At 37.3% G+C, this 70,801-nt stretch overlaps 6 protein-coding genes across 7 annotated transcripts; 4 read left to right on the top strand and 2 right to left on the bottom strand.

Annotated features, from left to right (window-relative positions):
• The first annotated feature begins 30,042 nt into the window (after nt 1-30,042).
• LOC103448918 (putative callose synthase 8) lies at nt 30,043-41,858 on the top strand. The gene is made up of 41 exons (XM_008388178.4): nt 30,043-30,368; nt 30,885-30,985; nt 31,260-31,381; nt 31,498-31,582; nt 31,732-31,845; nt 32,001-32,120; nt 32,312-32,404; nt 32,507-32,598; nt 32,747-32,873; nt 33,037-33,174; nt 33,252-33,328; nt 33,460-33,613; nt 33,729-33,857; nt 33,943-34,060; nt 34,193-34,521; nt 34,608-34,660; nt 34,749-34,809; nt 35,190-35,271; nt 35,352-35,401; nt 35,578-35,664; nt 35,742-35,873; nt 35,947-36,041; nt 36,119-36,203; nt 36,295-36,455; nt 36,623-36,746; nt 36,847-36,941; nt 37,022-37,172; nt 37,268-37,419; nt 37,656-37,762; nt 37,847-37,969; nt 38,057-38,125; nt 38,225-38,393; nt 38,494-38,605; nt 38,756-38,875; nt 38,949-39,064; nt 39,248-39,331; nt 39,450-39,562; nt 39,642-39,871; nt 39,963-40,811; nt 41,159-41,344; nt 41,422-41,858. Exons 1-41 carry the CDS (start codon nt 30,146-30,148, stop codon nt 41,650-41,652), a joined length of 5,859 nt encoding a protein of 1,952 aa, XP_008386400.2. The 5' UTR covers nt 30,043-30,145; the 3' UTR covers nt 41,653-41,858.
• A 1,862-nt stretch (nt 41,859-43,720) lies between these two features.
• LOC103448917 (pentatricopeptide repeat-containing protein At3g14580, mitochondrial) lies at nt 43,721-45,470 on the top strand. The gene has a single exon (XM_008388177.4). The coding sequence runs from the start codon at nt 43,879-43,881 to the stop codon at nt 45,073-45,075; it is 1,197 nt and encodes a 398-aa protein (XP_008386399.3). The 5' UTR covers nt 43,721-43,878; the 3' UTR covers nt 45,076-45,470.
• A 187-nt stretch (nt 45,471-45,657) lies between these two features.
• On the bottom strand, nt 45,658-51,420 carry LOC103448916 (C2 domain-containing protein At1g53590-like). Of its 2 annotated transcripts, none has more exons than XM_008388176.4 (13): nt 51,242-51,420; nt 50,750-51,028; nt 50,397-50,471; nt 50,034-50,177; nt 49,395-49,490; nt 49,164-49,295; nt 48,703-48,855; nt 48,553-48,594; nt 48,407-48,455; nt 47,669-47,761; nt 47,399-47,582; nt 47,086-47,209; nt 45,658-46,919 (listed from the first exon to the last, which is right to left on the bottom strand). In XM_008388176.4, exons 2-13 carry the CDS (start codon nt 50,873-50,875, stop codon nt 46,170-46,172), a joined length of 1,968 nt encoding a protein of 655 aa, XP_008386398.3. In that variant the 5' UTR covers nt 50,876-51,028; nt 51,242-51,420; the 3' UTR covers nt 45,658-46,169. The 2 variants fall into 2 exon arrangements, with proteins under 2 accessions (XP_008386398.3, XP_070664981.1); XM_070808880.1 differs by having other exon boundaries at nt 50,750-51,156; nt 51,242-51,413.
• Nucleotides 51,421-53,614: 2,194 nt separating this feature from the next.
• LOC103413349 (BAHD acyltransferase At5g47980-like) lies at nt 53,615-55,221 on the top strand. Its single transcript, XM_008351819.4, has one exon. It carries the CDS (start codon nt 53,706-53,708, stop codon nt 55,023-55,025), a length of 1,320 nt encoding a protein of 439 aa, XP_008350041.2. The 5' UTR covers nt 53,615-53,705; the 3' UTR covers nt 55,026-55,221.
• A 220-nt stretch (nt 55,222-55,441) lies between these two features.
• LOC103448914 (C2 domain-containing protein At1g53590) lies at nt 55,442-61,784 on the bottom strand. Its single transcript, XM_008388173.4, has 12 exons — nt 61,003-61,784; nt 60,650-60,724; nt 60,196-60,339; nt 59,461-59,556; nt 59,220-59,351; nt 58,629-58,781; nt 58,468-58,509; nt 58,038-58,086; nt 57,737-57,829; nt 57,462-57,645; nt 57,095-57,221; nt 55,442-56,551 (listed from the first exon to the last, which is right to left on the bottom strand). Exons 1-12 carry the CDS (start codon nt 61,126-61,128, stop codon nt 55,607-55,609), a joined length of 2,166 nt encoding a protein of 721 aa, XP_008386395.2. The 5' UTR covers nt 61,129-61,784; the 3' UTR covers nt 55,442-55,606.
• A 4,861-nt stretch (nt 61,785-66,645) lies between these two features.
• Nucleotides 66,646-69,001, top strand: LOC103423088 (large ribosomal subunit protein eL20z). Its single transcript, XM_029089147.2, has 4 exons — nt 66,646-67,069; nt 67,623-67,698; nt 68,525-68,639; nt 68,813-69,001. Exons 1-4 carry the CDS (start codon nt 66,655-66,657, stop codon nt 68,870-68,872), a joined length of 666 nt encoding a protein of 221 aa, XP_028944980.2. The 5' UTR covers nt 66,646-66,654; the 3' UTR covers nt 68,873-69,001.
• Nucleotides 69,002-70,801: the final 1,800 nt, after the last annotated feature.

Below are 70,801 nucleotides of genomic sequence, written 5' to 3'. Positions count from 1 at the left end.
GAAGTGAATGATTTGCGGGCATCTTTATGAGAATTCGAGCTCTGAGAAGATGGAGAAAAATAGAGGAAAACAGAGGAAGCTGGAGGCATGTGTTCTACAAGGTCCGGTCGGAGCTCAAGAAACTCATGGGTTCTGATGCTGGAAGACTCGCCAGATGTGTCATCGCCGATGTTCTAAGCCTCTATCAACATTCGCCTAGCTCCGGAGACATCATCAACTCTCTCTCTTTCTCTCTGGTACTTCCAGCTTCGGAGACATCGTCATCGCCAACTGAGTCAAGTTGTAGGAGTTGATATTGATTCTGGCGACCCCACGCGGGGTGTCGACGCTGGAGATACAAACCCCATTGATTTTGTGAGTACAACCCCAAGCAGAAGAACAAAATACTGCAAAATATAGTTGAGAAGTTCACAGGCTAACAAAAAAATGGGAATCATGGAAAGATTAATGGGACTGTGGTGCTGATGAAGAAGAATGTTTTGGACTTCAACGATCTCAATGCTTCGGTTCTCGATGGCGTGTATGAGTTGGTCGGCCAATGGGTTTCTCTGCAGCTCATCAGTGCCGTTCATGCTGATGATTCCATAACTACCTAGTTATGCGCAATACCAGCAACACCCTAGTATTGGGCAATACCAGCAAAGCCCCCGCGTTGGACAATGTCAGACAAATTCAGATGTTTTTTCAAAATACGATAGTGGATTCTCACATGGGAAGTGATTGGAAAAACACTAAAGGGAAGAAGATAAAAAGTGAGGGAGGACCAGAGATAATTGCGGTAGACTCATGGACCATGCAGCAAAAAAAAAGAAAAGAAAAAGGAAACAAAAGCAAAAAGCAGAAAGAAAAGCAGAAAGCAAAAGAAGATAAAAAGAAGCAGACATAATTGCGGTGGTGATGACATGCAGAAAAAAGAATTATGGGCGTGACCCATCGAGAAGAGGGTCAGATTTTATTTTTGAATGATGTGATTTATTTTTCTTATCTTTCGAAAATATCTGTATAACCCCATCAGAGGGTAATCAATAATAAAAAAAAAAGGCAAGCCCAAAATAATGGGTTGGAATGTTATGTAGAGGGCGAAGGCCCATATGCCTAAAAGAGCCAAGCCTTCTATTATTATTAACCAGGTGATCAAAAGTACGTCCAGTACTACAAAAAATTATCCGGCAGCCTGCCGCTATTATTACCAACCAGGTGATCAAAAGTATGTTCAGTACTCCAAAATTATTCGGCAACCTGCCGCTATTATCACCAACCAGGTGATCAAAAGTACTTCCAGTACTCCAAAATTATTCGACAACCTGCCGTTATTATCACCAACCAGGTGATCAAAAGTACGCCCAGTACTCCAAAATTATTCAGCAGCCTGCCACTATTATCACCAACCAGGTGATCAAAAATACGTCCAGTACTCCAAAATTATACATGAGCATCACTCATGTCAATCATACATAAAAATTTATGAGCATCACTTATGTCAATCATACATAAAAATTTATGAGCATCACTTATGTCAATCATACATAAACATTCATGAACATCATTCATGTCAACATTCATGAGCATCACTCATGTCAACATTCATGAGCATCACTCATGTCAACATCCATGAGCATCACTCATGTCAATCAACCAAACATTCATGAGCATCACTCATGTCAATCAGCTTCGAAAGCTTTATTTACAAAGCTCCAGCTTCGAGAGCTCCAGCTTCAAAAGCTTCATTTACAAAAGCTCCAGCTTCAAAGCTTCACATGCAAAGCTTCACCTACAAATACCGCCTTCGAACAACTGCCACTTCGGCCCATACATGGATTCAATTTGAAGTCTCCAACCAACAGACTTTATTGACCGAAGACTTAGGGGACTACACTATGTACCATATATTGGGCCTCATGATAAATACTTGGGGGACTTAGCCCATCACTTATGTATTAAGGAGCGAGCCCTTATTTTATAAAAGGGACTCCCTCACTTTCATTAGAGATCACTCATTCTTCATGTACTGAGGAGCGAACCCTTATTTTATAAAAAAAGACTTCCTCACCATCATTAGAGAGCATTAACTCTAGCCCATCATCCATGTATTGAGGAGCGAGCCCTTATTCTATAAAAGGGACTCCCTCACCTTCAATGTCACAAGCCGAGCCAACCAAGGCAACATAAGCCACAAGCAGAGCAGCCTCGCAACATGTGCTACTTCTGGTTGAGCATCATTTTAAATTGGGCACCGCCTCATATCGAGTATCAGTTATAGACGACATCTAGTTACTTCGGCCCACACATGGACTGAATTTCAAGTCACCAACCAAAAGACTCTCTTGACTGAAGAATTGGGGGACTACTGTTTGTACCATACTCAGGGCCTCCGTATTTAGATCTTGTATAAATACTTGGGGGACTCAAATGTAATTACGTAATAAAGGAAGGGGCAAATATGTAATAAGTGAAGAGCCCTTATTCTATAAAAAGGACTCCTCACCCTCATAATCCTCAAGCCTCACTCTCACCTTCAGAGGCTTTCACTCTCTCTCCCTCACAATCCAAACAGAGAAATACAATATCAGTGTGGACGTAGCCCAAACATTGGGGTGAACTACAATACATCTTGTGTTATTTACTTTCTTGCAGATTCATGGTCGGATTTACATTGTTCCAAAACCCCTCCGGTTTTGTGCATCAACAAAAGGTATGCTAATTGCCTTGCAATCCTTCAACCCAAACTTTTCAAGCAATGTACTGGCATACTTCTTTTGATGTATGAATATTCCTTTCTCAGTTTGAATAATCCCCAAACCAAGAAAATGATGTAATAGACCTAAATCAGACATTTCATACTAATTCATCATCTCTATTTTGAACTCCTGTATCATAGTTTATGAGCTTCCAGTGTAGATAATGTCATCTACATATAAAGATACAATGAGAATACCTTCATCACTGGTCTTAATGTATAATGTAGCCTTACTTGGACTCTTTTTAAAACCAGCCTTACTGAAATAATTGTCAATTTCATCATACTAAGCCATAGGGGCTTGTTTCAGACCATATAATGCCTTTTTCAACTTGTACACTTTGTCTTCTGATCAACATATACTTCTTCATGTAAAGTCTCATTAAGGAAAACAGACTTGACATCTAATTGGAACAATTTTCGTTCATTTTCAGTTGCCAAGGCAATCAAGGTCCTAATGGTGTCTAACCTTGCCACTGGTGCAAAGATTTCATTGAAGTCAACTCTTGGCTTCTGGGAATATCCTTTGGCTACCAATCTAGCCTTGTTCTTTTGCACCGAACCATCTAGATTCAATTTAGTCTTATAAACTCACTTGACACCAATGATTAGCTTATCATAAGGTCTATTAACTAACTCACATGTAGAGTTTTTCTCAATCATTTTTGTCTTAGTAGACATTGATTTCTTCCATGCTTCATCTCTTGCTGCCTCTTCAAAAGACTCATGCTCAACTATGCACAAATTGCATCTTTCGTACACTTTATTTAAACTCTTGAATCTTAGAGGTGTATGATCAAATTCTTATGGACCTGTGTAAGCAGCTTGAGAAGATGGAGTGATAGAATCAACATTTACTTGATCAGTTTGATCTTATAAGAAACCATTAGTATCATCTCCTTCAATTTCATTCATATTTGTGCTCCCTTCATCACAGTGTACACTTTGATCTTCATAATTTCCAAAGATATTCACATGCTTAAAGCCTTAGAATTCCAGTTCCAACTAGCATCTTCATTGTATATGACATTCCTGGAGACAATCATCTTCTTAGTTTCAAGATTATAGAGCATATATCCCTTTTCACAAGTTCCATATCCCAGAAAAATACATTTAGAACTAGTTACATCCATCTTCTGTCTTAATTGGATTGGAACTTGAGCATAAAATAGACATCCAAACATTTTAGATGCTTGATCCCTGGCTTTCTCCTACTGAAGGCTTCAAATGGAGTCTTTCTGTTCAATGCATTGGTTGGACTTCTGTTGAGAATATAGGCTGCAGTGTTGATTGCTTCTGCCCATAATTCAAGTGGAAGACCCTTCTCAAATAACATACAATTTTCCATTTCCACCAAAATTCTATTATTTTTCTCTGCCACCCCATTTTGTTGAGGTGAGTAAGCAACAATGAGTTGCCTCTCTAGTCCAAGAGTTTCACAGAATTTAGTAAATTTAAGGGAGGTGTATTCACCTCCTCTATCACTTCTTAGTCTTTTCAGCTTGTATCCACTTTGCAACTCAGCAATGGCTTTGAATTTCTTAAACACACTGAAGGTTTCAGATTTATTTCTTAGAAAATAGACCCATCTCATCCTAGTACAGTCATCAACAAAGGTGAGAAAGTATATGTTCCTAGCCTTGGTTGATGTTTGCATAGGACCACATATATCTGAATGGACTAATTCTAGTGGCAGTGAAGCTCTCCAATTGGTTTTGCTTGGAAATGAATCTCTGCAATGCTTCCCAAAAGCACAACCTTCACAAATACCACTTGCATTCTTTAACTCTGGCATACCAACTACCATGTATTGTTCCTGTAATAACTTCAAAACATTCATGTTTAAATGCTCCATCCTCTTATGCCATAACTTAGTAGATTGGCAAATAATAGTTTTCATTGCCATATTCCTGGTTGAAGTTTAAGTGGGAAGCATCTATTGCCCTTCATAGGTACCTTCACAATAAGGTTAGTGCATGTGTAGTCATCATAGATACATACATCAGTCCCTCCAAACACCAAGTAATGACCACTTTCCATCATTTGCCCTACACTCAACAAATTCTCTTTCAATCCAGGAACCAACATAACCTCCTTAATGTATCTTTTGCCTTGCTTGGTCTCAACCAACATATGTCCATTTCCAGTTACATCAACAAGTTGCCTTGTGCCCATTTCTACCTTAGTAGTTATGCTCTTGTCAATATCAACTAACTAGTTTTTTTCTCCATGTCATGTGGTTACTACAACCACTATCAATATACTATCTATCTTCACATCTTTGAACAATAGCATTATTACATGCAAAGAACATTGTGGGAGTTTCTTCAATCTGATTTGCAAAGTTCACATACTGGTTTCCCTTATCTTCTTACTATTACAGTCCTTAGCAATGTGACCTAACTTGTTGCAATTATGACATCTAGGTTTATCCTTGGACCAACATTCACCAAAGTGAAGCTTATCATAATATTTACAAGAGTTCTTATCTCCCTCAGAGGTTCCACCAGCTTTTCCAGCTTGATTAGTAGGCCTATTATCCCACTTTTTGCCTTTTGACTTCCAATTCTTTTGAGGCTTGAAGTTTTGATTCCCATTATACCTGTTATGCTTAGGACCCACATTTAAACAAGCAAAAGCCTTCTCAATTTGATTATCAGCATGCCTATCAATTCTTTGTTCATATCCCCTTAGAATAGCTACCACATCTTGAGCATCAACTGTCTCTAGATCCTTAGTATTCTCAATCACAGAGGCTATACTATCATAAGATCTAGGTAAGCTTATCAACAGTTTATGAACAATTCTCTGATTTCCAATATCTTCACCATAGCTTCTCATTTGATTGATTAAATCAAACAACCTAACTAGATATGCAAAGAAAAATTCATTTTTACCCATTCTAGTGTATTCAAAGTCATGTCGTAAGCCTTGGAGTTTCACATACCTCACTTGTTTATCTCCTACTAACTCTTGTTTCAGCACATTTCATGCTGCATTTGCAGTCTCTTGGATGGCTATTCTCGGAAATATTTGATCGGAAACCGCCCCCTAAATAATGCCAAGCGCCTTTGCATATTTGATAGTGTTTTATCGCAACAGCTTGCTCTCCGTTGCAGTGAGATCCTCCTCCTTCTTCGCCGGAGTAGCGAAACCTTTCTCGGCTATATCCTAGAGTTCGTGTGACTAGAACATCCTCTTCATCTTGATTTGCCAAAAATCAAAGTTTTCTCTAATGAACACCGGTGCTCGAAGATTAGCACCACTCGATCCAGCCATATGAGACTTGTAATCGAGTTTCACAGAGATTTTCTCCCTTCAAATTTCCAGCAGCAAAGCTTGATTTGACTCGAGTTCTTCACTACCTAGAATCATAGATTCACACCCAGTTTCAGATGATTTAACCTGGCTCTGAGGCCATGTTAGAATGTAAAATTTGAGTGTACGAATTCAATGGATTATTATCAAGTTGAGATTATGACTAAGAAAGAACAATCACCATTGAAATCCAAGAAAATTTAGAGAGAATTATAGAGAGAGGTGTTATTTCTTTTTTTTTTCTTTTCTTTTCTTACTTTTGTGTAATAGCTTCTTTGATTACAACACTCACAAAGTGTGAGGGAATATTACTGTTAGAGAGAGGAGCTCTCTCTCATACATCATTACATAACTTGATCTCAGCCATCCATCCATAACTAATTGCTTAAGATCATTACACTTGTCATGAGCTATGACTAAATACAATCTAATCTAATAAGATGCCAACTAGACTATGATCTAATGGCTTAGATTAATTTCACCACATAAATCAGCTAATACATTTATAAATCAACACTCGTTATTTTTCTCTTTCGCTTAGGGGTATTTATGAACCTAATAGAGGGTTGGGGTTGCAGCAATACTCGACACACAGAAAGCTAGACAAACAATGGAATTCTCTGGAAAAGTAAGACATGTTAATTATGAAACTGGTTGTTGCAGTGATATGGACTATAGTTCTTCCTGTTTATTTTGGAAATTCTAGAAGAAAACATACTTGTTATTATGCACGATATGGAAGCTGGCTTCAGGAATGGTGTTTCTCCTCCTATATGGTTGCAGTTGCAATTTAATTGACGACTAACGCAGTTGAAATGGTGCTGTTTTTGGTTCCTTCTATTCGGAAAATACACCAAGATCTCAATTTGCCTAATATGCACCATTTTTTAGCCCACATTACTTCCTCCTCTCTTAAAACTTGGGACAGTTCATTATTGTTCCGAGCTTCAGTTTGTAAATCACTGCTGTTATTACCAGTGGCATTATTACTCATAATACTCTTTTGGATGTTACCGAGTTCGTTAAACAATTTGGTTTTTCGCTCCTTAATGTTACCAAAAGGTGAGTACTGAGTAGTTCCATCTTTTCACCAGGAACTTAAAAGTATCTGCACACGCTCTGAAGTGATCCATAGGATTAAGATCACCCTTGCACTTCCAAGCATTGTTAAATACCTTAGAAGCTTCATCTATACAACCAAATCTACAACACATAATGGTAACAAAATTTCCTAAAAAGACATCATAGTCAAATCCGTTATGAGAAACACCCGTGCATCCGAATCCCTTCTCGATATCTATCAAAACTTCCACAAGCTTGATGTTGAAATATCTCATATTGACCGTATCTTTGTGAAAAGAAGAGTTTAAATATTCTAACCCCACTCCAACTAATACCGTGACCTTTTGTGATAAAACCTCACACCTGACGGATTGTCCAAGTGGTAGTTAATTAGTTGAGGATAATATCGATGTTGGTGGAAATGAGCTTTCGGCCCGTCTCTCTCATAATCCTACAATCGGAACATTACAGCCTCCACTATCCCTTCCCTACTCATGTCCAAGAACAATTCAAAACACGCTTTGAAAATTCCCATCTTCATATACCAATCAATCATTGCTGTCCAAGTAACCACATTCCTCTCCAGCATCTGATCAAACAATTTCTAGCATCAACAATCCTTCCCATTTTGCAATACCCATTAACCATGCAGCTCTGAGAAACCACGTTGCTATTAATTACCATACCCTCAAAAACTCGAACTGTGTCATCAGTTCTTCCAACCTTCATATACCCATTTATCAAAACATTTGTACAAACCCGTTCCCGCCACCTAACTGGCATCTCACAGTAAAGCCTCTCAGCCTTGTCAAAACATCCCCGCCTTTACAAAACCCGTGATCATGGCACCATAAGACACCTCATTGTGCTCCAGACTCCAGTATCCCAGAAAAAAACTCAAAAGCATCACCTACCGTACATTGTTTTCTAATATAAGCCTGGTCATCGCATTATACGATGCTATGTTTGGTTGGGGAAATTCGTTGAAAGCTGCTGGCTTTTCTGCTTTTGGACACGCTTGGGGTTTACAACAAGGTTGAGTGGGCAAAATGAGCAGTGAATCTTATGACGCGAAAAGCTATAGTTGGAAAAGTCCTTCTGGAAAAAGCTGGTTTTGAGTTTCGTTGGCATGATTTGAGTTGACACAACACATGATCTCAATTAGCAAACTTGTATTTTTAGGGCTGGTTTGGTATTGCTGTGCTTTGAAAAAAAACTGCTGTGAGAATAAGCGGCTGTGAAATAAATCAGCAGAGTGTTTGGTAAACTTTTTTGTAAAAGTGCTTTTGGAAAAAAAAGCAGTCTGATAGTGGGTCTTTTCATTAAAGGAGCATTGTAGCTCCGTGTGCTTTGAAAAAAAAAACCAGTTTTCCAAAGCTGCAAATAGCAGCTTCAGCTTTTTCCTTTGATTTCAGCTTATTTTCATAGCAGCTTCCAAAATAAGCTATTTTTTTTTCAGTTTACCAAACACCTAAAACCCTCACAGCTTTTTTTCATGGGTGCTTTTTTTTAAGCACCTCACTCCCAAACCACCCCTTAATCTGATGGGCAAAAATCCATGTTAATCAACTTGAACTAGTTGCCTGGCCTCAATAGCCCAACTCTTGTTTTGATGGGCATGTTGGCAATTTCCTAGACCCAACGAAGGAATAGGCTTATAAACCCTGACCCGATTTAGATGAGAATCGGGTTAGGGTTGTGAATTGGCTTGGTACTGCTAGACCAAGCTTAGCTCATAATTGAAACAAACAAAATCTTTAGTATTGACATGTTTGGCTTCTAAAGTACGTGAAATTTCAATAGAAACAAAAGAAAATAAAGGATTTCATATTAATCTCCATCTAAAAGTAAGGTAAATTAAAGATAGTCAATCTTTATTTTAGGAAAAACCTAAACAGTACGAGGGAAATTTTATTAATAAAAAAGATAATCAACCTATAAACTTAGAACAAATGTAAACATGAGTCTTTGAAAGAAAAATCTCAAGTATGATCTTTTGTACAATAATTTTTTTTTTGAATATAAAAAATTCAACATGTATCGTGAAAGAATACGAGCTGCTCACAAATTTCACAAGTCAAGCATACCAACTTATTAAACTTTTCTTGTTTCTTTCAAATGTCAATCTTCAACTAACCGATTTACAGCTCTTAGCTTTAGCACTAAGAACCCCTTAGATACTTATTTTTATATATCCAGAATTTACGATTTTTTTTGTCAAACAAACTCACGCTATGGTATAAGGGCAAACACTCATATCCACCACTGTGGTAGAGAACAACTTGCAAGAGAATTTTATGATTTAATAATTCTTTTGTTCTTTCTAATATCAAAATCCAAATGCATCCCACCAGGCTATCCTTATCCTATCATGCATCTAACCCAATTTTTACTCCTCCATTCTCTGAATATAATTTTGGAACGCATGCATGCACATAAACAAGTACATGTGTATAGGGTTTAGTGATTATCTAACCAAGTGTTGCCTTTTAGGTGGCCGATTAATCAAATAGTTTTACTTCCATAGTTCCATTGCACTGATTTAGCATGATATTACTACTACTATTCATTCCCCTTAGTCTCCTAATTTGTTCCTTGCTTTTTATTTTGTCGGGTGAAAGAGTTAATGTTATATCAAGGTCGGTTGACATTTGCTGAATTTTTTTAACTCCAACGACAGAACACTTTACCTTCAACGAGAATACGATGCAAGCTAACTCTTCTTTGGCCTTTTATTATGGTTATCATTTAGTTGAATTCAATAATTAAAATTACTCTCATATAACTCAAATTTTCTAACAGACTTTGACTCGGATAAAATTAGAATCAAAATCAAATTTCAGACCCACTTTAAAAAGCCGTAACTCTTCAACTGTAAACCAGACTTTTCTTTAATTCAAAGAATAGGTGGATGACAAATCAAGATTACTATTAATCAAAATGATTATGCTTAAATAAATAATTGGCGTGGTGGCTGCATGGTGTTGGTGTCTTGTCGGGAAGCATATCGCTTGGGTGGGGATTCATATTCACAGCGCACTAATAGAGGTTGAGGGAGATTTTGGGATCTAAATTCCACCTAAATTGATGTGGTGGCACCACGTGCACCTTAGCCTATTGGATGTTCGAACAAACATAATTTTACTATTTGGTATCTCAATCCATGCGTTTCTTCAGCATCTTCCTTCAACCATATCTTTGACTGACAGCCCCTCGAGTGCTTGATCAGACAGTTACTTCTTTTATCTATATGGAATCAATGAAATGAATAACAACAACAAATTATTCAAGTGGATTTTGGAGCAGGCGAAAATTAAACATAAGATTTTGAATGTAGATGTAACTTTGTTAATTTGTTAATTACTTGAATTACAAGATATTTGAGCACTTCTTAGACAAGCATCATAAAAACTGTTTATATAACCTAAAAATATCACACTACTTATTATGTTAACTTGAAAAATATACTATACAAAAGTGTTTTCGGTTATCTAGAATTTATTTTATTCCAAACACACACCTATAGGTGTTTGAATAAATTAGAGACCACAGGTGGTAGCTAGTGGGTCTATTATATGATAAGTTGTCTTCGTGCGAATATGCCCATGTTATCATGACTCGCATGCCTAGCTACTTATTATATAAGGTCTAACTTGTTTACATTTCATACCACTTCCAAATCATTTAGGTCTAATAACTTAAACACAAGTTCTAGACTTCTACTTTGCAATATTCCTCATTTCTTAGTTTCTTGCCAATTTGATATCTTGCCCAAATGGCTTCTTTGGTACCTGAAAACTGGTCATACACCAATATGGGTATTAACGATAATTTCTCGGAATCAGTTGGAGTTGCATCATCAAACATGAGCAATGCCCTACTGATGTCCTTGTTGGAAGAAACACAAGGTGGCGATCAAGACCACGACGAGGAACGGTTAAGCAGCCTGATCCGAGCTCTAGAGGTAGAGCTCGAGTCTACGACGAGTGAAGGTGATGAAATTTTCATGGATAATCTTCATGAATTTGGTGGCATTAACCAAGAGGATCATTTTCAGCCGTTCGATGTTGAATATGTGGATGGTAGGGACTTCCAGGCAACAAACGCACCTGGGTTCGGTTGGATGGATATGGAAAAAGGGTCTTCTTCTTCACAGGGTACTGAGGAATCAGTTGATTGGTACATGGATGATTCTTGTTTTGATGACATCGATTGCATGTCTAGTTCTGGAGGGTCTCAGTACAATGGCAGCATTATTCCTACAACTAATACTCCTTGTGAGGAAGATGGATACCATAATCTGTGGCAGGAAACATATGTTAAACAAGGATGCATGTTTAATTGAGGCTGATTATTAATTAATTACATGTAACATTTATTTTATAAATATTTTTCTTGTCAGAACTCAAGTTGTTACTAGTTGAGATCGCCGAGAGATAACTAGTAGTAGTTACATCAATAATCGATACTGTTATTTGAAGGAAATCACAATCGACCTTGCCAGAGCACTGACAGTAATTTAATAAAATGTTTTACTTATGTTACCAACAATAACTGAAATTATAAATAACTATCCCTACCTATTGGACAGATAAATCTCAAGACTTTCTTGTTGACCCTTGGATTGGGAAAACCTAAGTGAAGAAGAGACTTTATAAACACCTAAAGAGAGGACAAAGTAGAAATTTCTCTGTGAGGGTTTAACAAGTAGAAAATTCAACTATTTTACGGCTATAAATTCATACAAATATAGTAAATTCAAAGTGAAATCATTGTTGCAGATGACGTTTTACCATAGTGGTCGAAAACAATCATGTATATACATTCTGGTGCAGGTTTGATCTCCACCGATTACTTTCTCCTTAACAACCAACATTTTAATCGACTAACGCTATGTTTGTTAAAAAAAAAAGAAGTGAAATCATTGTTAACAACAAATTGATTCCTTATAAAGAGACTACATTCTGAGCTGACCATCCTCTTTCTGGAAAAAAAAAAAACGAGAACTACAGCATTCATGATTCATCATTATGCGAAACCTAGCTAACCTCAAAAGATTTTCTTTATTGTTAATTTATACAATATGATTAGAAAAATTTTAAGTGAAAAAATAAAACCTAAAATTTTATAGTGTCTTTTTGTTATATTGACGGTCTTCGAACTTTGAATCTAGTTTGCTTCTATTCATCATCAAACATCAAACTCACTTTCATCACTCAGGCTTACCTAATTAGTGACCTTAATATCTTGTAGTTTCATTTATGCATTGGCACATTGATTTTGTATTCTTAATTATAACGAAAGCCAGGTGCATGCGTTGCTTACAACTAATTTTAGAAATGTTTTTGCTCGACACCTTAAAGTGATGGTGATGCTCATCATTTTAAAATGATGGCGATACTCATTACCTTAATGATTATCGGTAGATGAGTTTGATTTAATCCATCTACTACACAAGTTTCAAAAAAATAGTAATCTACTAACAGTAACTAATTGGATTGATGATGATCAACCACCACTTTAGAGGGGTGAGAAAAATGCACTCACTAATTCCAACTAATCACACGTTACCACAGCAAAGATGAAGATAGATGGAGTCCATAGGGGATCTGAAAAGTTGGTCCATAATTTGGAGCACAATAATTAATAGACATTACCACATGGTGTGTGGGATCATTCACCATCTTAATTATTTACAAGTAAACATATTGGGATCTAAATCTTTAAACACCACCGAACATGTTTTGATGGCACCATATGCTTCTAAGCAAGACTTAGAAAGGCAAAGAAAAAGGAAAATTCTATGTATATAACATAATGTATTATTTTATATGTTATAATGTGGTAAGTCATAGTTGATATATCTCACTTATATTAATAAAACAACAAATACATGTATTATAACATAAGTAGAACAATAACATCACATGGTCGTATTTTGGGTATACCGAAAAATTCTTAAAATAGATATATATTAACCCATTATTATATATATGTCGGAGCCACTTGTTGGTCACTCATTCATACGTTTGTCAAAAGAAAACTCAACTCAACATGTGATAGACATTTCATGTGTTATCAGATATAATTGGGCACCCCACATAACTGATTCTTTGTTAAAATTAGTAACATCGATCAATTAAGCTGCCTACTTGGTATCAATTATTTACTTATAAAATTGAAATGGGAGCATCAAACTTCACATCACCAAAGCAAAAGAATCCAAAGAAATCAACATTGTTTTAATAATATTGTCAAAGAATGTATCCCTTCAAATAAGCATTTGGGACAGTACCAGCTGACCACCCTTAATTATTTTTAAATTATTGTTTGTTTGGTGATCCAGCCAAAGATATGTTCTGCCATACCTTGTTTGGCCATATTCAATACATGCATAATGTCGCTTTTTTGTGAGAATGTGAAAGTAAAAAAGTTTGAAATTAATGAAAGGAAAAACCTTGCAAGAGTTTATAAAAGATTGTGCTACTTGTCATATTGCCAATTGGTTCTATGGTGGAACCTCAACTTTCTTCATGGTATTAGAGCCATGTTTTCCCACGTGTGAAGTCCAACAACAACACGTGTTCTATGTCACTTGAGTTGTGTTGTCAACGTGTTAGGCTAGAAAATTCGTCACACGTGAGGGAGCATATTAAGACTGAATTTCACATTGATGAGAGGATGTACCTTGCATGTGCTTATAAGTAGTTGGGTTATTCTCCATATTGCCAATTGGTTTTATATATGGCAGAACCTCAACTTCTTCATGGTATCAGAGCCAGGTTGGCCCACGTGTGAAGCCCAACAACCGCACGTGCTCCACATCACCCAATTCATGTTGTCCACATGTTTGACTTGAAAATTCGTCACATGTGAGGGGACATGTGAGAATGTGAAGGTAAAAGAGTCTCACATTGGTGAAAGGAAAAACCTTGCAAGGGCTTATAAGAGATTGGGTTGCTCCCCATATTGCCTATTGGTTTTATGGAGGAACCCTAATTTCTTCATGGTATTAGAGCCATGTTGGCCCACGTGTGAAGCCCAACGACCACACGTGCTCCACGTCACCTAGTTCATGTTGCTCATGTGTTTGGCTTAAAAATTCGCCACACGTGAGAGAGATTGTGAGAATGTAAAGTTAAAAGAGTCCCACATAATTGGTGAAAGGAAAAACCTTGCAAGGGCTTATAAGAAATTGGACTACTCCCCATTTTGCCAATTGGTTTTATGATGAAACCTCAACTTTCTCAAGCATTTTAGCTTGCTTTGCAAGCAAGCTAGATATACTTTACAATCGACAATGAGATATTTGTTTAATGGTGAAATGTGAAGTTGTTTGTTGTTTAACATGGATGTTTCATCATTACATAATCCTCTATATGTCTTCATAATAGTCTATTTGTGAATATGTTACGTAATGTGTTGTTAAACTGTTAATATAACTGACATATTCAAATAAAATTGACTTCATTTGATTAGTGGTTACATAACACATGAGTTTTAATATACATGCTACATAGTATTACCAAGTTTTTCAAGTTGTCGTCAATTTGAACCACATATTTCTTCCTATTGCCGGAGTTCTCAAAAAAAAAAAAAAAAATATATATGTTGATATATCAACATTAACATATGGTTAGATAAGAAAACATTTTTCTATTTGTTTATGTGCACATGATTGGCCAGTCCACAATGAAAGGTCGCTCGTGGTCATATGCCTATATAAAGTCCTACCTCTCTTGGAGGGAATCATATAGCAAATACACAAATCTCTAAGGGCCAATATCTCACTTCTTGAGCTTGGCTTTTCCTTAAAACTCTATTTTCTTCAATTGTTTTCTCCTTCAAGAGAACAAAAATTTCTTCTGCAAAATGGGTTCTTCCACCACACTGATCAGAAACTTTGCATGCATGAATGACGACAATGCATATGCTTTCGAAGTTCACAAAGGCATGGAAACAAACGGTGCCATTCTCATGTCGTTGCTAGAAGAATGGCAGGAGGAAGATCGAGATGAGGAGAGATTAAACAGTGTGATCCAATCTCTAGAGGCAGAAATAATCAAAACAACCATGGACCGCAATGATTCGAGTAACACAGACTGAATGGATCACCATCGAAGATTTGGAAGATAGTAACTTGTGGAACATCGTAGGAGGCTTGGACGGTCAGGATTGCTTACGATCACCTTCATCAGATGATTGCGATCCGTTGGGATGGTTTGAAATGGATCAGGTGGCTTGCTCACCAAGTAATGGCATGAATTGGTATGCGGATTCTTGTGAGTATGATCAGATGGATAATTGTCCAAAAGATCATTGTGAATGGGTTCGTGATTATTCTCATGTTTATTATAATGGAGTTGGCATAGAAGAGGAGCATGTGTACAACTCTATATGGCAGGAAACAGCATATGATTCAATTACGTATGACTAAGCTAAAGAGATTTTATGCCCATCTGTAAATTTTAATTTGAAAGCCTTACAGATTTTCCGATTCAGATATATCATGTATGTATCTGCATAATCTAATTTCCTCGATATCTAAGAAGTAAAGAGATTTATTCTTGCAAAAAACGCATATGAACATGAGTGCTTTAAACTTAATCCTTCTGAACTCAGGAAGCTGAACTTCAAAACTCAAATCTCTGGAAAACCTAAGGTTGCATCTTGAAAACTTCAACTTGACAAGTCATCAAAGCCCTTTGGAACATTAGAAACTCCTTGTACAACTAGTTCTCTTCCGTAAACAGAAGACCTGTATAAATTGTCAACTTGTTCAAAACTTTACCATATTTCAACAAGTACTTTGCCAATCCAATATCAGCACGTCATCCCATGAATGCCCTAATGGATATGATCTTGAGGTGTGACCGCACGCAACAGGGTGGCTTATATAAGTCTATGGGATTATGGTCTGAATCGTCTTCATCGCATTTGGTTCTCTGAAAACCATTTAAACAAATGTATGAAACGAGAATCTTTAAAAGCTACATTTGGCAGCGTGTAGGATAAGTGTACACAGATATTACTTATATCTTCTAAGACAATATCTTCCAGATTACTTGAGCCCTGGAGAAACGCAGCTAACACTTTCCAGTATGGGTCATCACTAAAAACCACCTCCAATGGCCGCAAATTAGGAAAAGAGGGGACAACCAAGCCCTTCGTGAAAGTTAAACAAGTACAGAAATTCAATATATGCTTGTCCGTATATAACATTAGAATCATACATTACCAAATTTTCTCATATTATATGCAGTTTGAGGAATTTAATTTTTGGGATTCATGTAGCACATAAAATAAATCAAACTCATTCAACCGCACAAAATAATCTATTCTTCACTGCTTAGATAGGGCTTTCAGTCAGTACTTAACTACAATGAAAGCAAAAGAACAAGTGTTCGCGTCAGGAATTTCCGTCGCGGATGTTTCCTGGCCGACGAGCGCACAGCTCCCCTGGAGGTTGGTGCCGGTTGAGGGCTGCTGTCGGGCTTCTGCTTCACTATCGGGCGTTGTCGGGCAAGTCTCGTCGGGCAAGGCTGAAAGAGAAGGACAACGTTAACTTTGAGAGGTGCCTTTGTGGGGCCTTAGGTGTAGGCCTTGAGGCTCACAATCAAGGTTAACATTTAGGTGTTCAGGCGTGCCACTGCCATCTTTAGCATGGCAGATGTAAAATGGTTGTCGTGCTTTAGTTGTATATATGTATGTATCCAAGAAACCGTGTTAGTTATAACAGGTGCCTTTGTGGGGCCTTAGGTGTAGGCCTTGAGGCTTCCCATAAATAACTAAACCAGTGCTCGAACACATCATATTTGTTCTCATGATTGTAGGAGTTTTCTAACTATTATACTTCTGATTACCCGAATCCAAGAAGTAGAATGAACCCAAATAGGTGCCTTTGTGGGGCCTTAGGTGTAGGCCTTGAGGCTTCCCATCAGAGTTCATTCTTATACTTAGACTCTTTAGATCGCTGAACGGAATGAATCCAAATGGATGCCTTTGTGGGGCATTAGGTGTAGGCCTTGAGGCTTTCCATCAGAGTTCATTCCATGCTCAAGCGTTCTATGGTAATCATGATATAATAGAAAGAAAACTAGAAGGTAGGTTGATTACTTGCGCCCCAAGTAACTTCGGACTTCTCGTTTATCAAGGACTGTCGTGGATAGGTTAAGTCCACATAAGGTTCTTTTTTATGCCTTGAGGCCAAGGACTTTTAACTGATCAGATTTACATGCCCGAGGGCTTAGGACTTGGATCTGGTTTGAACACTGACGATATATTCAAATCGGATTCAAGTACTGAGAAAGCCTTTTAATAGTCATGTTGATAGAAATAACTTGCATATAACTGGAAGTATACAACATATTGAAAAGACAAAACCAAAGCAAAGAAGGTCGGGCAAGGTTAAACCTTATCGGGTAAGGTTGTTCGTCTTGCAGGTTCCTATCTTTGTAGTTTTGTCAAAGGTCTGAAAGCTTAGAGGGGTAGAGAGAGAGAGATTACAAAAGATGAATCGATACTACAGCAAGGTTGAACAAGGTAGCAGAGCTATTACAAAGGGTTGAAGAGAGGGTTATCCCGAGAGGGATGAAGGTTTGTCCCAAAAGGGATGAAGGCTGACTACAGCTTTGTTTTGAAGGCAAATCTGGCTTTGAGCAGAGTTTGTGCTTGCATTTGTTTGTTTGATTGAGTGTCCTTAATCCTGGATTTTCTTTCTTCTTATATAGACAACTCGGCTTGGGCTTCTGTAGCAGCAGCTTTGCCCGAATGCGGTTTGAGGGTGATGACTCATCAGCTATTTTACATGTAATGCCACCATAAAGTGCTTTATGGGCTGTGTAGCTGATCAGTCTACACCACTTGGCCTTTGGGTAGGTAAGCAAGTGGTCTTCATGAGCTGCACCAGGTCAGAAAGGGCATTTCCCTGCCTTCTGGGCTTCGACTGGGCTTCGGCTATCTTCCCTTTCGGGCCTCCTTTTGGGCCAACTCCTTTCTTGAGCCCAAAGTTAACTTTTAATCCAAACAACAAGAGAATTATTAAGAATGGAAATGAGGCGATGAGGAGGATGTCAGCCTTTGAATCTTCTTACATTTGATATACTTTTTCTTAGTTAGTATATCAAGTAAATCGAAAATTCTTCCTCATTCGCTTTTGTTTTTTAGAATAAAAGATGAAAATCTTCCTACATAACTTCCATTACATTTTCTTTCATTCGTTTATTTCAAAACCTATTTACAATTTTTCATCCGTTAATGTGCCCAGCTACCTTTAGTTCCCCCGTAACCCACCTTTATCATCAACTTATCCAACTCTTCGTCATCCATCCCATTTCTCAAACCTAGTATCTTATCTACCAAACATAGTGTAAAAGAACAAGAGTGAGGCTATGCTTACCTTGAAAAGACACGCCCAATCAAGAAACAAATACTTGACAGTGCAAATTCCCTTCAAAAGCTTAAACTAGGGTTTTGGGCCGATGTAGGAAGATTATTCCCATCTATAGTCAAGTCTTCAAGGACAGGGCAGTAAGATAAACACTTTGTAGAACTTGAGACTTGGGAAGCACTCTGATGTAGGAGAAGAATAGGTATTGCAATTAGAGCTCAACCTCAAAACTGCCAGTGTATTGCACATTAATACGTTAGAATCCAAAGACTATGATCTCTGTTTTCAACAAAACTGAAAAGAAATGGAAGATGAAGAGGTTCTAAAATCACAGAAAATTTCAAAGAGAATATTCAAGCTGAGCTAATGCTTTTCTTCTACTTCATTCACACTCAGCACACAAGGCATGTGCAAGAGATAACACCCTTAAGAGGAGAGAGAAACTCTCTATTACAAATTCAATCTCAACCATTCATATAATCTACCCTATGAGATAGTTACAAGAAACAAAACACATCATTAAAACTGGGATTTCATCTCAGCTGTCCAATTGGAATGTAATAATCCAATGGCTCACATTAAACAAACAGAAATATATATTTAACTAGCACAAACACTTATATTCCAACACTCCCTTCTAAGTGTTGTGCTGAAATTATTCCAAGTTTCTTTCTCAAATATTCAAACCGATCTCTAGCCAATACTTTGGTAAATATATCTACAGCTTGCTCCTCAGTCTTGCAATACAGTAAATCAATCTCCCCATTTTGTAATGCATCTCGAATGAAGTGAAACCGTCTGTTTATGTGCCTTGTCTTATGATGATGCACAAGATTCTTGGTTATGGCTATAACAGATGTATTATCACATAGAAGAGTTGTAGGCTCAACCTGTTCTTCACCAAAATTTGAGAGAACAAATCTCAACCAGATTGCTTGTGCAGTGGCCTTTGCTGCACTAACATACTCAGCTTCTGCAGTGGATAGTGCTACACTATTTTGCTTGACTGATGCCCAAGAAAATACACCAGAGCCAAGATTAAATGCATATCATGATGTGCTTTTCATGTCATCCTCACTTCCTGACCAATCACTGTCACAGTAGCCAGTAAGCATTGCTTCCTTTCCCTTCTCATATGTTATACCATAATCAAGTGTGCCTTGAATGTACCTAAGTACTCTCTTGGTAGTTCCCATGTGTTTTCTGGTAGGACCATGCATAAATCTTGCTAACAGACTTGCTGCAAACATAATATCTGGCCTTGTTGCAATCAAATATAGCAAACTCCCAACTATTTGTCTATATAGACTTTCATCAGCTTGTTCACTTCCATCCATCTTAGATAGCTTCTCATTCACTGCAAGAGGAGTAGCAACTGATTTACAGTCTTTGAAGCCAAACTTATCCAATAATGTATGTGCATACTTCTTATGGTGCAAGAAAATATAAGAATCAGTTTGTATCACACCTAAACCCAAGAAATGATGTAACAACCCAAGATCAGTCATCTCATACTGTCTCATCATTGCACTTTTGAACTCCATCATCAATTCTTGTGAACTTCCAGTGTAGATGATATCATCTACATATAGAGAAACAATGAGTATTCCACTTTCTGCAATCTTCACAAATAATGTGGCTTCACTAGGGCTTCTTTGAAAACCATATTTAGTGAAGTAAGAGTTTATTTCTTCATACCAAGCTCTTGGAGCTTGCTTAAGACCATATAATGCCTTCTTGAGTCTGTAAACTCTATCCTCCTTGTTCTTAATCATAAATCCAGATGGTTGATCAACATATACCTCTTCATGTAATATTCCATTCAGAAATGCTGACTTCACATCTAATTGAAACAGTCTCCACCATTTTTGTGCAGCTAATGCTACAAGTGCTTTGATTGTGTCAAATCTAGCAACCGGTGTAAAGGTTTCATTAAAGTCTATTCCAGGCTTTTGGGAGTAACCTTTATCAACCAGTCTTGCTTTCTTTTTCTGCACAGAGCCATCGAGATTCAACTTGGTTTTGTAAACCCATTTGACACCAATTATTGGCTTATCAGATGGCCTACTAACCAGCTCCTAAGTATCATTCTTCTCAATCATTGCAATTTCATTCTCCATTGCTTTCTGCCATGATTCATCCTTGACAGCTTCTTCAAATGTCTCAGGTTCAATGATACACAGATTACACCTTTCATATACTTCTGTGATGCTCTTATATTTGAGTGGAGTGTGATCATAATCCTGTGGACCTGTGCTTTCACTATGTCTTGCAGCACCATCTCCAACATGTATTTCTTCAACATTTTTTGGTATCACATTATCATCTTCTGAAATCTCAGTTTGAGTCAAATCAGATTCACCAGCCTTCTTTTCTTTCTATGTAGGTATATCAGTAAGTGGAACTGAAATACAATACTCCTTCTGTGTACTCCAATCCCAACTTGCTTCTTCATTGAATATTACATCTCTAGAAATGACAAATTTTCTAGATTTAATTTTATACAGTTTGTAGCCTTTCTCACAACTTCCATACCCCAGAAATACACATTTTGTGCTAGACAAATCAAACTTCTGTCTTTGTTGTTCTGGAACATGTGCATAACACAGAGAACCAAACACCTTCAAATGTTTAACTCCTGGCTTCCTTCCACTATAGGCTTCCAATGGAGTTTTATTAACCAAGGCTTTGGTTGGACACCTGTTTAGAACATATATTGCAGTGTTAACTGCTTCAGCCCAAAATTCCAGTAGCATTTTCTTCTCAACCAACATACATTTAGCCATTTCCACAATGGTCCGATTCTTCCTTTCAGCCACTTCATTCTATTGTGGTGAATATGCCACAGTGAGCTGTCTTTCCATTCCCATTTCTTCACAAAACTTGTTGAATTCCAAAGATGTATACTCTCCTCCTCTGTCACTTTTTAGTTTCTTCAACTTATATCCACTTTGAAGTTCAACAGTAGCCTTAAACTTCTTAAAGACACTGAACACCTCAGATTTATACCTCAGAAAGTAGACCCAACACATCCACGTACAATCATCAATAAAAGTGAGAAAGTACCTATTTCCTGCCTTTGTTATAGTCTGCATTGTCCACACACATTTGTGTGTACCAATTCCAGTGGAGCTGAAGCCCTATTTGTTGATTCTCTTGGAAAAGAATCTCTGCAGTGTTTCCCAAGAATACACCCCCCACACACTTCATTAGTGTTTTTGATTTCTGGCAATCCAAACACCATTTCTTTCTCCTGTAGCAACTTCAAACTATTGACATTCAGATGCCCCATTCTTCTATGCCAGATCAAGGTTGATTACTCACACTTGCTCTTAATGCAAAATGCAAATCTGTTTGAAGTTTCAAAGGAAAACTTCTGTTTCCTTTCATTGGCACTTTAGCAACCAGATTAGAGAGAGAGTAGTCATCATAAATCTCAGCCTTATTATCTCCAAAAATTAGAAAATATCCATGCTCCATCATCTATCCTACACTGAGTAAATTCTCCTTAAGACCAAAGACTAGCATTACTTCTTTGATATACCTCATTCCCATCTTAGTGTCAACTACTAAACTACCTTTTCCAACAACATCAATCAATTGTCCTGTTCCCATTTCTACTTTTGCAGTTATGCTTCTATCAACATCAACTAACACATCCTCTCTGCCAGTCATATGGTTACTGCAGCCGCTATCCACATACCATACCTCTTCCATGGACTTCTTATCAACTGCATTATTAACATAGGACATGGTTGGGACCTGAGTTGCATAATTTAGTTGCTGAACATTTTTCTTATTGTTGCAGTCCTTTGCAATATGTCCTAATTTCCCACAACAGTGACACTTAGGTTTGCCTTTAAGAAAACATTCTTCATAATGATACTTATCACAGTGCTTGCAAGGATTTCTACCACCTTTTGCAGCTACAATTTGCTTCCCAGATTGGTAAGCAGGCTTTTGATCCCACCTTTTAAACTTTGGTTTCCAATTCTTCTGATATCAATTTCCAAAAGGATTAATAGGTTTGGGGTTTACACTAATACTTGCAAATGCTCTCTCAGTCTTATTCTCACTATGTCTCTCCAATCTCTGTGCAAAACTTTTCAACGAGGCAACCACCTCTTGGACCTCAATCACATCTATATCCCTTGAGTGTTCAATTACAGAGCATATAGGATCATACACCGAGGGTAAACTAATCAACATTTTCTGCACAATCTTTCTCTAGACAACTCTTCTCCATAACTTCTCATTTGATTTATCAGATCAAACAATTTTGTAAGATAAGCAGGCAAAGACTCATCATCCCTCATTCTAGTGTATTCAAATTCTCTACGAAGACTTTGTAATTTGACACTTCTAACCTATTTGTCACCATGGAATTCTTGCATCAATATATCCCAAGCTCCTTTAGAGGTTTCTTTGTGAGAGATCCGATGGAAGATCTCATTGGAAACAGCTCCTTGAATCAACCTCAATGCCTTGGCATCTTTCATGAGCTTCTCCGAGAGAGATGCAGCATCACTCGATCCCTCCTTCTCCTTCGTCTTTTCAGCAGATTCATCAGCTCCCTTTAAATCTGAGCACTCTATCCCTTTTTCCACAAACTCCCATAATCCATGAGATTTGAATATAGTCTTCATCCTTATGCTCCAGAATTCATAATTCTCGCCGTTGAAGATCGACGCTCTCAGCTCACCACCTCCAGACCCTGCCATGTTAGACACAGATCTCGCAAGTAATCACTTCAAATTTCAACTCGTTTCCTTCACAGATTCAATCGCCCAGTGCTAAACGACTGAACCTGGCTCTGATACCATGTTAGAATCCAAAGACTATGATCTCTGTTTTCAACAAAACCGAAAAGAACTAGAAGATGAAGAGGTTCTAAAATCACAGAAAATTTCACAGAGAATATTCAAGCTGAGCTAATGCTTTTCTTCTACTTCATTCACACTCAGCACACAAGGCATGTACAAGAGATAACACCCTTAAGAGGAGAGAGAAACTCTCTATTACAAATTCAATCTCAACCATTCATGTAATCTACCCTATGAGATAGTTACAAGAAACAAAACACATCATTAAAACTGGGATTTCATCTCAGCTGTCCAATTGGAATGTAATCCAATGGCTCACATTAAACAAACAAAAATATATATTTAACTAACACAAACACTTATATTCCAACATAATAGACTTCGGGGCAGCTTGTACACAATTGCCAACATCTGACTTAACACAAAGATCTAGTTCCACAACATTATGCCTAATGACAAAACAAATACAACCATTAATACGAGAGTAGTCCTCAACACGAGAACAACAAAGACGGAACTTTTGAATGTCCGAAGAGTCATGGAAGAGAAATACTTGATTAACACAAGTGAAAAAAAACCAGCTGAGAGTCTGAAAAGTCTCCGTCCCAGTCCAGAGACGGAACAGAAGTCCATATGTTTTTCTATCTGGTAGACAAAATGCTAGTCCTCACAGCATATTTTGTAGGAAGAAATGAAAGCATGTGAGAAAGAAGCGCATCCGGCAATGCGCTGATCCTATCTTTATCTCTTGATTGATTCTTTGACATCGAACCCATTAGTACGCTGAAGATCTATTAGAAATTAAAAAAATTCATCAAACTTTCACATTTCCCATTTAACAATAAATTACTTTGTTTATGGAAACAATTAGATTCAACGAGGAAATAATACTCAACGACAGCATTTTACTAGAAACTAATATACAATCTGAAATAAAAACATAAATTAAAGATAGTATTTTATCCAGAGGAAAACAACGCAAAAAGGTAAAACTTTTTAATTACTTTAATTTTCTATGCCTTCAATTTAAGAGATTATTTTTCTCAGATATTTTGGTTACCAAACGAATGTCAGAGCAAAAATTGAAGAAAAATACCTGATAAAAAAGCTTCTGAGATGACCCAAGAAAATTCTAGAGCCACTGAATGGTAAAAGCCCTGATTGGTTGCTTTAGAGAAAACGGCAGGAAACCCTAAGAAAATCTCAACCAAAGCATTGCAAAGGACGGCATTTAGGCCCGTTTGGTATTGCCTTTTTTTTTTAGCTGCTTCATTTTAAAATTAAGTGGTAAAAAAAATGTTTGGTTAAAAAAAAAAAAAACAAAAACTGCTTCATTTTAAATTTAAGTGGTAAAAAAATGTTTGGTACAAGTAAAAATCCTGCTTATTTTAAAAGTAATGATCTTTAGACAACAGTTTTTAAAAGTTGTTTTATCCCTTAGAGAATAAAGTGACCGTTACGACCTACCATAAAAGTAATGACTTATAGACAATAGTTTTTAAAAGCTGCTTTATCCCTTAGAGAATAAAGTGACCATTACAACAGTTTTTAAAAGCTGCTTTATCCCTTAGAGAATAAAGTGACCGTTACGACCTACCATAAAAGTAATGACCTCTAGACAACAGTTTTTAAAAGCTGCTTTATCCCTTAGAGAATAAAGTGACCGTTATGACCTACCACTACAAACATTAACCTTACACCATCAACGCCATTACCACCACTGTTGTTGCCACCACCACAACCATAACCGCAATCGCCACCACTCAACCACAACCACAACCGCCACTACCACCATTATTGTCGCCACTGCGAGCACCACCACCATAACCACAACTGTCACCACTGCCACCACAACCACAACCACAACCACCAGTGCAACCACCGCTCTTAGCACCATTGTTACCTCTACACCCTAACCACCACATCCCACTATTAACATCACCACCACACCTCCATCATTGTTGCTACCATCACCACCATCTCAACCACCACCACCATTGCAGCCTCCACCAATACCACCATTGTCCCTGCCATTGCTGTTGTCTCCTTCACTCCTAATACTATGTCCATTTCGTCTTTGTATACAATTATATTACTTTACTTTTACATCATAATTTACCAAATACTTTTACATTGCTTTTCTTACTCACAACATTTATGATATAGTTAACTAAATACTCATCTGTTTTATTTTACAACTGATTGTTCTTAAAGCAAGGCAGAAGTAGTTTTTTTAAAAAGCAAAATAATCCCAAACTCGCCCTTAGCTACAATTAGGAGTTAAATTTTTTGTTTTGGGGTTATTACTTGTGTTTATACCATACTTGACTAATCCCGAAACTACTGAGCACCGGTCAACGGTATACCGTCAAGGACCCAGAAGAGTTTCCCTCCAACCAGGAGGCCAATCACAACGCGACACGTGTCGACATCAGAAGCCAATCATAGCGCGACACGTGTCAACATCAGAAGCCAATCACAACACGACACGTGTCAATGTCAGAATGAAACTAGAAACTCTCCTCTATAAATAGAGATTATTCTCTCACAATATTTCCTAATGTCATTTATACTAAATCATTCACTAGTACTTACTAAAGGAGAGCTTGAACCTATGTACTTGTGTAAACTCTTCACAATTAATGAGAACTTCTCTACTCCGTGGACGTAGCCAATCTGGGTGAACCACGTACATCTTGTGTTTGCTTCCCTGTCTCTATCATTTACATATTTATCCACACTAGTGACCAGATCAATCTAGCGAAGGTCACAAACTTAACACTTTCTGTTGTACCAAAGTCCTCATTGATTTTGTGCATCAACATTTGGCGCCGTCTGTGGGAACGACACTTATTCCCATTCTCTTCAGCTTTGCCAAGCTGGTTTCCACCATTCGTACACTCTCTTTTGACCAGACATCCATTTCTAACATAGGGAGCGAAGGAAGCCACAACACACCGAATGACACCCTTCTTGCACCTAGTGCGAATCAACGAAAGAAGGAAGGAAAGAAGGTTGTTCTTCAAGCTAAAGTCGATGAGCTAGAAGCTCAGAACAACAAGATAGCAATGAAGAATGAGGTCCTCCAGGAGCAGTATGAGAAGCTCTTTGAGACACTCCACGAAACTAGGCGTACTCAAACACGCGAGCTCGTTGCCCCTGTGGACATCAACCATCATCTGGGTGCCCCTCAACACGGAAGGTCACCTCCATTCGACATGGGTATCCCTGATGAGGAGCGAGCTAATCATCAAAACATTGATCAACATGAGACTTCTCTCAACCAGATGCTTCGACCCGAAGTAGAAGAAGTGGAGGAAGACACCTCATTGCAGAAGGGTTGGAAGGATCGAAAGCCGTTTATCGTGACTGTCGAGACTTCCTAAAGCAACGTCGAGAGAATCCCCTCCACATATGCTCGAAGATCAATGACCCAAGGGTTTCTGAAAGACTCAGTCCCCTCTCATGACCCAGGCCAGCTGCTAATCTAGGGAAGGAACGACAGGTCCCAGAGGAACATGAAGGTACATGGGACTCTGAAGTATTTCGACAGGACACTAATGCCAATCCAACAATGCAAACTAAGGAGGTGGATGGTCTAGTTAGGAATCAACCTGTGAGGATTCTAATTGATTTAGGTAGCGCTCATAATTTAATTGATTTTCGACTGGTCAAAAAATTAGGGTGATTGTTGAAGGAGGCAAGGTTAGGAGCCAAGGTTGTCGTTGTTGGCAGTCCCAGTTGGGGGAAGTCAACAATGGTGGCTTTAAATATGATTACTCTACTTTAATTAATACCGAGGTCTTTGGTGAGAAAATTCCACACTTGACGGATTGGGCAGATAGTAAAGTTGGGAACAGTATCAGTTTCGTTAGAATGAAGCCTCCGACCCATCGATCTAAAAAAATTCCAACAGTTGTAAGAGTACTCCCATGAGGGTCGGGCGATATGACTGATGTAGACCTTACTCTCTTCCTCTGGGAGGCCGTGATGTGATACTAGGAATACAATGGCTCTGTTCAGTAAGTCCAGTGCTTTGGGAGACTCCAACTTCTAGAAGAATTTTCAGTAGGTGCTGTTATTAGTATTTTTTGTGTGTCAATATTGCTGGTATTAGTTTCACAGAAAGAACAGTGTAAAAATCCTTTTGGTGTTACTGGCATGGCCAACCGGGTGTAGATTCAACCAACCACGAACATGCCCGCCATAGGCATCAGCGATGGTCTTTTGATATCTTATTGCAATGAAAAAGTCTGTAGAAACTTGGCTCTCTTAAAGTTTTGCTTTTTGACCAAATTATTGACATGCATAGTTGTCTACATTACTTCATGCCTTTGCATTTCTTAACCCTATAACTTTTGATAGCTTTTTAGGTGCGTATGGGTTGTTTCTTTGTCTTGTTTTCTGTTTGCCAGCCTTCCTGTTCTTGGAAGACAACTAATTCTAAAGATAGAAACGATGTATGACTGATGACTTTCATCATTAATATTATATTAATTAATATGTAAACGAAATCGAAGCACTCACACTTTACAATTTAAAATAAAAATATGTACTGCTTTTGATAGATACTTAATGAACAGAGTAATTTAGAACTTGATTTTCATTGAATAACGAATCTACCCTTAAAGATGATTCTTTTTCTTACTATGGTAGCCTTCTTGAGATGACTGCATATGAGTAACCCTAGACACTGGCGGAGTTGGGTGTGCAAAACGTGCAATGGCATAGGCCCTAATTTATGAGAGCCTTCAAAAAATTTCATCCTCATGTATATTACATATGAATATAAGTATTTTAATAAAAAAGTTTTCGATTAAAAAGAAAAATCATAATCATATGATAAATACAAACGTATTTCCGTATCTCTCTTTCATGGATGAGTCCTAAATTTTTAATTTCATAGTAATTGGAGATTATGCAATTCGTAAGAGTGAGATACTAGTTTCGATTAAGTTTGAAAATTGAATGATAAATTATGTATGTATATCCTGTCAAAACAATTATTATTTTTAATTTGGAGGACCTTTTAATTAAATTTGCATAGAGCCCATAAAAGGTCACAGACAACTCTAACGCTAGAAGACCGATTTGAGGAGAGATTTTTCAATATGACTGGAATACGGGATGTTGCACCACGTGTCATTATACCAATGGTAGAATATGTGTGCTAAAAAGTTAATAACTTAAAAAATACAATTTCCCACCACTTATATAAAAACACGTGGTGTGTCACTCATGTTCCCGTTACAATGAAAAATTTCTCCGATTTAAGACCATATTATATTAGCTAACCATAATGGAATGCTACAGTTGAAAATATGCACATACTTATAGTAGTTGAAGTAAATCCCATATTTTTTTAGTGGGTACGTATATATTATTGGGTCTTTGTATGCTTTGTATGTATATTCAAATTGTGGATGAAAATAATGGTAAAACTCTTTACATAGTGTGGTAGATTCTCCTTTTTAAATTATAAGGAGGGGGATTTAGATTTTAGTGCATAAAATACAACATACTACTCTAATTAATTTGGCTAAACTAATTACGTTTGTATTACTCTTAATATTAAAAGGAGTGAGCTATCCACACATCATTTTTTACTTCTCACACATCCTTGTTGATTTTTGTCTTTTAATATTTTTCAATTCATCCAATCCGATGGTCAATACACCCTGTTAAAAACACAACACTTGAACATTTGCTAATGTTATACGTAGTAGGAAAAGTCAATTGGCTCATCTCGATCCAAATTTGAGATGTAGAAAACCCTTTCAATCATGATTACTAAACTACTAGACATGACAGTATATAGTACGTGTGTCATTGGAAACTTTCTGAAACAAAATTAGGGAGCTAGTCGCATCCAACTTTTATATCTTCCTACCTAACAAAAGTTTAGAATTCTCACTCCTCAATCATTTATTCTTTCAAATAGACCCTCATCAAATAGGACTTGGATTCTCTGCCCTCCCATTTCGGTGCCCTTCCCGTGCCCTCCTGTTTTATGTGGTCACGGTTAATCCATGCTAACATTTTATATTGTTTTTTATAAAAATAATAAGACAAAAAAAAATAGTAATATAAAATATTGACGTGGTTTAACCGTGACCACACAAACAGAAGGGCACGGGGAGGGCACCGAATTGGGAGGGCAGAGAATCCAAGTCCCATCAAATAAACTTAAATTTACGTTCTCTTTTCCTCTTCTCACTTCTCACCCATTCGATCTGTCATGAAAGCAAGTTCACCCCACTAAGACAATAATTACCCGTCAATTGGGCGAATAAGGCAATTATTGCCTAAGACAATGAGTGCCATCTCCATCACACCTTGGCTATTATGTAAAATTTTAGTATTTATCTATATAAACATTCAATATATTTTTCATTTTTCTCTAATGTAGAAGGTTTTTTTAATATATGTACGTAATGTATAATATACAAGAATATACGAATTGGGCTTGGATTCATTCACTCGTGGGAGAAACGCGCAATCATTTCACAACCCCATTGGCTCTTTACCCATAAACTATAAAGTGAAGGAAACTGCTCATGACACACTTTCAAACGAAGAAATTCATGTAGTTCCCTCTCTCAAAAGAGAAAGTAAAACACAGCTCCAAAAGCAAAAGCAAAAAGATAGCAAATCCTCTTTGCAAATCACATTGTATAAAGCAAAAAGCACTTCTCACTAGCCAAATCTGACCACATTAAGCAAACAACTCATGGAGAAGATCCCACTTATATACTATGAACCCGTGTCAGATTCTCCCTTGTTCACAATCCCACCATTCCTCTTGAGCTCCCAGCAATGTCTGAGATTGTGGTTGCAGAGCCTATCTATGAAGGCGACCTGGAAGAGCCGCAAAGGCCCGTTACACGGGCCATTACTATGGGCTCTACAAGTTATCACAATCATGTTCCCGAACCCTTTGAGAGCGAGAGATTGCCTGCTACTCTGGCTTCTGAAATCCAGAGGTTTCTGCGTGTTGCAAATTTGATCGAAACCGAGGAGCCCCGTATTGCTTATCTGTGTGAGTTGTTAAGTTTTGTTTTTTTTTTCTTTTTGTTATGTTGCTGAAATGGTTTTGTTTTACAAGGTGTCAATTACAAAGGGGTGAGAGATTTTTTGATAAATTTGGAGCTTTTCTTGATTAGCAAGTAATCGAATCGACATAAGAAAACTGATAATAGTTTTGTAACATGAAGTTGAGTTGTAATTTTTGTTCTTTTTGGCTCTCAAATATTTATACTTAAGGTTGCAGAAATTCAACCTGTTCACCTCAATTTAGAATTTTAGAGGGGTAAATCGATTAGTAAGTTGGAATTTCGATAGATGATACGAAAAATGGTTGATGTAATGAGGTTTGAGATTATTTTGAATGAAAAATGCTTTCCTTCTTCTTTTCCTTGAATTTGAATTTGCTTTTGGAAGATATGTTTAAATCTTTTCTCAAAGATAGCAGAATTTGATGTTATAAGTGGTTTCGTTGTGAGTTAAAATTGATTCACGAACCAATAGCGTTGTCTGAGTGATTTTTATGGAGCAGGCCGCTTTCATGCCTTTGAAATAGCACATAACATGGACCGCAATTCCACTGGTCGGGGTGTTCGACAATTCAAAACTTCCCTTCTCCAGCGACTTGAACAGGTAGTTATACACATCAAAGTATAGTATACAAAAATATGCAGCTGATAACGGGGAAATTGCATAACTTTCATGTATGGAGTAGGATTAGGTCGAAGATAGTTCCCTTCTCTGGCGTTTCTGTGTTTCAGTTGGAAGTATATACCGTGTTTTTCCTGTGTATGTTAACTCTTTGATTCTAGCAGTATTTGTGGAAGCAAAAAAAGTTGATTTCTTCTGGGGTGGAATATAATCTTTCCCAATTTTGACATTTTTTCTGGTTTTTTATGGTTTACAGGATGAAGAAACTACAATAACAAAACGAAAGGAAAAGAGCGATATACGTGAGCTGAGACGTGTCTATCATGATTACAAAGAGTACATCATTAAAAATGATAGAGCGTTTCATTTGGAGAATAGGTAAATACATCCATATGTATGTTTCAGGATATTCAACTTGGTTTCTAATACACTGAAAGTATTGAATAGACTTGTCTGCTAAGCACAATTCATTTGTGGCAATTGATCTGAATCAGACACAGAGAGAAGTTGATAAATGCACGTAGAATCGGCTCTGTTTTGTTTGAAGTTCTAAAGACAGTTTCAAATACAAACCCTCAGGTATTTTCCCTTTTCTGTTTCGATTTTGTTTTTATGTATTCTTCTTGTCAGTACATTTTATATGATGATAAAAGTGATGCTTTTGTTCTTTTCTTTATACCAGAAATGCGTTTGTCTTATGTTCCGTTTGATTTATATATATCCCGTAGGCACTTGCTAATAGAGGTGGCATCCAGAACAAATCTAATGATCTCTTCGTGCCATATAATATTCTACCACTCGATCATGGAGGTATTCAGCAAGCAATTATGAAACTACCTGAGGTATGATTTTGTATGTTAGATAAAAGTTCTTTTTCTTTTCCGGAACTTTTACTTATGTAGAATGATCCAGGTGGTCATATCAGTATATGATAGTGCAGGTCCTATGAAATTGTAAATTTGGTCGAGAATGCTAATAATCTAACGAAATGATACAGATTAAGGCCGCACTAGCTGCTATTCGCAATATTCGTGGTATACCTTCGGCCAATGATTTTCAGAAACATGGGGATTTCATTGATATGTTTGATTTTCTTCAGTACTGCTTTGGATTTCAGGTAATCTCTTCCATAGTTTCAATTTAATTTTCTCCCCACTACCAGGCGGGCTTACCCCCTTCTATAATAAGTTGTATGGTGCGATGTAACGTCTGAACTAGTACTTGGCCAGTTAGGCATGCACGACATAGTTTTCTCTGTTCTGTGAATCTTACTTTCATAAATTTGATTCATATGATATGTTATGTCAGGAGGGAAATGTCACCAATCAGAGGGAACATCTACTTCTACTCCTTGCTAACATTCACATACGAAAAACTCATAAGCAGGCATCTGTCTCAAAGGTTCTTCTGTCGTCAGAGTTTATTCGTTTTGGTTTAACACTACATTTCTTCTGTTTTTTTTTTTTTTCACATTTTGTGCTATTCTTATTCGTATGATACCAGTTAGAAGATGGTGCAGTGGATGAGTTAATGCGCAAATTTTTTAAAAATTATACAAACTGGTGCAAATTTTTTGGTAGGAAAAGCAACATCCGGTAAGATTAAATTATCTGCTTTCCACCTACTTCAAAAGACAAACTGAAATTTCCTGCTCTTTTGTGATTGCTTCTGTTTCACCAATTTGAAGTTTTTAAACTTGTGTACATTACTCCTTACTATAAGTTACATTGTTTACGCGTGTAGGTTGCCTTATGTGAAACAAGAAGCACAACAGTATAAACTTTTATATCTAGCGCTTTACCTTCTTATCTGGGGGGAGGCTGCAAATCTCCGATTCATGCCAGAGTGTCTATGTTATATTTTTCACCATGTAAGTTTACAGTCTCTTGCGATTTAGTAGCTCCATATGACTGAATCTAATTTCATGTTCTTATTTCCCATTCAAATACATCCCGAGTCTTGACATTTATTTCACTTGATGAATTCTTTTCCGTAGTATAACTGTCACTTATTATTTTCTGGTTTTCTTGAAGATGGCGTATGAGTTACATGGTACACTAACTGGTGCTGTTAGCTTGACAACATGGGAGAAAGTCATGCCAGCATATGGAGGCCAGCCCGAGTCTTTCCTCAACAATGTAGTTACCCCCATATACACGGTTATAAGCGAGGTACTTTGTGAATGCACCCTGATTTTTCAGTTGAGCCCGTTCTGTAGTTATTCATTTTTGGTCTAATGAAACTGAAGGAAGCCAAGAAAAGCAAAGGTGGGACAACTGACCATGCCATGTGGAGAAACTATGATGATCTGAATGAGTATTTTTGGTTAGAACTGAACTTGATCTTCTATCTATTTCCGTATATATATGTTAATATTGCTGCATTTGATCCAAATTTGTCTCCCACTGAGTTAGAATCATGAGTTGCGAGGCTGTAAATCTGCCCTTCTTTTGCAGGTCTCCTGATTGTTTCGAAATAGGTTGGCCCATGCGTCTAGACCATGATTTCTTCTGCATACAACCTTCAAAGAAACCCAAACCTAAGAAGGCTTCAGTATCCACTGGTTCTGTAGAAGAAAGGAGGGAAGACGGAGAGGAAGTGGAAGCAGGGGTATATTATATCACAATCATACCACTGCTCTTTGTTCAGGATTGCAGTTAATGAATTAACAAATCCATAATTTGATCATTCTTGTTCATGTCTCACATGTTTTCTTTTGTCACAGGCTACTACTAAAGAAGAAGATCGCGAGCCCCAATGGTTAGGGAAAACAAATTTTGTAGAAGTCCGTTCGTTTTGGCAAATTTTTAGAAGCTTTGACAGAATGTGGAGCTTTTTTATTCTTTCCCTTCAGGTGAACATTTTTGTAGTCTGAATGCTTTACCAAGCACCTTCTTACAATGATTCCCGTGTGCTTAATGTTTCCTTTTGCTTTGTAGGCATTGATAATTATGGCATGCCATGAATTGGAATCTCCACTTCAACTGTTTGACAAGGTTATATTCGAGGACGTCATGAGCATATTTGTCACATCTGCGTTTCTTAAACTCTTACGAGGTATAATTTTTATTACAATCACTGTACTGAACAATAGGCTAAGTAGAATGATTAGAATGTCGTTTATGTGCTCGTTATTTTTCCCTTTCGTTTTGGGGAATTTATTAACCTAATAGAGGGTTGGGGTTGCAGCAATGCTCGACATTGTATTTACATGGAAAGCCAGACAAACAATGGAATTCTCTGGAAAAGTAAGACATGTTATGAAGCTGGTTGTTGCAGCGATATGGACTATAGTTCTTCCTGTTTATTATGGAAATTCTAGAAGAAAATATACTTGTTATCCTGCACGATATGGAAGCTGGCTTCAGGAGTGGTGTTTCTCCTCCTATATGGTTGCAGTTGCAATTTATTTGACGACTAACGCAGTTGAGATGGTGCTCTTTTTGGTTCCTTCTATTCGCAAATACATCGAGATCTCAAATTACCGAATATGCACTATTTTGTCTTGGTGGACACAGGTAGGTTTATCTTGTGCAACTCTCAGATTGAATTTTGGTTTTGGACATTGTCGATATATATTGAAAATTTTGTTCTGATCGTGCAGCCTGGATTATATATTGGTCGTGGGATGCAAGAAAGCCAGCTTTCAGTATTGAAGTATATACGAAACCCTATGATAAGTTTTTGTTACGTACCTTTGCTTTTATATATTGTGCCCTAATACGATGTCTTTCTTATTACGTAGGTATACAGTGTTTTGGGTGCTAGTACTACTGAGCAAATTTTCTTTCAGCTACTTCTTCGAGGTGGGTACTACTATCACTGCATCTGTTATCCTAAAGGACAGTAATTAATCTTTCAAGAAAGTTTAGGTGACGATAAATATATTCACTTATTCAAAGGAAATGATTACCAAAAGATAGCCAAATAATATGAAAAACATGAGTTTCGAAGAGTCAAATATCTGGAAAATGTGGTTGTATCAATATTAATGCCAGTCTCTTGATATAGGTAGTTCTAGTAATTGGATTCACAAAGTTCAGTATGTATCATTAGGAAATGAGGTTTCCTTCTCTGTTCGAAACAGAAGTATCTTCTTTGAGTTTTAGATACTTTTTTACGATGTGTTTTTGTACGTAATTTTCTGAACGTTTATTTGCTTGCAATGGCCTATGGAACAATGCAGATAAAACCGCTCATAAAACCAACGAAAAAGATCATTAAACTTAGTGTGAAACATTATGAGTGGCACGAGCTTTTTCCAACAGGTAAATACCATATTTTTTTACATCGTGAGTATAGGGAGTTGAAGATTTTCGATTATACTAAAGAATTTGTTCTATTGCAGTTCAGAATAATGCCGGTGTAATTGTTGCTATATGGGCTCCAATAGTAGTTGTGAGTTTTGTTCAAAGTATTTAAAGTAGTTCCGTTTGATGTTCAATCTTCTGTCTTTTCAGATGATACAAGTGCAATTTAATAGGTTGGCAGTTCATTAGCATCATAACGATATGCCCATTGATGCTGATATACCGGAAACTCACGTGCGATTATTTCTGTTTTCTTCTTATAAGGTGTATTTTATGGACACTCAGATATGGTATTCTGTTTACTGCACAATCTTTGGTGGAGTCTATGGCATATTGCACCACCTTGGTGAGGTGAGCTCTATTTTTTTATTTTTTTTTTCCCTCCGAAAACATTTTGGTACCTATCTTACTCCTCTGCTGTACTACAGATTCGGACGTTGGGGATGTTGAGAAGTCGGTTTCACACTTTGCCTTCTGCATTCAATGTTTCCCTTATCCCACCCTCATCAAGAAATGATCAAAAGAGAAAAAACGGTTTCTTTCACAATAAATTCAAAAAGGTACGAGGTTTTAATTGTTCTATCGATCAAATTTCTTGAAAAATCTCTTGCTAACTCAATCTCGTATTCTCAGGTCTCAAAGACTGAAAACAATGGTCTTGCTAAGTTTGTTTTAGTTTGGAACCAAATTATCAATAGCTTTCGAACGGAGGACTTGATAAACAACAGGTGATTTAACTTGGCACAGACGTGTTTTTCAGCAAAGCTTAACAGAAAGTGCCTTACAAGTTTATTTTCTAAAATAGGGAGTTGGATTTGATGAGTATGCCTATGTCATCAGAATTATTTTCTGGCATTGTTCGTTGGCCTGTTTTTCTTCTTGCGAATAAGGTATCTTCTACATTCAAAACCTTTAATCGTATCATCGTATCTTTCTTTACTATTTTGGTTCACTTATAAACATCTCTCCTGTACATAATAGTTTTCAACAGCGCTCAGTATCGCAAAGGATTTTGTCGGGAAGGATGAGATTCTTATCAGAAAAATAAAAAAAGACGAGTACATGTACTGTGCTGTGAAGGAGTGCTACGAATCCTTGAAGTACATCCTCGAAATCCTCGTTGTTGGTCGTCTTGAAAAAAGGTAGAGACATCATCTGAAATCTATGTTTATGAGTGCGTGTGTATGTGCACGCTTGTGGCAGTGTGTTTTCTCTCCTTTTTTAACCTCTTGAAAGAAAACATAATAGAGATTCGTGAGCGTTCCAATTCCCACTTATAATTTATATCGTTTTTCTGAATTTTTATCAGTATTGTATCCGCCGTGCTGACTGAAATTGAAGAAAGCATCGCAAGGTCAAGTCTTCTTGAGGACTTACGGATGACTGAACTTCCACATCTTCTCGCCAAATGTATCGAGTTGATTGAACTTCTGGTGGTTATTCCAATTCCTGCAAAGCCATTAAACCATTGCCGATCACATTTAAAAACCGTGAGTTTAAGTCATTCTAATCTTTGATCTGAAATCTTTTAAGGTTGAGGGAAACGAAGAGCATCACAGTAAAGTTGTGAAGATTCTTCAAGATATATTTGAACTTGTAACCAACGATATGATGACTAATGGCTCCAGGTTTGGCGTATAAAACTTTGTTTCATTTTGAAGATCCAATTCATTTTGTGCACTTTACAGATATTCATGTAATCATGCAGGATACTGGATTTGCTGAATTCATTCCAACAAATCGACATGGACTTTGCTGATTTTACTAGAACTATTGAACCAGAATTATTTGGATCTGCTGATGACAAGAACTCCATCCATTTCCCTTTGCCAGACGACAGTGCTTCTCTCATTGAGCAGGTGATATTCCTTACCTCCTTCTCATCTTGGTTGATGTTTTGCTTACGATTTTCCTTCTTCAGTTTCATTAGTTTAACCAACTGTTTCAAGTGCAGATCAAGCGTTTCCATCTGTTGCTTACTGTCAAAGATACAGCATTGGACATTCCAACTAACTTAGAGGCTCGAAGACGCATATCATTCTTTGCCACTTCTCTCTTTATGAACATGCCCGGCGCACCCAAAGTCCGCAATATGCTGCCTTTCTGGTCTGTTTTCTCCTCTTAAGTATTATTTTCTTGCAGGTTTTTCTATGCATTTTTTTCTTTCATTCTGCCATGTATTTAGATCATCATAGGAACATCTTGATGGTGACATTTCACATTAACAAACAGTTGGATTCGACTGGAAACTCGTAAATTTTCTAGTTATGAAGAAACTGATTTTTATACATAAAAGCAACTGCAATCCCATCATTTGTATCTGACCAACTTTCTGTTGATAGTGTTATGACACCACACTTCATGGAGGATATTAATTTTTCAATGAAGGAGCTTCATTCGAGCCAACAAGAGGTCTCCATCATCTTTTACATGCAAAAGATATTTCCAGGTACTGAGATAGTGAATATATTCATTACGTTGTAGGCTATCCGGTTAGGTTCATCTCTGAACAACTGGCTCTCATATTTCTCAGATGAGTGGAAAAACTTCTTGGAGCGCATGGGTTGTGAAAACTTGGATGGACTGAAAGAGGAAAGCAAGGAGGAAGAGCTTAGGAATTGGGCTTCCTACCGGGGCCAAACGCTAAGCAGAACAGGTGAATATAAGATCTGACATAATCTAAATCCAGCAGATCAGTTGATCATTTTAATAACCTCCTTTTTGATGTATATGGTTGTAACAGTTCGAGGAATGATGTACTATAGAGAAGCCTTAAAATTACAAGCATTCCTCGACGTGGCTGAAGAAGAAGGTTTGTATTCTGAATCTCTGATGCAAATCTCATTGTAGTTTTTTATTAGACGATTTCAGTAAGCATTTGTATGCCATCTGGCCTATTCTCTTCTTCCAGATATTCTTGAAGGTTATGACGCCGTTGAAAGTAGAAATCGCGAGTTATCTGCTCAGCTAGATGCATTAGCAGACATGAAATTCACATATGTACTTACTTGTCAATTGTTTGGATCACAAAAAGCTTCTGGAGATCCACATGCACAAGACATTATTGACTTGATGAAAAGGTAATCTTATACCCGGGAAAGAAAAAAATTATTGCAGATGTACGGAACTTTTAAAGTAAAATTTTTGAAGTCATATGACTCTAGAACTTTCTTCTTGAAGACACCCATCTCTCCGCGTTGCTTACGTTGAGGAGAAAGAAGTGATAGTTGGAAAAAAGCCTCAGAAAGTTTATTCTTCTGTATTGGTTAAAGCTGTCAATGATTTTGATCAGGTATGTACAAAAATTATATGGATTAGTATGCCAAATTGGATATTCATGTCAAGCAATTTAAGTAAAGTTTAAATTAGTTTTTATCGTATCAACCGCTCAATGCATCGTCCCCAAGTTTTCTTTCATCATATGTGCTGTGATCATTCATAGGAAATATATCGCATAAAGCTTCCTGGTCCACCAACTATTGGAGAAGGGAAGCCCGAAAACCAGAATCACGGGATAATTTTCACTCGTGGTGAAGCTCTCCAGACCATTGATATGAACCAAGTAGGTTCCTTGTCCTGTACCTAAGGATTAGTCATTTTCTTGTTTGTTTCTCTTATACCATCTGCCTTTATAGGATAGTTATCTGGAAGAAGCATTCAAAATGAGAAACGTTCTGCAAGAATTTCTTCAGAGCCAAGGACGGAGACCTCCTACGCTACTTGGTTTGAGGGAACACATATTCACAGGAAGGTCAGCTCCTCTAATCCCCTAAACTTCGATTTTGACATCATATGAGATGTGAAATGCATCACTAGCAAATGTATTTCACCTGATTTTTTATAAACTAATATGTTATTCAGACATTCACTCCTATGAAAAGTCGAATCCACGATTCTTGAACTGTTAAGTCGATTCTTTTTTTTTTTCTTGCAGTGTTTCTTCTCTTGCTTGGTTCATGTCGTATCAAGAGACCAGCTTCGTCACCATTGGTCAAAGGCTTCTTGCTAATCCCCTCAGGTAACAGATATCTTGTTTCCTAAGCTCATTTTTCAATGACATTGAACACACGTGCGCTTGCTTCTGTATCTGTTGTGTGCTATACTTATACATTCTCATTCCTGTTCTCGATAAACAGAGTACGGTTCCATTATGGACATCCGGATGTATTTGACAGACTATTTCACATCACAAGAGGAGGCATAAGCAAAGCATCAAAGACAATTAACCTAAGCGAGGATGTTTTTGCTGGTAAGATTTAGTGATGTTAAAAATCACATTCCTATATTGTTGATATTTCTTCAAGCTGCTTACATCAGATATCATGTAGGATTTAACTGTACTTTACGACGCGGATGTATAACTTATCACGAGTACATGCAAGTTGGCAAGGGGCGTGATGTAAGTCTGAACCAGATATCAAAGTTCGAAGCTAAGGTTGCTAACGGAAACAGTGAACAGACTATAAGCCGTGACATATACCACCTTGGACGCCAGTTTGATTTCTTCCGTATGCTATCATGTTATTTCACAACCATTGGGTTTTACTTTAGTAGTCTGGTAATTCGTTTGAACCCCCAAACAATTTTTTCTTGCTTATTTATTTCTGTTTGGAGTGATTAATCCAAAATTCTGCTACAAAACTTCTCAGATGTCAGTTATTGGAATATACGTCTTCCTTTACGGACAGTTATACCTTGTCCTCAGTGGCTTGGAAAGAGTGATTATAGTTGAAGCGAGACTGCAGAACATACAATCCTTGGAAACAGCTCTTGCATCGCAGTCATTTATACAGCTAGGCCTACTAACAGGATTACCAATGGTGATGGAAATTGGGCTAGAGAAGGGATTCCTTAACGCAATTAAAGATTTTGTCCTGATGCAGTTGCAGCTGGCTTCTGTTTTCTTCACTTTCTCCTTCGGCACAAAAATACATTATTATGGCCGAACAATTCTGCATGGTGGTGCTAAATACAGACCCACTGGGCGTAAGGTTGTTGTGTTCCATACTAGCTTCACTGAGAACTACAGGTTATATTCAAGAAGCCACTTTGTGAAAGGATTCGAGTTGTTACTCCTGTTGATTGTCTACGATTTGTTTAGGCGGTCATATCAGAGCAGCATGGTGTATGTATTAATCACTTACTCCATTTGGTTCATGTCAATCACTTGGTTGTTTGCTCCATTTCTTTTTAATCCCTCCGGATTCAGTTGGGAGAAGATAGTAGACGACTGGAAAGATTGGAACAAGTGGATCAGGCAGCAGGGTGGTATTGGAGTTCAACAAGATAAAAGTTGGCAGTCTTGGTGGATGGATGAGCAAGATCATCTTCGCCGTTCAGGGACGACTTCTAGGTTGCTTGAAATACTCCTTTCCGTTCGATTTTTCCTGTATCAGTATGGTCTTGTCTACCACCTTGACATCTCCCAGAATAGCAGGAATTTTCTGGTATATTTGCTTTCATGGATTGTGATCCTCGCAGTTTTCTTGTTAGTCAAGGTAAACCTTATAATCTCCTTCTATTAGAAACTATGCTTATATTTAAGATGCAACAACAAAGAAAATAATCTTTCTCGTCCCTTCTCTTTTCTTTTTGTTTGAGAAATCTGGATTTCGGAATGTCTTTTTGTTTGACATTTACTCAACTTATCCACTTGCCTTCATTCTTTTTGTGACCAATTAATTTCAGAAATTTTCTGACCTAATGTAGTAGCAATGAACATGTGTGTATAATATCGAGTGCTTTCTTCAAATTGGTCATAGGTTACGTAGAAAATAGATCGTCGGTTCCCTTATGTAGCTTTTTGCATGAGTCACTAACACGATCACATCATCATTCTTCGCAGGCAGTGAATCTCGGAAGGAAACAGTTCAGCGCTAAATATCACCTCGTGTTTAGGCTGTTCAAGGCATTCCTCTTCTTGGGTGTTCTTGCTGTCATACTTGCTCTCTATTTTATATGCAAACTCTCCTGGAAGGACTTAGTCGTCTGCTGTCTAGCATTTTTTCCGACAGGCTGGGGTTTGATATTGGTAAGTTTACGATGATACAGATGCTTTTCTTTTCGGTCTGCATTATTTCTTTTCCGCTGATAACTTTGTTGGTTCAGTTTGCACAAGCTGTGAGGCCCCTGATAGAGAATACTGGATTCTGGGAATTCACCAGAGTACTCGCTAAGACTTATGATTACGGAATGGGTGTTGCTCTCTTTGCACCTATCGCGGTCTTTTCATGGCTTCCGATTATATCAGCATTCCAGACTCGTTTCCTGTTCAACGAGGCGTTCAACAGGCACTTACAGATCCAACCAATTCTTGCAGGGAAGAAGAAGAACAGATGATTTTAGAAGCTAGCCCTAATCATTCATAGTATATATTGTATGCAGTCATATTATATTGTCAAATCTTATAGGTTTTGGAAATGTGGTCACACTGGCATAAAATAGTTTCATTTGTTAAAGAAAAGGAAAGATAATATAGTCGATATAGAACCTTTTGTAAATTATAATGGATCAATAAAATTCTTGGTGACAAATTCAGAAAAGAAGGGAGTGTTCTAGTTTTGCCTCAAATGATTCAAATCTTCTCTAGCATGGTTGTAACTTGATAGGGTTTTAGTACATAAAAAGTATAAACCCTCCCCAAGCATTAGGGTGCACTAACCTTCATGCACGCGCTCACACGCATGTAAAAGGTATTTTTTGAATCACAGCGTACTATACGCGACTTACACGTTTTAAATGTATTTATATGCATAAATTGACAAAAAGAAAGGTAAATATTTGAAGTAAATGAATAATCTTACATCATGCTAGAAGAAACCCCTCATAAACTAATTAAAGCATCTAAATTCACATAATGAAATCGGTCTCTATAGAATTTACATAAGAATAGAGGAAATAATATTTAATAAGCAATTGTTTGAATCACATTATTGCTAGCCCATTGTGAGGTTAAGCCAACCCTCCTCCTCCTTAGTGTAGATAATATCATTTGTTTAAAAAAACAATCATTTGACAACTAATTTAATCATATTATTATCCGCGTGTGAAAGACTTTTTTATAACTGGCATTATATGTCTTTTAAAATGTTTTGAACGTATTTAAAAATAGAGAAAATAATATTTCATAAACAATTGATTGAATCACATTATTGCTAGCCCATTGTGAGGCTAAGCCCATCCCCTTCTCCCTTAGTGTAGATAATATAGTTTGTTAAAAAAACAATCGTTTGACTACTAATTTAATCACATTATTATTCACGTGCGAAATACATTTTTATAACCGGCATTACACACCTCTTAAGATGTTTTGAACATGTTTAAAAATAGAGAAATTGAATCACATTATTGCTAGCCTATTGTAAGGTACTAATTAAAAAAATTAATTATTAAAAAAAGCATTGTTAAAATGACGAAAATACCCCTACCTTATTTGATGTATTATTTTGGCATGCCTTTCAAGTTTTTTGTCTTGGGGGCATTTTTATCCAAATCTTTTTGTTGAAGCTTGGTGACACCAAAAGTACTATTCACCTTTTGTGTTGACCTTATATATAAGATTTCAAATTGGTACCAATCTTGAGGACCCTACAAATTCTTTCACAAACTTGCGAAAACCCTACACATTGTTAACCAGATTGTCAAATCAGAAGTTAATTGATGACTCGTTAATCAGATTGTCAGACTTGAAGTTAATTGAGGACATGGATCCTCTCCAGATCCATGCATCCTAATCCTAAGGATCCACCAATCCGGGCCATTGAAATTTGATCCAACGGCTACAAACAGAGACCCACTTTAAAAGTTATGATAACTTTAGCCATTTGATCAAATTTCAATGGCTCGGATTAATGGATCCCTAGGATTATGATGCATGGATCCGAAAATGATCCATGTCCGTTAATTGGTGACTCGTTAACCCCGATTGTCATACTTAAAGTTAATTGATGATGTGACATTTTCAATATGAATTTATTCCCATGAAGAGTGGGTGGTCAGTAAAAAGTTTCTTGCTTAAAGTCTAGGAAACTGATTTTTTTTCTTCTCACTTTTCAGCACCTCTATTTAATTTTGTTGTTGATCTTCTTTAAATCACTGAATATAATAGCTTAAAACATGGGAGTGTTAAAGAATTAAGAGTTGATAAAAGGAAAGTGGCGGGCTGAGCCTAGTAACATGGATTTATAACTAAGTAGAGCATTAAAGTGATTGGTTGTTTACATAAAGTCTTAACTAGTTGAGATTATGGTAGTTTTGGTCTATTCACTTATTATGAAATCACATAAAATGCGCCCTTAAACCCTTAGGTTAGTAGGGTTCACCGTCCATCGTGGTTGGGTAACTAATTACTTAGTAAAAGGAGATACCAAGGTGATGGGGTCTCAAGCCAATTATAAGACCAAATAAACTTAAAACATGTGACCTAGTGGCATTAAGTTTGAGATGCTGTGTTTGGATAGCGTAGTTAAATCCTCCATGTTATGTCCTCCAACCTCAGACAACCTCCAAAACCCCAGTATGAACTCCCCACAAACCTCATTAGCATTCCACACCTGAGCAGTCAGCATGATTCCACGTTCTACAAAAGCACTTTTCAAAAAGCCAATCTTTTTCCAATCAACTCAATCCTGCACCTTCATCATCAGAAACCCATCAAATTTCTCCACACACCCATCATCTTCCCCACCCGAAATCCCCAAAAAGCTGCACCACAAAGACTGGTTATCCCCCAACGAAGTCCTGCAAGTCTTCACCTCCGTCAGAGACCCCAATTCAATCCTCACGGCACTCGATCACTACTCCAAACGCAAGGACTACAAACCCAATGAAGCTCTCTACACTTTGATCATCGCCAAGCTCGCCGAGGCCCGCCTCTTCGATGCCATTGATTCCGTCATGGCCCGAATCAAAGGCGAAAGCAAATGCCGATTGTCCGACGACTTTTTCCGGTCCGTTATCAAGGCTTACGGCAATGTGGGTGGTTTTATAAACAGGGCGATTGACACCCTTTACGATATGCCCAGATATGGCTGCTGGCCTTCTGTGAAGACGTTCAATTTCGTGCTGCATTTGCTCGTTTCGACGAAGATGTTCGAAGTGGTTCATGAGGTGTTCCTGGAGGCTCCCAGGTTGGGCATTGAGATTGATGCGTGTTCATTGAATATAATCATCAAAGGGTTGTGTGAGTTCGGGAAATTGGATGGTGCACTCCAGGTGCTCGACGAATTTCCTAAGCAGAGGTGTGAGCCGAACGCGCTGACCTTTTCGACGCTTATGCATGGTTTGTGCGTCAATGGGAAGGTGGATGAGGCTTTCGGGTTGTTGAAGAGGATGGAAGATGAGGGTATCGACCCGGATACCATCACGTTTAATATATTGATAGCGGGGCTTAGGAAGCGAGGGAGATTCGACGAGGGGATTAAGCTGTTGGAGGAAATGAAGTTTAAGGGGTGTGATCCGAATCCAGGGTCTTATCAGGAGGTTTTGTATTGTTTCCTCGATGCACAGAGGTTTCTTGAGGCCAAAGGGTTTATGAGTTGGATGATTTCAAAGGGCGTTGGTCCGAGTTTTGTGTCGTACAAGGCGTTGATTCATGGGCTGTGCAAAGAAAATCTGGTGCAGGATGTGGAATGGGTTTTGAAGCAGATGATACGACAAGGTTTTCTTCCGAAGATGGGGATGTGGAGGCAGATTCTCAAAAGTATGTTTGCAGAGAAGAACAGCCATTGCTGTATTTCCTATGAAGAAATTGTAGATAGTTGAATCATACAAAATGGATGATTGTGTGGTGATGTTTCTCACAGATTAGTCCTTCCAAACAATTTTGAGGTCATGTAAATTGAAGGGCACTCTTCCTATATTCCGGCCCTGCTTGAGGCTCGAATTATGAAACGAAAGAAGCTGAAGATTTTTCATCTGATAAAATGATCTCGGTACATTGAGTCATCACGGACCGTCGACACTCCGGCATCCTGCTGAAGGTTTCTGCTGAAGCTGTGCAAGGAAATACCTAACAGACTGACGGCGACCGGAATGAGGATAATGTTGGATCCATGGAATTATGGAAGTCGAACTTGTTTAATCAACTTCAGTTATTGCGGTTTTCAAAGTTGTAATTTTATTGCCTAAACCCTATACAAATATGTCCCCCTTCTGTATGCTTTTGTGGTTTACACCACTGAATGTGCTACAATACGCTGCTAACCCGAAGGGTTCCTTATGGTGAAAAGGGGCAAGTAATTTTCATCGTCCCCAAACTTGTAAGACGGTAATTGCAATCAAGAACTTATAACTACACAAAAAGACGTTGGTTCCACGATCGAACCACCATCTCACAAATGGAACTACATACAAATTGGTTTCGACCATGAATATCGATGTAATATGCTAGTGTTTACAGAAAACAAAAACAAACGAGTCAAACAAACAAGCACCCTCTATCATGGCACTGCCAAAAGAGAATCCGGTGATGGAAAAACAGTTCTCTAATCCACCCCATTGCTACCGGCTATTTTACCTTTTCCTCTTTTCACCTTGATTACTGTTTTCCCCTCTTCTCCGGAAATGATTGAAAATAAACCAACAAAGCATTGGCAATATATAAGAACAGAATCAACCTAGCATGGCTTACCTGCGAACGCAAAAGGGAACCCCTCACAGCTTGTGACACTACCTTGTCGACTGCAGAGTTAGCAAGTCCGCCATGAGAGAGCTAAATAAGGATGAGAATGTAAAGAACCCTACTTCCGGAGCCACGAGGGACTGTTAATATAAGAAAGATTTAAATCCAGCCTTCATCGTTGGACCTTCAGCATCAACTGCGGTGTCGCTTGCAACCATAACTGCTAACATATCAACTATTTGGGCAGAGGATCATCATCAGAAGAGTTGTAATATTCTAACATTTCTCTTTCTTTCACTACCGAAGAATCACTTTGAGACTTTGCAAAATCTTTTCGATCAGATTTTTCATTACGCTTGAAGAAACTTTTCATCTCTCTCAACTTGCCCTTTCCCGGGGTACCTGAACCACTCCCTCCTGCAGAAGTGAAATCCTTTTCTTCCCGAACCTTACAAGAAAGAGGCCTAGAAAGGTCATCTTCCACAATGAATTTCACCCCACTTTCATTGTCATGAACTCCTCTAAGATTAATACTTTGAGAACGAGCGGTCTCTTTAAAGCTGCTTGTACTCGGCTCCTTCTTGGAACTCCTGTGGAGCATCGAACATAACTTATTTAGTCCCTTGCGAACTCCTTTCATGTGCCGTTTCTCGTCAGGATTTTTATCCGTGCCTCCATCGTCATTGTTTTGGGAGCCAGATGTGACTGAATTACGGCTGTTAGTATCATTTAGAATCTCGGTATCAAGGAGTCGGCTCCTTCCTTTTCTACTTTCCCAAGTTTGTAAAACTTTACTTCCTGGATGATGGACCCATATACCAGTCTCTTTTTGCCCTTCAACGTCAATCGGCTCAAAGTTATCTGCCAACCTGTTAGACTTCTCGGATGATATAGATGAGAAGGAACTTTGATTAGCATCACTGGCAAATGAATTTCTTTTATCTTCCAAATCTACCGTTTCCTGAACTTCTGACTGCTCGGGTCCCTGCATATGCAAGTGGCTCAAATCAAACTCTTGAATGCACACTTGAGCATCTTTGGTAAGACTTGCACATATGCAGCAACTATAACTACAAATCTCTAATCTCTTTATTTTCAACTCATAATAGACCTGATCGATAGAATGCGGTTGAGATGAAGTAAAAAGGTACCTTCACATTGTCTTCAAGAACAGTTATTGCAAGATGCAGCCTCCCGGTTTTAATATTCTGAAGAGGCACCCACATGTCATGTCTCTGGCCGTCTCTAAGATCACCAATGTTAATCGAGCAGTCACTGGAGATATAGAATGAGAGTAAGTTAGTCCAGCATGTAAGACAGCACATATAAAACAATTTAATTGAAACTAAGGGCATAAAAGTTGATAAACGATACTCGAAATAAGCTGTAAGCATATTTCTGTAACGAATTTGAATAAATCTAGGCACAGAGGGACATATTACACTAAAAAGTTCATAAACACACCCAAGGGCATCATCAACGAATCGGTCCTTGTCACAAAGTTCAATAGCAAGCACATTAGGTGAATCCCATGTAATAATGGGGATCTTGAACTCCTCATGCCATTTTGGAGACAGTGTTTTCTTTTGTATCTTAGTCTTGAACCGGTAAAGGCCCAATTGACCCTTAACATAAGGGTCAGAAAATCCTGAAAGAAAGGTTCTATCCGTTAAATATAAATTTAAAACATGCTGTGGAAACTTAACACCAATGTACTAGCAAAGAGAGACTGACCATTTAAATCGGCGGCTTTCACGTCAGATGCTTCAATAACTTCTACTTTGGCAAGAGCAAGAGGCTCCTTCTCATTCACAGAGAACCAACTTTCTGTCAATCAAATGAGCATCTACTATCAACCGAAACATTTTAAAAATACATTTTGAGTGTCTCTGTGTGAGAGCGAGAAAAAAAAACGTTCACAACAACGCTAATGAAGAACGAAGCATTCATGACACTGTTTTACAGCTTTCCAAAGATCTTTACTTTTCCATAATTAGTGCACTTTCTCCTTAACAGAAGCTTATACAATATTAAATTTCAAAAGCAACCAACTAATAAGGCATGACCACTGCCGAAATTATTACCGATGTGGTATTTAACCTGCTGTAAGGGGAAAAGGGAAGATAAACTTATGTTTTCTAATGTAAACTAACTACTTTAGAGTGACAAATCTACTAAAGGTCGTACCCAGTGCACAAGGCTCCCGCTTTACGCAGGGTCTGGGAGAGGTGAATGTCGGCTAGCCTTACCCCCATTTATGGAGAGGCTGCTCCCAAGTCTCGAACCCGAGACCTACCGCTCATGGGCGAAGGCACTTGCCATCGCACCAAGTTAATACAAGTTAAAGTTTTTTTTTTTTTTTTCATGAAAACCTAATATATGGAAAGATATATGCGGTATTTATCAAAATACGTACATATCTGTTTGCACATTTAAGTGTGCGAGTGTGTGTATGCGTTTGTATATAATTACCTTGCTTTGGGGAAACAAATTTCTCCATGTCAACAACCAGCATATTAGGCTGCAAAAATAAGTAATAATTTGATTTAAAGGTCTAATTTTCATTCCAATGGGGGCAAGATGTAAAGGTTGTTTACGGAGGAGTCCAAAATCCATACCTCAACAAGTGTCTGCTCAAAGGCAATTGACAGAAGCTTCTCCTGGCAGACAAAATCACAAAGAGCAAGTCAGAGAGAAAGATACATAGACGGAGAGCGAGAAATGGAGAGAGTTAAGAATTTATTTTGCTTCAATATGATAAAAGTTACCAGCCATCCAGCAATCCCAGGGAGTACTGTAACGTCAAGTCCATGAGTGAAAATAGGTTTAACAGTCATCTGAAAATATGGAGGGTCAACGAAGCATAGCCGCACGCGGCCAAGAAATGGCCACCTGCGAAGAAACTTCACTCCAATCAAGACCTTCAAAAGAAAAATCCAGCTTGATCAGAACGTATAAGTAGTTTGTACAAGCCATTGTGGACATCCTATTTCCCATGTAAATAAAGTATGAAAATAGCTTACAGTTACTCTTATGTTACACTAGCTGAACCAACTCAACAAGGTGATATAGAGTACCTAGCATAAATAACAGGAGCTACAATGCAACATAAGATGGAAAATTGTTCATCAATTTTAAATTTTCAGATGTCTATGAACAAATATCGTACATGACTAGCTTATAAGTAGTCCCATCTAGACCTACAGTTAACAGTTATTCAAGTACGTACCTTTCCTTCAACATGCATGCCTGTAATATTCAACTTTGCCCACATCCCAAAACCTAGTCTTTTCCTTAACTTCACAGCAAGTATTGCGATCATATCATCAGCTGTAAGAAAATTCAATCCCAACTCCAGAACCTGCATCAAGTTACAATTTAGTATCTGAATTTGGGACCTGCAGCGACGAAGAGTGCATGAAAAGTATTGATTGAACATTCCAGAGAATGTAAACAATACCAGGTGATCATCATCAGTAGACTGGCGAACCACTCTCATATCTGTGAGTATAGGTGCATTTCTTCCCAAGTAAAGGTGCTGAACTACTGCTTGCTTCTGTAAACATATTCAGATCATCGTCAATAACTGAAAAAGGTATCAATATATAACCACCAGATAACAAGATGACACTATCGAATTCAGAAAGAAAAAAAAATACATGTTTCACAAAAACTATACCTGCAAAAGATTGAAATATTGGACATCACATAATTCACTTTATGATATAGGATGCCCTTCAATAAGAAAATGAAAAACAATAACATAGTTGTGTAAGATGTGGATGCAACGAAAACAGTTGTTGCCACTTCGATAGCATTAATAAATGAAAATATACTCTCTAAAGAACACAAAGTTAAGAGCCAACAAAGCGTTACATCCTTTGAGAGTTGTCGATCACTCAACAATCTCGTTCAATCAGAACAGGTATATGATAATAAATAAAGTAACCATACCAGAAATACCAACACAGACATACATCAAACTACAACAAGAAATCCAAGAGTCTTAATAAGAGAGCAATTAGAACCAAGTGATCAATCCAAATCAATAGCACGATTTCATTGTATTTGATTTTAATAGATCAGAAGTTAGTCTTACGGCAGTCCATGGCTTGTACTTCTCCAGAAACCAAGGTATGATGGGGATAAGGATCTTCTGTGAAGCAATCTGTTCCATACATATAGGCCATATCTTTTCAATTGTGTGGTTCAACCACAGCACCGTCTCAGAATCAGAAAGCACCTGAAGTATTCGAAAAAGGAAATAAAACTCTAATGAAGTATAGTAGTGTCATCTGAACATTAAGGTTTAAATTTTTGCTCCATTTCCAACAACATTTCTTGGGGTGGATTTTTTTCTCTTTTTTCATCGGTTTGTTGAACATGTCGTAAGGCATAATATTTAACCAATAAAGCAACTAATAACAACTGAAAATGCAGAATGGGAAAAGTAAGAAACTACCCGTCTCTGATTAGCCTGTTTTCTTTCCTCGAACTGTAATTTCTTCCGCAATCTCGTAATGTACCTATCATGAACCTTTCACAAGTACAAGAAAAGTTCACTTCAATCACATCCCTTTTAGCACATGCCTTACCAAATTAAATTACATAACATGTTTCCTTTAAAAAAAGGTCGTAACCAGTGCACAAGGCTCCCGCTTTACGCAGGGTCTGGGAGAGGTAAATAATCATTACATAACACTGATACAACGTATCGAAGGCGAAAGACCCTAACGCTACAAGTTTCAAATGTATATATATGAAAGAGGAACGAAAACAAAATGTAAAGGCATAAGTGAATGGTAAAATTCTTACCAGGTAAAGATAAATGAGAGATAAAAAGTAGGCAACTGGGTGGCAGTAATTGTAGTGGGAGAGCAACCACAGCATACATAACACAATCCCCACATGGTGAATTATTGACACCTCTGTTATATCCATTTCTCCTTCTTCTTCTTCTTCTTCTTCTTCTTCAACCCCAAAAAAGGCACCAACTTTGCAACTTCTACACACACACACACACACACACACACACAACTTTGCAACTTCCTCTCACTTCCTCTTTTGTAATTTTTCTGGGTTTTCTAATTCACGCTGTATAAAATTAAAGAAATTAAAATCAAAAAATTCAGTCAAAATATGAGAGAATTTGGAAAAGGGAAAATCCCAAGATGGAAACTTGAACTCAAGAAATCATCAAAAGCCATGAATGAAACAAAACCCTGAAAAGGAAATTGAATTATGAGTTATATTTTACAAGAACAAAAATTGGGAGAGAGAGAGAGAGAGGGAGGGAGAGAGAGAGACCATTAAGGATGATTAATTGTGTATTGTTGCCTTTCAGGCTGTGACTAGATATGGCAACGCCTGAAACGGTGTTGTACGGTTCTCCGTTAAAGTAACCGGCGGGAAGAAACGCAGAGAGAGAGTGAAGGTAACGGCCAAGACAGAGAACATGATCAGAGAGAAATAATGGCGAAGTTCGCGTTTTCAGAGAGAAATGAGCAGTTGCCACTTTTAAACTGGTTTTTAGGCGCCACGTGTATAAGACAAACCAAGTACGCGTGTCACTGTACTAATTGACACAAATACGTATATATGCTCGTATATATTTAAAACAAAAAAAATGCAGCAATAATTCTGAATTTTGGCTTAATTGGAGTTTTTGTATCTGACTAGAAATATTTTGGGTAAAAGTTCTAATAGAGTTATTACTAAATGGATTATTGCTCTACATTATCATGAAATCAAGTTCAGCGACCAATATTTACGAATTTTTATTTCAGGGTCAGCTTTAATTAAGTTAAAATTCAGTCGTGGATTGCTTTGGTGATTAAGATCTTCCTCTTTTAACTCATGGCGTTCATTCTTAGTGCTAAGACAGTATATGTCATTGTTAGAGGATGCCAAAAGACAGTACGCATGTAGAGTTTGTAGGTTTGCACTTAGATTTGATTTCATAACCAAACTAGCACCGGATGAAACGAATGTACTTGGAACACACCACATGACGTTTTTATTTCACTAATTTTTTTTGGGCTTTTTGTTTTGTTATTTCACTAAAATCATGATGTAATTTATTTTTGATTAATAATTTCTCTATTAATTAAATGATAATGTTAAATAGACTAAACTTGTAGACAAAATTACTTTCTAATTATATGTAACACATAGAATTAATGTTACACCATGTGACTTGGCCTATGAATCAATTTCTCATGAACCTAACCCTAACCCAACTCTAGAGCTAGACAAATGGGGAGGTCTTTCTTTCCAATTTTTTTCGTCTATTTAATGTTAGCTATATTTGTTTGATTTCTGTTTGGGCTTTGGGTTATTTTACCTCAGATCCGCAAAACACAGAGAAATGGATATGACATTTCTACCAATGTGAGGCTTTTGTTTCGTTTTGTATATCTAATTAGGTTTTTTATTCCATTTAGGTGAAGATGCATGTGGTTTGTTATGACCTCATATATCCTAGTAGATAGGGTGTTGAATTTCTACTCATACTTCTCAGGTTCGAAACTCTCCATCTTGTAAATAACTAAAAAAACTCGATCATCATCATGCATTGGATTTTATTCCCCATTCCCCAACCCATTAAGCAGTTTAACCTAACTAAAACTCAATCGGCATCCTCCACCGGATTTTCATTCCACAGCCCCATCAAGCAATTTAAAGTAACTAAGAGCACTTCCCCCTACCAAATTGCCCAAGCAATTACTGCCCAGGTAATTGAGTTAGGCAATTACTGCCCAGGTAATTGAGTTAGGCAATTACTGTCTTCAATGAACAATAACTGCCCAAGTGCATGTCCACCCTAAACTAAATTGTCCAGACTATTGGTATGAAAATATTATTGTTTTTTTTTAATAAAATAATAAAAGATAATTTTATTATTAATTTCGGATACGATTTTAACCAATTTCGTCACTACATGTGTCACTACCCAAAAGCATGGTTAGGTATTTATTAAAAAAAAAAATCTTTTTTATGTTTGTATGTATTTTTTTTAATTTTTATGAACCTAATTTATATGGACAGTTAGATTAAAAAAAAAAATTGTAGTCCAACAGTCAAGATTTTGACACGTAAGTCAACGATAACAATTGGATTTTGTCTTATTTTTTCCTTTTTAATTTTTTTTTGCTAAAAAATATGGACTGTTGATTGGAAAATCCAACGGACCAGAAAGCGCCACATCAGCCCCCAACAAAGTGCGCTTTCCCGGCAGCCCCAGCCCTATTTTCTTGTCCAGCCACTCGCCATTCTCCCGAGTCTAACACATGCGCTTGGCCAAAAAGTATAAAAGAGAGTTGAAGTCAGCCTGACGTCAGATCCACTAGTCGGTAGGCTAGGCAATTCATGCCTAGGTTGTCTATCGGGCTCCCCTAGAGCCCAGTTCATTCCACAGTGAGTCAATATACCTTAACTAATATGTTGATTAAACTACGATAAACAGAACTTACATTTTAAACTTGGGACAATAAAAGATATACCAAAATGTTGGTAGGGTTTTGGCTTTGGCTGAACGTTATATAGACGTAAAGACTTGGTAGCGAATCTTAGGGAAGGGAGTGAAGACAAAACAGAAAGGAAAAATGACAGCATATCTGCTGTCTTCATGCGTGGCCAGCCCTTCAAATTGAGGCCAAACACTAAATGTTCCTTGGATAAATCCAAAACATACAGATTGATCCGAAACGCTAAATGCTTCTCTAAAAACATAATAAAAAGATCGATCGTAACTCAAAGTGTGGAACAAAAGATGGCTTCAGAGATGAAGGTTGAAGTCGTTCACAAGGAAATAATTAAACCCTCCTCTCCAACTCCTCACCACCTCAGAAATTTGGGCCTATCTGTTTTTGATCAGTTTCAACCTGAAATTTATATCCCAGTAATTCTCTTCTATCGTCGCAGTGGCGATGAAGTCAATAACAATCGCCATTGTCTGTTTGCTGAAAAGCTCAAGCTTCTAAAGAAATCATTATCGGAAGCCCTCACTCGCTTCTATCCCTTTGCGGGAAAATTCGAATACAATGTTTCGATCAGCTGCAACGATCATGGAGCTGCATTTCTTGAGGCCCAAGTTAACTGTCCCATATCGAAGATTTTGGACAAACCTGAATTTTCGATCCTAGATCAATTGCTCCCAACTGCTATAGGATCCAATCAATCAGAAGCAGGCTATCTTCTACTAGTTCAGGCCAGCTTGTTTGAATGCGGTGGATTGGCAATTGGGGTCAGAATTTGTCATAAGGTCGCCGATGCTTCAACATTCAGCGCATTCATAAGGCACTGGACGGAAATTTCCCTCGGCTCAGCCATTAGTCGTGATCATGACGTGCATCCTGCAGAATTCAGCGTTGCAGCTTCTCTATTCCCACCACAAGATTTCTTCAACTCACCAAAACCTACCGTGCACCTTCCTAAAGACAAGTGTGTAACACGGAGATACGTGTTTGACGCCTCAAACATTGCTGCTCTCAAGACCAAAGCTGCCAGTGCAACAGTGCCAAAACCAACGCGTGTTGAAGCAGTGTCGGCCCTCATTTGGAAATGCGCAATGGAAGCTTCAAGATGGAATTTGGGTTCTATAAGGCCATCAGTTTTGTGTCAAGCGGTGAACATAAGGAAAGGATTATCAGGGCAGGCAGAAAATCTAATGGGGAATCTTGTGTGGTGCTTCACGGCAATGAACTTAGAGAGTGAATTAGACTACAAAAACTTGGTTGTGAAACTCCGAAAAGGCATCGAAGTATATAAAGAAGAGCACCCTAATGGGGTTAGTGGTGATGTGGTAATGCAAACCATCAAAGAGTCCGGCAATCTGGGAAGACATGATGTAGAAACCTATGCTTTTAGCAGTTGGTGCCGGCTTCCCTTCTACAAAGCCAATTTCGGGTGGGGAAAGCCGGCATGGGTGAGCATTCGCACCATCGAATTCAAGAACATGATTGCATTGATGGACACGAATGATGGCGGTGGCATAGAAGCCACCTTGACTTTAAAAGAAGACGACATGGCCATGATCGGAAGTAATAAGGAGTTCCTTGCATATGCATCCCTGAATCCGGCTGTCATTTGATTGTTCTTCTTACTGGTATTGTGCTGTGTTTTCATCAAAATTGATATGTTTGCAATCATACATTAGAAAAAATATCTGCTCTTCAAGATTAGAAGACGGAGTTCGTTATTTTAATTACCTTTTTGTTTTTTCTTCATATTTCCGTGGAGTATAGATGAATAATTCAATCAATATAAATATTACAACTTTGTACCAATGTATAGGGTCGCAATGGGTCATGTTGGGGTTTACCTATCCACGTGTCGTGCTGTCATTGTTTTAGCCATGCTATATATGTGTCGTGCTGTCATTGTTTTAGCCATGCTATATACGTGTCGTGCTGTCATTGTTTCGGCTCGGACAAAATAGTGAGCTTGGACTTGGGCTCCTAAGCAGCCCATGGCCTCTCTATAACTAAACAAATTTGTACCAGCGTATTAAACAAAAGTTCAAATAACAAAACCTTTCTCAAAACAACTTTACATATATGCAACATATTTATTATTTACAAAAAGAAGAGGCCCAAAAAAAAGATTCTTCATCCGGCTTCCAAAAAAAAAGATTCTTCATCGCTACTTCTTCCAGGGCTGTTCAGCTCCTCATCACTTTTCGAGTTCTCCAAGTTCAACCCTATTTGCTGGGACTTCAGCATCCACTGCAGTGTCAATTACCGGCTGAACCACGGGCTTCTCCGTTATACCTGAATCAATATCGGAGCTGCGAGGTATAGGCTTGGAGGCAACCGGTATCGTTTCAACAAATGGGGACGGAAGAGAATCATCATCAGAAGAGATAGAATCTGCTAAAATTTCTCTTTCACTCGCTGTGCGGGAATCAGCTTGAGACTTTCTAGAACCTTTCCGTGAAAGTGCATGCTTTACCGACCTCTCAGCATTTTTGTAGAGATTCTTTGCCATGTCTTTCATCTTGCCCTTTCCTGGGCTATCCGAACCACTCTCTCCAGAACTTGACGCCCCACCCTTTGAATTTGCCTTGCCAGAAAGAGGGCTACAAAGGCCTTCATCCATAACAAGTTGCACACCAATATCTTTTTCATTACTCGCACCAATATCCTTTTCATTAACTGCCCTTAGATTCACACGTGGGGTTTCGACTGGCTCTTTAAAGCTGCATGAATTATCCTCCTTCTTGGAATTCCTATGGAACACCGAACTGATCATATGCAGACCCCTGCGAACTGAGGTCATTCGATGTTTATCTTCAGGATTCTCATCAGTGCTGCTGCTATCATTAACTTGGGATCCAATGCCACTACCATTAGGCTCCCTTTGAACTTGGGTATTAAGTCGTCGAACCTTTCCTTTTCTAGCCTCCCAAGTTTGGGAAACTTCGCTTCCTGGGTGATGGACCCATATACCGGTATCTTTCTGCCCATCAACATCAATGGGCTCAAAATGATCTGCTACCTTAGGAGATTTCCCCAACGATACAGATGAGAAGGAACCTTTATTACCAGTGTCACTGACAAAGGAATTTCTTTGTTCTTCCACATCTGGCTTTTCCTGAAAATCTGGACTGTCATCTCCCTGTGTAAGAAAGTGGCTCAAGTCAAACCTTTGAAGATTTTTCTGTTCCTGAAAAAACTTTATCACCTAGATGTCCTAGAGAATTGAGCCTTCAAATTTGTTTCAATTGTGAGAATATACATGGGAGGAACAAGGGAAAACAGAAACTAAAACAATTAGAGGATTCATTGAGATCCTCAAATTGTGAAGGTACTTTTTCGAAGGAGCATGCACACTTGAGCATTCTTATGGAAGCAATGCATTCTAATTTATGCTGCAACTACAATGTAAATCCGACTGTGAATCTGCAAGAAATGTAAATAACACAAGATGTATTGTGGTTCACCCCAAGGTTTGGGCTACGTCCACACTGATTGTATTTCTCTGAGAGTATTTGTGAGGGAGAGAGTGTGAGAGCTTTGCTCTAGATAGGAGAGGCCTAGGGTTTGTGAGGGTGAGAAGGCCCTTTTATAGAATAAGGGCTCCTCCCCTAAATATGGTATAAACAACTTTAATTTCCTAATGGACATTATCAGTAGAACTAGTTGAAAAGGAAAAATTTACCTTCTCATTTTCGTCTAGTACGGTTACTGCAACATGCAGCCTCCCAGCCGTTTTAATGTTCTGAAGAGGCAACCACATGTCATGCCTCCCGCCATCCCTAAGATTGCTGATGTTAATGGAACAATCTCTGGATATAGAAGAAGTGTCAGTTAATCGTACAGATAAAACAGCACCTACAGAACAACTTAAAACAAAACCAAAACACAAGGAGGTAAATAGCTTCCAGAGTCATTTAATTTGTGCTTGAGATCATTGATCTCTTAAGTCGGTAATCCTCCAAATGTAATAGACATACTATAGCAATATTATTTGCAGAGACTTAGGCACGGTACGGAACATAATATATTAAGGAAGTTCAGAAACAAACCCAAGGGTATCATCAACAAATATGTCCTTGTCATTAACTTCAATAGCTAGCACATTTGGTGAATCCCATGTGATAATGGGGATCTTAAATTCCTCGTGCCATTTTGGAGTCAGCGTTTTCTTTTGTATCTTAGTTTTGAATTGGTAAACACCCAAACGACCCTTCACATAAGGGTCAGCGAATCCTGAAAACATAGATCTGTATTAAATACAAAAAATAACCTCGTTCTTGTGTTAGTTAAAAAATCTTGTTGTACTGGCAAACAAATAACTAACCATTAAGATCGGAGGCTTTCATGTCAGATGCTTCGATAACTTCTATTCTCACAAAAGCAACAGGATCCTTCTCATCCACAGTGAACCAACTTTCTGTCATTCACATGAACACAGTAATTGAAACATTTTAGAGAGTGAATGAGTGAGAGGAACTTATATCACATGGGGACTGAATGCAAGAGAATCTAGCAATAAATGCATCCACACCACATGAACTTTGATTAACATAAGTTATATACTTCCCAAAGGAAGATCCTGCTAATCGACAGAAGTACTGAAAATGTATTTACGTGGTCCTTACCCTGTTCCGGTGAAGTAAATTTCTCCATGTCAACAACTAGCATATTAGGCTGCAAAGAGATAAAGATAATTAGTAACATTTTCGGAATCGTCTTGCTGCCATATGAAACATAACATCGAAAAGTCCCATGATTTGTCATTTGAACAAGGTTTTTTTTTTTTTTTTAACTAAATCACGTGGAATTTTAATCAACTTTAAATTTTATTTGGAAGGTATGAAACACCTACAGATGGAGAGAACTATCAAGATATTTTTCTGAAATTGGAAATTTACAACAAATGGAAATCTTAGGCCAGAGGCTTTTCAGCTTAATGAGAAAGGGCTTCATTAGAACTTGCAAGGAGATATCTGAACTGAAGTCTTTGCATTCAACAGAGCCAACGGATGGCAAAGAATTATATATATGGTATGTCAAATCCAAATAGTTTACCTGAACAAGTGTCTGCTCAAAGGCAACAGCGAGAAGCTTATCCTGGGAGACGGAATCAATGAAGGAGAAAATCAGAGATTAGTAAACACAAAGACAAAGTGAGTGACCCATGAAAGGGGAGATTTAAGAATTTATCTTTATAAAATATCATAAAAACTTACCAGCCATCCATCAATCCCAGGGACTTCTGTAACATCAAGCCCGCGGGTGAAAATAGGCTTGACGATCATTTGGAAATATGGAGGCTCAACGAAGCATAACCGCACACGGCCTAGGAAAGGCCACTTTCGAAGGAACTTCACCCCAATCAGGACCTACACAAGAGAAAGAAAATCACAGCCTTATCACATGCCAGTGTTGACATTACTTCACCAAATCAATAAGATAACATGGAACATCTAACATAAATCATAAGCTTTTCTGGCTGAGATAATACATTAGCCCTAAAGCTCGAATGCTATTTCTAAAAGGCAAAACAGATTAGGCAAAACGGAGAAGGCCACATGTCAGAATTCAATCATTAAAAATAAAAGTTCCCAGCGGTATTTAAATTCACAGATATACATAAAGTGGTGCAAATGAGAACTCAGAAGTTGCAATAATCAGTCACAAAGTTAATCCTCATGGAGACCCCACATGAAAGTATTCTGCATGTGCTTCTATTTCTATCATGCTTAACAAATTTACAAACTTCCTAAACTTTAAACCGACTTAAGATCCCATCCTGAATTACAAGTTAGGCAAATCTATACCTTCCCTTCAACATGCATGCCTGTAATATGCAACTTCGTCCAGATTCCGAAACCTAGTGTTTTCCTCAGTTTCACAGCTAGAATTCCAAGCATATCATCAGCTGTCAGAAAATTCATCCCCAACTCCAAAACCTGCATTTATTACAATGTTTCACTTCATCTTGGCTGAATTCTAGTATGAAAGCCACAGAGTGCAGAAGAAAAATATTGGTCCAATGGGCCGGAGAATATTAACTCTTACCAAGTGGTCATCATCAGTAGATTGGCGAAGAACTCTCATCTCTGTGAACATAGGTGGGTTTCTTCCCAAGTACAGATGCTGTACCACAGCTTTACCCTGAAAATATGATAAATCATCACTAATAACTCAAATAGTATCAAAACATAACCACCAGAGAAATAGTTGGAAGTAGTTTCCCACACATACAAGCCGCTAAAAAGTAATCAAAATACACTGCACTTGAATACACTCTCTCTTCTGTTTTATTAAAATTTTACAAGCAAAACAACATTTGGGATTAGTTTACAATCCCCTTCAATGCATACTATAAACATAGTCCAAGTCTAACATATTATACCCCCCAAATATTTGATTTCTCTTATGGATGAGGAGACATAGAGCAAACAAGTTATAGCCATTTGAATAGCATCCAAGTTTAATGAACAGTTTCTCTACCAGTTCACATGTCAAAAATCTAATTAAAAATCTTTAAAGATCTCGTAACTAAATATGATGATTCACAGTCAAACTTAAAATGAGAAGATCTAGAATTGCATGCCAAAAGTAAAGAAGTAAGCATTGCAGCAATCGATCGGCTCAAAGTTGCAACCCAAGAGTAAAGTACATCAGCAAATTATCAAAATACTACCCAAAAAAAATCCGACTTTTCAAAAGAGAGAGCACTTAAACCCAAATCAATTGGAGTAATCAAAACCAGAGTATTGAACATGAATAAATCGGAAGGTATAGTCATACAACAGTCCACGGTTTGTACTTCTCCATAAACCAAGGTATGATAGGGAGGAGAACTTTCTGTGAAGCAATTTGTTCCATACATATAGGCCATATCTTTTCAACTGCATGGTTCAACCACCGTACTGTCTCAGAATCGGAAAGTACCTGAAGGATCCAAAAAGGCAATGAACAAATGAAATGAGATACTGCACTCCCAAACTAATTCAGCCATACATATATAACCACAAATTTAATTTCCAAATAAGTAACAAAGAAAATTTCCCAACAAAAAGTGCACAGCATAGACACTCAAAAGAATATAGTTTGACTTTAAATACAAGAACCTTTCTTATGGCGGGTCGTCTTTCTTTTGATCACTTATCAACAATTATAAAGATCAACAAAGACTCTTTTATTCAATGTACGAATTACAAATAAAGAAATCAACCACACAAAAGGGAAAACTAAAAGTTACCCTTCTCTGATTAGCCTGTTTTCTTTCCTCAAATCGTAATTTCTTCTGCAACCTCATAACATACCGCTCATGAACCTGTTGAAAGCACAAGCAAAAGTGCGTATTAAGTACTGCAATTGCACCTCCAAATTAATACACACCCGTTTATCAAATCACATAACTTATAATTGACAGAAGGAAACAATGATAAAAGGAAACTTTGTGCATATTCTAATTCCTCGCATAAAGGAAAAATAAATTCTCATAATTTACTTTCCTTGCTTTGATAGTTTCCTAAAACCGCAGAAACCAAAAAAATTAATGAATAAAAAATCTAAAGCATTAATGAGGAAGAGAAGTGATTCCATATATACCAGGTAGAGATAAATGAGAGAGATGAAGTAGACAACTGGGTGGCAGCAATTGAAGTGAGAGAGAAACCAGATCACCATTAACACAATCCCCACATGGTGTATTAAAGTAACTTCTGTTACATCCATCTCTTCTTCTTCTTCTTCTTCTTCTTCCTCTTCTTCCTTCTTCTTCAACCTCAAAAGCCAAAAGCAACTTTTCTCTCTCTTCTTGTTTCAAAATTCAAAATTTACTCTCTCTCACCCAACTAAACCCCTCCCCAAGAAAACCCCAACAAAAAAAAATCACCAATCTAGAGTCAACATTTCAAGGGACAAACCCAACGCTAAAACTAAAAGCTCAAGGAACAGTCTTAAAAGCATTAAAAAGGAACAAAAACCCAGAAGGGCAAAATCAAATCAACAACCAACCATTTATTTTATTGAAGATCTGAGAACTACCCACTAAAACATTAAAAAAAACCAGATTCTTTTCAAACCAGTAATCAAGGAAAAACTCTGATGAAACCAGAAGCTTCACAGAAAAATACCCAATTGAAAAAGTAAAAGGAAAGAGGAATGTTTTCGGTGGCCAGGGAAGTTGAAACGGAACCGTAGAGCTGAAGTAACCGGCGGGAAGGTAGAGAAAAATAGAGCAATACGAATTACGACGAAGTGTGGAGAGGTGGAGAGTTATATATACTTACATCTGCGGAAGGTACTTTTGAATGGCAGTTGGTCGCCACTCGCCACGTCTGCGAAACACGTCAAATACGCGTGTCGGTAATTCGCTATTAAGTTTAACTGGATAAACCATAAAATCTCGCTTCATTTGTAAAAGACCTATTCATCTATTGCGGCTCCGAACTTGCATAATTTCTACTTTAATTTTAGCTAATTAGTTTTTTGAATTTTTATAAATAGTCAAATTTCCGATGTTAGATTTTGAAATTTTTCATACAATGTTCAATCTATCTTGGTCAAGTGAACAAAACATGGCAACTATATCAAGGCAAAAGAGTAATTTTATTTTGGTGATTTCGACTAAAGCTAATACTTTGCAGTTGCTAATTGAACTTTCATGTCTAATTCAGAGTCAACTAGCGAAAAGAGAAGAAGGAAAAAGCAATATGTTGTCCAAATCAAGGATGAAATTACTTTATTGTCCTCAAACATTTGTCATACCAAAATGAATAGAAAATTGGAAGAAAATTTATTAAATCTATTGTCTGGAGGAAAATTGGCTAATTATTAGAGTTCAAATAGCAATCGCCCTAAATTAAAGTTCAAAAAGAAATTAGCAACGTCTTACAAATTCGAGAAGAAAATCAACAAATACCTCTCTGGAAAACAACAGAGGAGGTGTTATCCCTTGTCTAGCGGCACAATGTATAGCCAAATTGTTTGGTCAAATTGTATGCGATTCAAAGCCGAATATATTATTTAAATTTTTTATTTTTTTGAACAAAGGATAGTCTACATTAAGGGTGAGATAGTGAACTAAACCTTACAAATGAGTTTGCCATAATAATGTGGTTTAACTTCGCTTTATAAGTGAAAAAGAATACCATTAAACCGTATTATTAAGTGGCATGATTTAAATATTTTTTTTTAAGAATGTTATCTACCTTTTTGTGCCTCTTCCAATTAATTGTTGCCACATATACTCCACTTGCACATAAAACTAAAATTTTAATAATATAAAATGACAAATTATTTTCTATAAAATATAAAAATATGGGCGTGCACACTTCTCTCCCTACCATCTCATTTTCCCTAGCCGTAAGGCCATCTACAATGTGGGGACTTAAACGTACAAAAGCAAGAAAATGACTTGACTTGTCAAAAATTCATTTCCAATGGATAATTGGGCTATAATTCTATCGAACCCACCAGGCCACCCTAAATGTACAAAAGCTAAAAAAATGTCTAATTTGTCCAAAAATTCATCTCTAATAAATGTTTGGGCTATAATTTTATGGAGCTCACAGACCATCATTTGGCCAAAAAGGCATCAGGCTGATAGTGTCCTCATAGCCCTTTTTTGGAGCACATCTCATCGGCAACGATAATTAATTCAAATTCAACCGCTATGTTTGAAAACATTCAACGGTAGTTTAATTAAATTAATCAATAAATATAGGCTGGCAATGTACATTTAAAATAATTTCTTGGAGGCTTGTAATTCTAGACTGACCATATTTAGCTTTGGAGATAGCCTAACATTTAGTCTGCTACCACTGAGCACAGCAGCCGCCATGGCCCATGGCTGCTCCAATTTCACCAGCAACCCCCGTCCTTCAATTATCAGAATTTGTTGCTTGGGCTCTATCATCAATTTCTAATGAGCAAGGCTCATTAAATTGAACGAAAAATAGATAAAGGTACCGATCACCTGGCCGACCATGCCAACGGCTTCCTTTCCGATGAACTCGTCGTTGCGTTCCATTCACCGATTGCGCATTGCGTGTTCATCGGGGTTTGTGTTTTGATAGAGTTTTGATACAGTTTCATACAACTTAGCAATAATAGGTACAAGATATCGATTTTAAGTGAATTTTTGTAAAATGATTTTTGGAATCAAAACACAAACCCAAAACGTTTTAGATTACAGGTATATTATATTATGAAGTAAGTCTAAACACGTAATTGACGTTGTATTAATTTATTGCAACGGTTTAGGACTAATTTATATTATATAATTTCAAAATTTTGACCAAAAATAAATATAAATGTCAAAATAAATATTTAGAAATATCAGGTTGTGGCCCGAGTCTTTGATGAGTCGGCCCTCGTGCTTGGAGTATCAACCTCACATGCAACCACTTGGGTTGATCATAATGGAGAGATGAAATAAAAAAACCGGCAAGTCTCTTGTATTTGGAAGTGGTTTTCAATATGACTGGAACACAGGATGATCCTATATAAATAATAGGATATGAATATGTGTGTTAAAAAGTTAATAATTTAAAAAATACATTTTTTCACCACTTATATAAAAACATGTAGTGTATCATCCGTAGTGAAAATTTTTGTATTTGAAGCAACTTATGTAAAATAAGTTGATTGTTTTTTTTTTGTCGAAATAAAATAATTTAGCTCTGTTATAGTGTTTATGTTCAATATATTTCGTTCTAAATAAGTTTTCATTTTGTTTGGGATAACAATGAAGTAAAATTATTGATAGATTATTATACTTGTTATCTCTCCTTTTAATGAATTATTTACTAACAATGTATCACATAAATAACTTTTATATGTTTTCTAAAACATTACATCCTATCAAAAGAAGAGAAATGTCAGGAAACTCTCAAGTAAAATCTTCATAAACTATCTATCATCTCCCATCTAATGTTTTTAACATAATAATTTATAATATTAACATGAGAATTAACATTAAACTATGAGGTAACAAAAAATCCGTACAAAACCTCACTTTGAGAGTCTCCTCAACATTCTCATAAAAAAAATATAGTTTACTATTGATAAATGTAGAGATAAATACTTATGCATGCTTTTTACAAATGTGAAGTTTGACAGAGTAAGTTGGCTCTCTCATCTCGCAATCGATGGTGTTGAGAGTATTTTATATTGATTTTGTATTCAGTACTTGAAAAAACAAATCTTTTAAGTATCGATCGATTGTTTTACTAAGCCAAACTTTCCATGTGATTGGACAAATTTGGGTAGCCCGAGGTTTAGACTTCTTCATCCTCCTCGACATTCAAGAACGAAGACTACAATATTTTTAAGGGAGTTTTAACAAAACATTCATGGTACTGTTTACTTTTAATGAAAAACCACATTTTTACCTTTAACTGACATTATTCACTATATCTTTAAAAATAACTTTTCGTTAAAAAAGAATTTGTTTTGAACTTTTCGTTAGTTTTCCTTATGTTTTAATCCTAAACCCTAATTTGTATGTGCTTGCATGCATGTGAAACCGTGTTGTCTTATTGGATAGCTAGGTTTGTCCAAGTCCAACATTTGTCGGCAGATGGATAATATTTGGAGTGGAACCTCCAACATAAAGTCTGCCACCTTTCACGACATATCACGTAGGGACAATCATGTCTTAATCTAACAAGCGGCGTCTATACGGACCTTCAAACCATAAACGAATTGACCAACCTTTCGATCGTTTAATTCTCTGCACAATTTTTCTTTCATTTTCTTTATGCAAATCATGTCTTAAAATAATGGAACAGATAACGTGATGTTTCCACAATTTCACACGCATTAGCTCTCTAGTTTTTCTTTCTTTTTCTAAATCAATTGAAGGACTGCACATTGTGTATTTTATAACTGAATCTATTTCAAACTGAATATTTTATAATCTCAAATTCTATGTGTACATTTTTAATTGATCATATATTCCTTTAATTATCATCTCAACATCTATATATTGCTTGTTTAAAGCGGTTTTATCCATAGTTTTATATTTGATTGACTGCTAGATTTTTTATGTTGGTGGATGTTTAAAAGTAGTGTAATAAAGTGAAGTTTTGTAATAAGGTTCCTCTTTTTCGCACATGTATTGTTGACTTGGCTTAGGCAGGTTATGTAAGCTGTGTCTTGAACAAACAAATTTGATTATCAATTCGAATCCCCGCTAAGTCATGTAAAACTTGTTCCATTATTTTGGTTTTTTGGCTCATACCTTCATCTTTCCGATTTGTTTTCGCCTTCTTGGTTGCTTCGAACAAGTTGAAAAAAAAATTGTAATTTGTCGTTGCTCCTAATACGTTGAGAAGAGAAGTTTCGGATTGCCGAGGTCTGCTCCTCGATGTGCAACACAACTTTTTTGTTTCTTTTTGCTTTTGTTTTGGATATTTAGGCTGCCCAAGCCCATTGAATCTTCAGCCGAAGGGCCCACAGTAGGATAAGGCATAACTATTAACATCCAAGCCCAAATCAAGCCTCCTCAAAAATAACCTTTTCTTAAAAATTAAAATAAGGAAACTTTAACGAAAAGCTCTAGTTATTGTTTACTTTAACAAAAAATCATATTTTTACACTAAAAAATCAATTATGGTACTATTCACTTATCTTTTATTTTGTTCTTATCGTTAAAACTCAAAGTTTTCAAACTATTTTTATTAGTTTTTTCTTTAAAATAATTCTTTAATTTATTGGTTAATGAAGGTAATCTTTTTTGTCTATTTTTGGTGAGAAAGTTAAAAAAAAAAAAATTGGTTTCCACACACTTTTATTTTATTTTATTTCTTAAAAAGAGGGACAACTCGTAACAAACCATGGTTATCAACCATTTTCGAGGGTCGAGAAGACTCACAGAGACATTTCAGCCTCCCCTAGCCACAAGTATGTCTTCCACACCAGCAGTGAGTTTCGAATCCGATGCCTCTAGTTTTTAGTTTGAAGGAAGCATCACAATCCTTCATTTACCATTAGACAACCAGCTCGTGGTTGTTTCCACACACTTTTATAAGTCTTTGATCATTGGATGACATAAATCAAACCATGGTGGACAAGTTGGGATAGATTGTGATCAATTAAAATAAATTTAAATCCAATCTATTGTTTGTTGTGTCAAAAAATAAAAAATTGATAAAACAGACCGAACATTATGATTTTAAATTCACAATAAAATAAATTATCTAACCCATCTTTATACATAACTTATTATCGATAAATGATTGTATCCTGAACCTCATGCCCAACATGAAAACAAAAATAAATCTAATTGACTTGTTGACTGGCTCCGACAGCTCGCACCTCGCAATCAATCTCAAAGTCTTAACTCCTAAGTTTCCAACTTCCAGCGACCAAAACTCCGAACTCCAAATCCAAATCACACAACACAAAAAACTCGAAAACCAACAATTATTACAAGAAAATATGGGCGAAGACGAAAAGAAGAGGGGAGTCTCAAGTGATCCTCATCACCACTATCCGCCTCCACCCCCCGAGTACGGGACGTTCCAAGGAGTAGCCAACTACCCACCACCGCCTCCCCCGTATCACCCTCCGCCGACCGGGTTCCCTCAGCCTGTGCCGCCGCCGGGAGCCGGTGGCCCTTCAGCGCCTCATCCTGACTACTACACTCATGGATATCAAACCGTTCCTGGTATTCAATTGAGCCTCTGTCTCTTTTTCTGTAGTAGCACGGTGACTTAAATTTGAATGATGATGATACTTTGTGATCTTGATTAGTGAAACATGAGATTAAAAAAAACGGGATTTTTGTGTATTTTACGGTGGGATTGGAAGCTACAAGATTGGATCGAATTCAATTTGTCTTTGTGTGTTGGAATTAGTTGACTTTTTCAGTCACTGCAACAACAACCCTTTTGATTGTATGAACAGAACAAGTAAAGACAATGGTTTTAGTAACATCTCAGTTATTGGCTATGTCAAGAATCCCGTTTTCGTTTGCTGCTAGCCTGCTAGTGATTAGATCAATTCTGTAATGGTGTGATTAGGGAATTAATGTTGTTGTTTTACGAGTGCGAATTTCGTAATCGAATGACTTGATTCTGTATGTTTGCTGCTTGTGTTCCCTTTTCTGTTTTGATTTTTAGCTGGATGTGCATTTCCACCACCGATCTTAATGAATGATGAATGGATGTAATAGATGTCGGTTTATTAGACATCTAATTATATTCCTATGTTGTTTATAGGTTATGCAGTTGCTGAAGGACGACCAGTAAGAGAGCGTCGCCTTCCTTGCTGTGGTTTTGGACTTGGCTGGTGCCTGTAAGTTTTACTGCTTTGAATTTTAAATAGCTTTGCACAAGTTGATCAATATTACCTTTATGCATTGTTCTGTAATTATATGAAAACTGAATGTTTCAATCCTGATGTATGGGTTTAGGACTTAAATTGACCCTGATATTTTCAACTAGTCTAGCATGGTAGGTTGATATTTAAGTGCTGGAACCTTTGCTCAAGAAATTCAAATGCTGATCGTGCTTCGTGGTGTTCTAAAACTTATAGAACTTAGAACATGAAAGCTGACAAGAAATCTACAACGTCAATAGGGAAACTCTTGATTTTATTGTGCATAGTCATTTCTATTTTGTTGGGAGCAGCCTCTCCATAAATGGGGGTAAGGCTAGCCGACATTCACCTCTCCCAGACCCTGCGTAAAGCGGGAGCCTTGTGCACTGGGTACAACCTTTTTATAGTCATTTCTATTTTGGCAATTGTCAAAAATGGAATAGGTTGAATTTGATGGACACAATTGTGACGTAAAAGTAAACATTTCTCATATGCAAAGGTGTGAAAGAATTGAGTTTTGCAGAAATTCAAGTAGCACGAGAAATGGGATTTGCGGCCGAACCAAAAAAGATAGTGCTTAAGTTGACATTACCCTCATTTCAATACTATTGACTATGATCGCCTTTTCAATTCATTGCTTCAAAAAACTAAGATCAGTTCCCTGGCTTCCTTGAGAAAACAATAGGATCTGTTCAGTTTATTATCTTCCATAATTTGTGCTCTCTCCTTCTGTTATCTTGAAACTATTAAGCTTTCTATAGCATCAATGAATATTTTTAAACTTCAGCTCTTTCTTTTGAAGGTTTATCATTGGTTTCGTCCTAGCTACCGTCCCCTGGTATGTTGGTGCATTTATCTTACTTTGCGCCAGGATAGACCCCCGAGAGAAACCAGGATATATCGCTTGTACACTTGGCGTGAGTAACTTTTATTTCCTTTCACTTAAGACTTTTGTAACAATGTCCTTCTTTCACTGTTCAACTTATGTTTTATCTACCTCCAAGTTTCTTTTATTCTTCAAATACTTACCTCATTGCCGGTCTAATAGTCTTATTTCTAGTACCTTTTTCTAATACCGCTTTATGTTCAGGCTATTCTTGCAACAGTCGCTATTGTACTAGGTGCAACGAAGGGAAGTCATGACCGGTAATCCCACAGGGAGGAGTTTTATAGCTTGTACGATTTATACGTTATACGTGAGTCCAAACTCGGGGAAGACTGTACATGGATATCAATCTGCGTATAAGTTGTCACATACTGTTTGAACTTGTTTAATTCACTACCGTGTCTTGACGATTAAGATTTGTCGATGCTATCTATTTGTCAGTACTCCAATCAAAACGTTAAAGTAGGTGTGTCAATGGCTTGATACCGGTTCTCGAACATTTATGTATAGGCTTGGACAAACGACGTGATGATTGATGTGTGTGTGTTCTTGTGGATGAGATTTTTGAGTTCTTACGCTAGAGCTGGAGAATTTGCTATTGATGATACAGGTGAAGCAAGATGTGTGCATGCAGAGATCATTTGTCAATTTTCTACAAACATAAGATTCTAGTTATAGCACTTGCGTGTTTGAGATAGTCTCCTTAGCATTTCTCGTCATGTTATTTGAAACTAGGCCGTTCTTCAACAAATACTTAGCAACTTTCATCTCATCCCGCTGACCGGTGAATCCCTTTACGGAGATGGTCTCAAGGTGCGACAGCATACAAAGAGGCATGATATCCGGTGGATTAGACTTGCCAAGTTGAATTGGTGGCGAATTGGCGATATTAGGATACGGAGGGGGGGGGGGGGTGTTCAAGGACGTGTTATTGTTATGTTATAACTCCTCGGCGCCACTTAATACTACGGTTTTGTGAAATTCTTCTTCATTTTCATTTGTAAGTGAGAGGTTTTAAGTTCGATTCTTACAAAAAATGAATTTGAATCACATTATTGCTAACCCATTGTAAGACTTAAGCTCATTTATTCACTCTCTTAATGTAGATAATATCGTTTGCTTAGAAAATGAAAAAAAAAAAAAAAAAAACTCCTTGGCTGCCGTTGTAACTCATTGGCCGCCTAAATCATGTACTTGTGATTAGTGAGAACCAAGGTCTAAAATATCGATATTATCCCAATATTTCCATCGAAATTTCCGTGTTTTTGGACTATCGATATTTCCGATATCATCGATATTTTAGACCTTGATAGGAACTCTATGTGGTACTAAGTCACTAATGTATCTTACCATGCAATGTATAAAGGGTAAAATATTGTTCTAATTCATTATATATAAATGATTATGATGTGTTTAAACTTCTTTAATTAATTACTACATATTTTCTACACTCACATTGTTTGCCAGCTCGCTATATAATCAACTTAAATCAGTTAAATCCATCATGCAATGCATTTCCTTCCAATTTTTTGTGATAAACTAATAGATAATTGACTAAATAAATATCTTGCAAAGTTTCAATAAAAATTTCAAAGTTTTTCTTACAATTTCCGTGGTTTTTATTAAATTTTTATCGATATCGATAATATTCCGATATTTTCATCGAAATTTTCGTGTTTTTGAACTACCGATATTTCGATATTTTCGATATTTTAGACCTTGGTGAGAATTGACACATTCTACTACAACACAAGATTTTTTTAGTTATAGCATGCACTCTACAACAAATTAAAAAAATAAAAAATTTAAACAAGGTTGCGAGAAAATTAGAGATGTTGGCGATGATGTCGAGGAAAAGGTGAAACAGAGGAGAGAAGAGAGAGAACACAAAGCTCAGTATTTTTCTATTTCTACGACGAAAAAAAACAAAAAGGACAGAATACTTGGTAGGGATGCAAACCCCACATACAGCTAGGGATGGAAAAAATTGTCGAATCCGTCACGAAATTTGATTGAACCAAAATTCCCGAAATCAAACCGTTCTTGAAAAACCGATCCCGAAAGTTTCAATTTAGGATTCGGACTTCTCTATGAAACCGTCGGGGAATCTCAAACCGAACCAAATAATATATATATATATATATATATATATATATATATTATATTATTTTATAATATTATATATATATATAC

The sequence above is a fragment of the Malus domestica genome, chromosome 11 (genome assembly GCF_042453785.1).
Source record: "Malus domestica chromosome 11, GDT2T_hap1".
In the NCBI taxonomy this organism is placed as follows: domain Eukaryota; kingdom Viridiplantae; phylum Streptophyta; class Magnoliopsida; order Rosales; family Rosaceae; genus Malus; species Malus domestica.
The sequence above is the reverse complement of the archived record's forward strand: the minus strand, read 5'-3'. Positions and strand labels throughout refer to the sequence as shown.

What these genes read in the sequence shown, in the direction of transcription:
- LOC103448918 (XM_008388178.4), top strand. Translation starts at nt 30,146, where the DNA reads ATGTCTGAGATTGTGGTTGCAGAGCCTATCTATGAAGGCGACCTGGAA. An exon ending in GCACGAGCTTTTTCCAACAG is followed by an intron (nt 35,272 to 35,351) that starts GTAAATACCATA and finishes GTTCTATTGCAG; the next exon opens with TTCAGAATAATGCCGGTGTA. An exon ending in AAGCGAGGATGTTTTTGCTG is followed by an intron (nt 39,563 to 39,641) that starts GTAAGATTTAGT and finishes GATATCATGTAG; the next exon opens with GATTTAACTGTACTTTACGA.
- LOC103448917 (XM_008388177.4), top strand. Translation starts at nt 43,879, where the DNA reads ATGATTCCACGTTCTACAAAAGCACTTTTCAAAAAGCCAATCTTTTTC.
- LOC103448916 (XM_008388176.4), bottom strand. Translation starts at nt 50,875, where the DNA reads ATGGATATAACAGAGGTGTCAATAATTCACCATGTGGGGATTGTGTTA. An exon ending in CTACTGATGATGATCACCTG is followed by an intron (nt 49,296 to 49,394) that starts GTATTGTTTACA and finishes AACTTGATGCAG; the next exon opens with GTTCTGGAGTTGGGATTGAA. An exon ending in TTCGTTGATGATGCCCTTGG is followed by an intron (nt 47,210 to 47,398) that starts GTGTGTTTATGA and finishes CTATATCTCCAG; the next exon opens with TGACTGCTCGATTAACATTG.
- LOC103413349 (XM_008351819.4), top strand. Translation starts at nt 53,706, where the DNA reads ATGGCTTCAGAGATGAAGGTTGAAGTCGTTCACAAGGAAATAATTAAA.
- LOC103448914 (XM_008388173.4), bottom strand. Translation starts at nt 61,128, where the DNA reads ATGGATGTAACAGAAGTTACTTTAATACACCATGTGGGGATTGTGTTA. An exon ending in AGTACAAACCGTGGACTGTT is followed by an intron (nt 59,557 to 60,195) that starts GTATGACTATAC and finishes TCATATTTTCAG; the next exon opens with GGTAAAGCTGTGGTACAGCA. An exon ending in CTACTGATGATGACCACTTG is followed by an intron (nt 59,352 to 59,460) that starts GTAAGAGTTAAT and finishes TAATAAATGCAG; the next exon opens with GTTTTGGAGTTGGGGATGAA.
- LOC103423088 (XM_029089147.2), top strand. Translation starts at nt 66,655, where the DNA reads ATGCCCAACATGAAAACAAAAATAAATCTAATTGACTTGTTGACTGGC. An exon ending in TTTGGACTTGGCTGGTGCCT is followed by an intron (nt 67,699 to 68,524) that starts GTAAGTTTTACT and finishes TTTCTTTTGAAG; the next exon opens with GTTTATCATTGGTTTCGTCC. An exon ending in ATATCGCTTGTACACTTGGC is followed by an intron (nt 68,640 to 68,812) that starts GTGAGTAACTTT and finishes CTTTATGTTCAG; the next exon opens with GCTATTCTTGCAACAGTCGC.